Source organism: Polyodon spathula, unplaced genomic scaffold (assembly GCF_017654505.1).
Source record: "Polyodon spathula isolate WHYD16114869_AA unplaced genomic scaffold, ASM1765450v1 scaffolds_1810, whole genome shotgun sequence".
NCBI classification, from domain to species: Eukaryota; Metazoa; Chordata; class Actinopteri; order Acipenseriformes; family Polyodontidae; genus Polyodon; species Polyodon spathula.
In genome coordinates this window covers 30,081-100,829 of record NW_024473285.1, presented here as the reverse complement: position 1 = coordinate 100,829, position 70,749 = coordinate 30,081, and the positions used below count along the sequence as shown (strand labels likewise).

Sequence of the window (70,749 nt, the reverse complement as noted above, 5' to 3'; positions counted from 1 at the left end):
ACTGGTCCACATTGTGCACACTAAACTAGAAGGAAACTCTGCAGTGTTGAGAGTGGAGATCTCTTCCCTGTAGACCTCTATACAGCTCTGCAGTGTTGAGAGTGGAGTTCTCTTCCCTGTAGACCTCTATACAGCTCTGCAGTGTTGAGAGTGGAGTTCTCTTTCCTATAGACCTCTATACAGCTCTGCAGTGTTGAGAGTGGAGATCTCTTTCCTATAGACCTCTATACAGCTCTGCAGTGTTGAGAGTGTTGATCTCTTTCCTATAGACCTCTATACAGCTCTGCAGTGTTGAGAGTGGAGATCTCTTTCCTATAGACCTCTATACAGCTCTGCAGTGTTGAGAGTGGAGATCTCTTTCCTATAGACCTCTATACAGCTCTGCAGTGTTTGAGAGTAGACCTCTATACAGCTCTGCAGTGTTCTCTCTTTCCTATAGACCTCTATACAGCTCTGCAGTGTTAGACCTCTATACAGCTCTGCTGAGTGGAGTTCTCTTTCCTATAGACCTCTATACAGCTCTGCAGTGTTGAGAGTGGAGTTCTCTTTCCTATAGACCTCTATACAGCTCTGCAGTGTTGAGAGTGGAGATCTCTTTCCTATAGACCTCTATACAGCTCTGCAGTGTTGAGAGTGGAGATCTCTTTCCTGTAGACCTCTATACAGCTCTGCAGTGTTGAGAGTGGAGCTCTCTTTCCTATAGACCTCTATACAGCTCTGCAGTGTTGTTCTCTTTCCTATAGACCTCTATACAGCTCTGCAGTGTTGAGAGTGGAGATCTCTTTCCTATAGACCTCTATACAGCTCTGCAGTGTTGAGAGTGGAGATCTCTTTCCTATAGACCTCTATACAGCTCTGCAGTGTTGAGAGTGGAGATCTCTTTCCTATAGACCTCTATACAGCTCTGCAGTGTTGAGAGTGGAGTTCTCTTTCCTATAGACCTCTATACAGCTCTGCAGTGTTGAGAGTGGAGATCTCTTTCCTATAGACCTCTATACAGCTCTGATCTCTTTCCTATAGACCTCTATACAGCTCTGCAGTGTTGAGAGTGGAGATCTGTTTCCTATAGACCTCTATACAGCTCTGCAGTGTTGAGAGTGGAGCTGTCTTTCCTATAGACCTCTATACAGCTCTACAGTGTTGTTCTCTTTCCTATAGACCTCTATATAGCTCTGCAGTGTTGAGAGTGGAGATCTCTTTCCTGTAGACCTCTATACAGCTCTGCAGTGTTGAGTGGAGTTCTCTTTCCTATAGACCTCTATACAGCTCTGCAGTGTTGAGAGTGGAGCTCTCTTTCCTATAGACCTCTATACAGCTCTGCAGTGTTGAGAGTGGAGTTATCTTTCCTATAGACCTCTATACAGCTCTGCAGTGTTGAGAGTGTTGATCTCTTTCCTATAGACCTCTATACAGCTCTGCAGTGTTGAGAGTGTTGTTCTCTTTCCTATAGACCTCTATACAGCTCTGCAGTGTTGAGAGTGTTGTTCTCTTTCCTATAGACCTCTATACAGCTCTGCAGTGTTAAGAGTGGAGCTCTCTTTCCTATAGACCTCTATACAGCTCTGCAGTGTTGAGAGTGGAGATCTCTTTCCTATAGACCTCTATACAGCTCTGCAGTGTTGAGAGTGGAGATCTCTTTCCTATAGACCTCTATACAGCTCTGCAGTGTTGAGAGTGTTGTTCTCTTTTCTATAGACCTCTACAGCTCTGCAGTGTTGAGAGTGGAGATCTCTTTCCTGTAGACCTCTATACAGCTCTGTAGTGTTGTTCTCTTCCTGTAGACCCTGTACAGTGTTGAATGGAATTCCCTCGATTGTATTTTGTAGGAGCAGACGGGCGTTTTTGTGTTTCTCACCCCCCCTCTCTCTCCCCCTCTCCTTCTCCCCTTTTCCACACAAAGCTGTTTTTCATAAACGTCAGCCTGGAATAGCACTCCCTGAGGTCTGTGGTGTAACGCTGGCCTTTTCTGAGTGGGTGCCAAACACATGCTGTGTTTTGGATTTGCACCAGAAGATCCTTCACGCTCGCTGTCCATTTTTTTTCCCCCTCTAAAGATATTTTTTGGGGGTCAGACAGTCGTTTAATGAAAAAGCGCTGTACTGTACAATTTCTTCTTTTTTTTTTTAAATTATTTTTTTTGTTGATTACTGACAACTGCAGAATTCCTGGGAAGTAATCAGTGCATCTTTACTCCCAGATTGATTCCAGTTCCATAGCGTCATGCTTTCCGTTTATCCCAAGAGAGCAGTGAGTCATTTACTTGTGATGATCGATTACATGAAGTCCTTTTGATTTTCATAAAAAAATGAATTATTATGGAAATTCCCTTTTTATTTGTATGCTGAAATTCTTTTACCGAGTATAACAGACGATGTGTTTATCACATTTCAACAAGGATTTCCACAGCGTCTTTCTCCAGCTTCTCACGATGCTTTGCTTTACTGACATGTCTGTGTGTGTCCACAGTTGTAGGCCATCTGTTGTCGTCTTTGTCGGCTTTTAAGAAGTCGCTGATAGAAGTTGTTTCTGATGCTCTTTCCGTGGCATCAGGAGGACTGACTGAATCACACAGGTGTGCGGGAGATGGGAGTCATGTGACTTAGCTTGCCTGTCATGTGACTGCCAGTGGTAGTGATGCCGTGGCGTTCCTGTGCTTTGCCTCAACAACAGAGTCTCTTCACAGCTGGCAGTCTAGCTGTGAGAGAGAGAGAGAGAGAGAGAGAGAGAGAGAGAGAGAGAGAGAGAGAGAGAGAGAGAGAAAACGAGAGAGAGAGAACGAGAGAGAGAAAACGAGAAAAAACGAGAGAATGAGCGAGAGAACGAGAGAGAGAGAAAACGAGAGAGAACGAGAGAATGAGAGAGAGAGAACGAGAGAGAATGAGAGAGAGAATGAGAGAAAGCGAACGAGAGAGAACGAGAGAGAGAACGAGAGAAAGGGAGAGAGAAAGAGAGAGAGAGAACGAGAGAAAGGGAGAATGAGAGAGAGAGAGAACGAGGGAGAGAGAATGAGAGAGAGAGAGAACGAGAAAGAGAACGAGAGAGACAACGAGAGAGAGAGAACGAGAGAGAGAACGAGAGAAAGGGATAAAGGGATGGCCGCCATCTAGCAAGCTGCAGTCAGACTCCCTTCTCTCTCGCTCCCCCTCTCCTCTCCTCCGCAAACCTAAAATGGCGGCGGTCCTGGGCTCCGAAATGATCAGAGCGAGCCAAACCCTGAACCGTGCCAAAGAAGAAACCGCACTGCACTCCCTTAACAGACAAGCAGCCCCTGCACCCCTGCCCAGGGCCCTGCACTGCACCCTCCACCTCACACAGCACCACTGGAATATTAGCACTGGAGCGGCTAGTCGTCTTATTAGTGTTAGTGTTCATGACAGAAGAAAAGCCTGTGGAATGGATATTGTTCAGGAATTCTGCAAGGTGCAGTAAAACAGATTTAAAGGCTTTCAGATATATCCCCCACTAACCATTTCAACTAATTTCTTAACTTTTCAACCTCTGGAGGCCTTAGCTTCAAATTGCATAACAAATACATAATGTCTGTGATTGAGAGAGGGAGTGTTCAGGTCAGGTCTGAGACCTCGTCTCTCTCTCCCTCTCCCTCTCACCCTCTCCCTCTCTCCCTCTGCTTCTCTCAACCTCCCTCCCTCCCTCTGTTTCACCGTCTCCCTCTCTCTCTCTGCTTCTCTCAACCTCCCTCCCTCTCTCTCTCCCTCCCTCCCTCTCTCTCCCTCTCCTCTCTCTCTCTCTCTCTCTCTCTCTCTCTCTCTCTCTCTCTCTCTCTCTCGCTCTCCGTCTCTCCCTCTGCTTCTCTCCCCCTCCCTCCCCCCTCTCTTCTACCTCTCTTTCTCTCTCTCTGTCCCTTTGCTTCTCCCCCTATCTCTCCCCCTCCCTCTCTCTCTCTCTCTCTCTCTCTCTCTCTCTCTCTCTCTCTCTCTCTCTCTCTCTCTCTCTCTCTCTCTGTCAGATTCTCAAAAGCCCCCAAGTCTCATTGTTTACAGGAGGCAGAAGCTCTTCATTCATGACCCTCATCAAACCCTCAAGGACATTTTGAGTCTGCTATAGAGTCAGGATGCAGGAGTGTTTGTAAACCTGCATTTGGGGGTGGGTATTAAAGGCTGCAGCAGCTCTATCAGTGAGAGAGTGTGTTGTCTAGCCTTCTTAATCGCGCTGTGCCACACTGAACCTTGCCCCCGGGGTCTTGGCAAGGCCAGGCGCTATTTACACTGCGGCGTTGGCACCCGCCCACTGTCAGCTCCAACCTCACTGGCTTGTCTTCTTAGCGCACACACACACACACATTAACCCAGCCTCCTGCTTCAAGTGCATAATCCACAGACCCTACCTGTCTACGTGTCAGGTGTGCAGTTTTGAACAAAGTAGGCGTTCAAGTAAACATGTTTTTTTTTTTTTATTTTGGTGCTACACTAGCTTAAAGATATCAGTTTGCAAGCCGTGCTTTCAGTTAGTGTTTGGAAGGTGACATTGGCCCCACCCCTTCACTGGCTCCGGTCATTAACCAATCAGCTGCTTCTCCTGCAGACTGACGCTCTTTCAGCCAATAGCACGGTCTGACCCCAAAGGCAACGCTTGAGCAGAATGACCAAGGAGTGAAACAGCAAGAGACGTCCTGAAAACAAGGCAAGCAAACTGAGAACTTTCTTTATCCTAGCACAGCACGAGATGTGTTTAAAAATAAATAAATAAATAAATAAATAAATAAAATACATGTGTTTCTTTCAACAGTGCACATGAGATTCATGACATTGTTCTGTTAGCTTCGGACTCTTTGTATAACTGACAAGTAATCATTAAAAAAAAATATCTCAGACTTCTAGCTATGCAAATGCTACTAATTTGTGTATTTATTTAATTCGTTAAATCTGGTTTAATAAAAGGTCTCGGATTGACATTTGTGATACCACGGGACCACCATGCTGTTTAACGCTCTAGCGCCTCCAGTGGCTAAACCTTGTAATGACAGCTTCCTCTGTGTTGCTGTCGGCGCGCTGCGATTGGTCGACCTCCAGAGAGGTGAGAGTTCGAACAGCTAGCTGGCTCGCCCCGTCTCCAGACCCCTCCCTCTCTCTGCCAGCCTGCACTCGAGCGGCAGCCCCTGCCAGCTTTTTCTTCTCTGTGTTTCTCTTGTTGGCAGCGTGCTGCGTACCCACAGCTCCCTCCTCCCTGATGCCCTCTGGCGCTGTCCAGTCTCCCTGGCGTCCAATGAGAACGCTCGCTATATTGCGATGCAAATATTATTGCCTGCAGCGCTACATGCACAGTCTATAAGGCGATTTTATTGCAGTGTTTTGTGAGACAGAAAATGAACCGTTTTAAAAAGAGCGCGTCAGTTTAAATCAGAAACTCTGCTAGTAGGAGGCCAGTATTTCATAGAAGTCACAGCAACGTGTGTCTGTGTGAAAGACTGGCAGGGTGTAGCATTTACCAGCTTGCTTATTATCCTGACAAGAAGTACTGAACAAGAACAAATGGGCAAATGGCTAATACTGTGCCAACAGCAAGACCGCCCCCTGTATTGAACCTGCAGTTCGAAAGGTTTGCCCTGATGTTGCAGCGTTTCTCTAAACGGTCAGCGCACCTCGTACGCGTCGTCAGGTGTTTTTACAGCACAGAGCTTCTCTGGTTTTTGTTTATTTCCGTGGTTCTTGGCCTCGGCACGCTTGCGTTTGCCCCCCGCAGGCTGCTAAATCGCCAGGTGGCGCAGCGCTCTCGTGCCCCTGCTGTGCCACCTGGTGCCAAGCCACCTAGCGCTGGTGTTCATTAGTATGTGGCACAGAGCTCGGCAATAAAAACAAAAACCTAGACGAGTTAATATCGTCAGGCTGGCGCCGATGTAAATAAAGTTATAGTTCTACTAAAGCGATATTTCTTTCATTTATTTCTTGTTTTAAAGCCCACTCATGAATTGAATATATATATAATGAGGGTTTCTTCTTAAAGGGACAGAAACTTAGAAATTCTAATGTGAAGTTAGTTACTCTTTAAGGCAATATTGCAAGAGAAAATACTCCAGGTCTTAATAACCCACAGCCCAGGAATTGCAGCCGCTTCACGACGAACGACAATATTCAAATTCTGCAGGAGCTGGCTTGTTTTGCCAGCTGTAGTGCACCCCTCCCAGGCATGCCAGCGAACTGGTAAAGCCAGTTTTTGATGCCTCCCTGTTTGCGAGGCCTCGGAAGACACTACTGTCTGCAAACGGTTTCGGGCAACAAAAAAATCTAAAAGCGCTGAAACCTGTTGCCTTAAACAACCTCTTAATCCCTCTTTATCCCAGGAGAGCGAGCGCCGCGCGATTGGCTTGCCAGCCGAAGGGAGGACGTGTTTTTCACCGGCTGCACTGTAAATCAGATCTCGCTGCCGTGGACGTGCACAGCAAGGCCAGGCACTGGCAGGTTTATTTAGCTCAGGGGGAAACAGCAATGAATGGTGTTATATAACCCGCACTCACAGACCCGTTGTCCTCGTTTGAACTGCGTGGAGAGTTGCCTCATATACATTTCCTATACAGAGCAGCTCAAGCTGCACACAGTTCAGTCTTGGCAGCCCTCCAGAAAGGGCAAAGAGCGAAGTGAAGGCGGGTCTGTCGTCGCCTGCAGATTGTCTGTGATCTACGTGTGAGGGAAGATTCAAAAGTGGCACAGGCGGCAGGGAATTTATTTTTTGACCCCTTTGGCCTGGGTTCGAAGGTCAAAGGGCTATAATTTTGGCCAAGAATGGAAGTCTCTAGAGAAGTTGTTTTGTCTTCAATGGAACTGGCTTGGGTCTGTTCCGATTCTTTATTTCTTCCCCCCCATGCGTATAAAATCCTATGCTGATCATTTTTAAAGTCGTTTTCTCGACTTTGCATCCCTATTTTTGATTTCGGCGTGCGATATGTTGTTAAACACAGCATTCTCATTATAAACAAAGAATGCAAAGTAAAAAAACGAACTGATCTTAAGATAAGTCAAATTGCATAGGGTTCGAGACACAGGGAGGAAAAATGAAGAGAAGACAAGTTCTTAGCTTCCTTAAGGTGCCTTGTTGGGCTAAACAAATACAACACCAACAAAAAAAAAACCTGTTCTTTAAGGTGTGTGGTTTATTTACGTTTGTGCATTTGTCTCACAGCACCACCTGGTGGCTCTGCATGGTAATTACACTGCTGTTGGTGTTTAAAGAGAATGGAAAGCACTGGGATTCAAACTTATTGTCAGCGTTGGCACTGGGCTCTTTATTCTTGCGCCGGTGTGACCCCCTGTTAGTTCAAAATGCTGTTTTACTGTATATCCTTTCAAAAGATTTTGAAATAAAATCACACAAACTAAACAACTATAAATCAATCAATCAGAGTAAAGGTAGAAATGATTGTTTCAATTCCATTTTTCTTTTTTTTAATTTCTGTGCCGGCTGTGTGTTTAAAGGGAGTGTGGGCGTCGTTTTGGAAAGCGCACGCTGCTTCATTCTCTCCGAGTTTTCCAAGGCTTTATGCAGAGCTGTGCTCGATTGGACTGGATTGATTTGAAGGGGGTTATTACTCAACTAAAAAATTAACTGATGGTGTTGAAAGATTTCCTTCATGGAAGAGATGCCACCTCGGGTCGAGAGGAGTCGCCAAACCGCGCAGCTCTGCCAACTCAAACTGTTCGAAAATGATCACGGTCATCATAAGAGCGACACTTAACCCAGGAGCTGTTTGTTTTATTATATACCGCGCAAGGCAAGCGTTGGAAAGAGCGCTGGTGTGTTTTTGGGGCTGCGTGTTCTAGGGCTGCCATCTCGCCCGATCGTTCTTCAGTGGCGCTCCGTGTTTTGGTGTGGATTTTAATGAAGCGAGTTGCTGTGCTGCTATTCAGAGAGGGGCCCCCCTCGGAGCGACAGGGTTAAAGACTGGCGATGCCACGTGCTCATGCCAGCTCTCTTACCCGCTCCCAGTCCCCAGGGCCCCTGAGAGGCTGGCACAGCCCTGGCACACAGGCGGCACACAGACGGCCACACAGATGGGCAGCAGCCTGCTGACAGCTTAACCAGCCACCTGCCCCCCGGAGCAGATCTGGCAGAGAGAACGCGAGAGGGAGGAGGAGGAGGAGGAGGAAGGGAGGGCTTCAGGACCCAGTGGAAGCCTCGCGGACTGCCAGGGGGCAACCCCACCTGACGAGACGAAGAAGGAGAAAATGTGAGACAGCTTCCTTAGGGATAATGATATTATGATTGTTATTATCAGCCCTGCTCGCTCTAGTTCAGACGGGGGTCAGACCCCTGTATTATCAGCCCTGCTCGCTGTAGTTCAGACGGGGGTCAGACCCCTGTATTATCAGCCCTGCTCGCTGTAGTTCAGACGGGGGTCAGACCCCTGTATTATCAGCCCTGCTCGCTGTAGTTCAGACGGGGTTCAGACCCCTGTATTATCAGCCCTGCTCGCTGTAGTTCAGACGGGGTTCAGACCCCTGTATTATCAGCCCTGCTCGCTCTAGTTCAGACGGGGTTCAGACCCCTGTATTATCAGCCCTGCTCGCTCTAGTTCAGACGGGGGTCAGACCCCTGTATTATCAGCCCTGCTTGCTGTAGTTCAGACGGGGGTCAGACCCCTGTATTATCAGCCCTGCTCGGTGTAGTTCAGACGGGAGTCAGACCCCTGTATTATCAGCCCTGCTTGCTCTCTAGCTGTCTGGATGGATCAGCTAGCTGCTCTGTTTACCTCCAGTGACTCGTCTCCCTGCTGGAACGAACGGCGCTCTGGATAACACAGCACCCCCTCCCCACTGGGTCTCGCTTAAGAGGTTTATCGGTATGTTACTAAACATTCTGACCTTATTATAATGCCTAATGGGCTTAAAGGTAAAAACCTCTAATCCCTTAGCTCTACCGCACAGATGTTCGCTGAGCCTTCTTTTAAACAGAAACATTATATTTATTTAGTTTGGATTTTATTAGACTTTTAGTTAACCTTCGCTCTTTGCAGATTTAAAGCAGAGGTGTTTTTATTTCAGGATGTTAAATCATTCTGAGCCGGGCTTTCGCGCTTCATCTTTTCTGTGGATATCGGTTTTAATCGATTTAATTGCAGCTGGTTGCCAGTGATGCGAAATTGTACTGCGGGCCTGTTTTGTTTAGGTTAGCTGAAAAGAAACGTCATTTAGTGAGGGCTCTTTTATTTTAGTTAGCTGCTGACGGTCAAGCTGAAGGGGTCAGTGGCACTGAGAGCGAGGTGTTCCTCTCTCTCCCTGCGGGGAACCAGGGGGAAAGAAAGAGAGTACGGGAGACGGGGGAGCTAATTAAAGTTCAGATCTCAATCCATCAAGGTGTGGGGGATTATCACGATCTAACAAGCGGCCATCTTAACCACTCTACAAAAGAGCCGGGCTCGCCTGCATGGCTGTAGAGCTTTTAACCTCACAGACAAGGGACTGAATCCGTGACACAGTGCAGTCACCCCAAAAAAGAAACCCCCAAATCTCCAAAAAACCTCCCCAAAAAACAAAAAAAAAAAATTGTCTCCAAGCACCACACATAGAAATACCATACTGGGTGTCGTGCCGGCCGCTGCGGGGTTAACCAAAGACGGTGTGAACAGTAAAGACGGAAATAAATACATCCCCCAAATAAACAGATACATAAATAAATCAATCAGTAAACAAGTAAATAAGCAGATGGATGCGGCACGCAATGAGACAAGGCGTTCTCTGTGTGTGAGCTGGCACAGGCTGCCGTGCGGAGAGTGTGCGCAGCTCAGATAAGGGAAGGATTGTGCTGCTTTATTCAGCTGCCTGCTTTTTGATAAGGTGCTGTTTGTGCGATTAAAAAAAAAAAAAAAAAAAAAAAAACGGTTTCATGACTGAAGATCCGTGCCAACGCTACCAGGAAAAAAAAAAAAAGAGTCTCAAAGGGTTGCGGCTGACTTTTATTAAAGGCGCGGCGCTTTCATTTCAGGTTCAGTTGTCCTAGCCTGCCGCAGACGTGTGTAACGCGGGCTAGATCAGCCACGGTGTCTGTTTCCAAGTGCCAGTACCATCTAGTGATCCACCATTTTGTTTTGCTGGCAATACCCTGTTGTGCACTAGATGGAGCTAGTGCTTACTTATGTAAACACACTTTGACTGGCCTGCATTGCAGATCTCTCTCATCTCCCATTCCCTCTCCTCTCCCCTCCCTCCTCTCTCTCTCCCTCCCCCTCCCTCTCCTCTCCCCTCTCCCCCTCTCTCCTCTCTCCTCTCCCCTCTCTCTCCCTCTCTCTCTCTCCTCTCTCCCTCTCCTCTCTCTCCTCTCTCCTCTCTTCTCCCCTCTCTTCTCCCCTTCCCTCTCTCCTCTCCCCCTCTCCTCTCTCCTCTCCCCTCTCTCTCTCTCTCTCTCTCTCTCTCTCTCTCCCCTCTCTCCTCTCTCCTCTCCACTCTCTCTCTCTCTCTCCTCTCCCCCTCTCTCTTCTCCCCCTCTCCTCTCTCCTCTCCCCTCTCTCTTCTCCTCTCCCCTCTCCTCTCCCCTCTCCCTCTCTCCTCTCCCCTCTCCCCTCTCCCCTCTCTCCTCTCCCTCTCTCCTCTCTCCTCTCCCCTCTCCCCTCTCTCCCCCTCTCCCCTCTCTCCTCGCTCCTCTCCCCTCTCTGTCTCTCTCTCTGTGTTAGTGTGTTCCTGAGAGCTGGCTGGGTTCAGAGCTCACTGTTTCTGCCTGTCAGCTTGCAAGAATGCAAGGGTTCCGCCAAGCACTAAGATGGCTGCCAAGCACTAAGATGGCTGCCAGGATTCCACAGAGAGAGAAAGAGATTGAATGTGAGAGAGAAAGCGAGCGGCAGTAGAGAGAGAGAGCGAGAGAGAGAGAGAGAGAGAGAGAGAGAGAGAGAGAGAGAGAGAGAGAGTTTTTGCACATTATTTAAATGGCCAAGAGCCTGGAGTTTGATCTTAAATAAATTGTGCAGGGAGAGCGTGCGTTTCAAACCCAGGACAGGGTGCAGGGAGAGCGTGCGTTTCAAACCCAGGACAGGGTGCAGGGAGAGCGTGCGTTTCAAACCCAGGACAGGGTGCAGGGAGAGCGTGCGTTTCAAACCCAGGACAGGGTGCAGGGAGAGCGTGCGTTTCAAACCCAGGACAGGGTGCAGGGAGAGTGGAGGACAGTGCAGGGAGAGTGTGCGTTTCAAACCCAGGACAGGGTGCAGGGAGAGCGTGCGTTTCAAACCCAGGACAGGGTGCAGGGAGAGTGTGCGTTTCAAACCAGGACAATGCAGTGCGTTTCAAACCCAGGACAGGGTGCAGGGAGAGCGTGCGTTTCAAACCCAGGACAGGGTGCAGGGAGAGTGCGTTTCAAACCCAGGACAGGGAGAGAGCGTGCGTTTCAAACCCAGGACAGGGTGCAGGGAGAGTGCGTTTCAAACCCAGGACAGGGTGCAGGGAGAGCGTGCGTTTCAAACCCAGGACAGGGTGCAGGGAGAGCGTGCGTTTCAAACCCAGGACAGGGTGCAGGGAGAGCGTGCGTTTCAAACCCAGGACAGGGTGCAGGGAGAGCGAGGCGTTTCAAACCCAGGACAGGGTGCAGGGAGAGCGTGCGTTTCAAACCCAGGACAGGGTGCAGGGAGAGCGTGCGTTTCAAACCCAGGACAGGGTGCAGGGAGAGCGTGCGTTTCAAACCCAGGACAGGGTGCAGGGAGAGCGTGCGTTTCAAACCCAGGACAGGGTGCAGGGAGAGCGTGCGTTTCAAACCCAGGACAGGGTGCAGGGAGAGCGTGCGTTTCAAACCCAGGACAGGGTGCAGGGAGAGCGTGCGTTTCAAACCCAGGACAGGGTGCAGGGAGAGCGTGCGTTTCAAACCCAGGACAGGGTGCAGGGAGAGCGTGCGTTTCAAACCCAGGACAGGGTGCAGGGAGAGCGTGCGTTTCAAACCCAGGACAGGGTGCAGGGAGAGCGTGCGTTTCAAACCCAGGACAGGGTGCAGGGAGAGCGTGCGTTTCAAACCCAGGACAGGGTGCAGGGAGAGCGTGCGTTTCAAACCCAGGACAGGGTGCAGGGAGAGCGTGCGTTTCAAACCCAGGACAGGGTGCAGGGAGAGTGTGCGTTTCAAACCCAGGACAGGGAGCAGGGAGAGTGTGCGTTTCAAACCCAGGACAGGGTGCAGGGAGAGGATCCAGGACTGTCCTGCTTTGTAAAAATGGTCCCTTTTCCCAAAACTTGAGCTCACTAGTTAGAATTTGGGAAACTACAGTCCAAAAGAGCGCATGATAGCCACAATTTAGGTTCTCAAAACTTTTTACCATCAAAATTGCATCTGTGGAAAATGTTTTTCGATTCGTGCCTCCACACACCGGAAGCGAGCGCCTTAACCACTGTGCAAAAGAGCCAGGCTCGCCTGCGATCGTGGTAATAGAGCTTTTAACCTCCTCTCACCTCCGTGACAGGGGATACAATCCCTAACAGGTGTGAGTCACACAACCCTGCCTAGCAGACCAGTGCATGCCAGCGCTGGGGTTGGAGCTGTGCAAACACTTTGCCAGTCTCGCACGCCTGTCACTGGAGACTGGGCTGAGGAGGGTTTATATTGAGTGATTCTCCAATCAGTTTAATCACACTGCTTACCCTGCTGTGACTCCCATAGCTAGCGGCCCAGTGCCGTTGACAGACTCGAGTTCTGCTGTTTGTATTGGTCGCGTGGGGTCTTCTTGCTTGGTGATAATTTGCTGAATGCATATATTAGAAACACATCTCTTAATCAGTCTGTTCAGCCTGGATAAAGAAAGCGAAAGAGGATTTCATTTCATCCATTCAGTGCCATTGTGCAGGCTGCTTTGTCTTTTTTTTTTTTTTTGGAGCATTTGTAACTGATTGCAGAAATACAGCGTTAGCCAACAAAACACAACATTCAAAACACAGTGTCCTATTGAATTAGACGCCCCCCAGATTGGGGCTGTGAAGGAGCAGACCTCTGATGGGACGGTTGCAAGACTTTTCTGCTGTCTGGTGTTTCCAGCGAGAGAGACAGTTCCACTCACTTCTGGCACCCTGCTCTCTCCTTATCACTTCCAGAGAGCTGAGGTAATGGGAAGGAAGCAGGCTGCAATTTACACTGTCTTAATCCACCGCTAATGAGGTGGCGCTAAACAGGCTTAGAGGTGAGAGGGAACCGATACACTTTGGAAACGTTAAATCACTGCATTACAAGCCACGCTGTTTGTCTTAGCTTGGTCGTTGTGCTCTAGTGGGTAGAGCTGAGAGACTGGGAGGGAGGGAAGCAGTGTGGCTCTAGCTGAGGAGGGACTGGGAGGGAGGGAAGCAGTGTGGCTCTAGTGGAGCTGAGGAGTGGCTGGGAGGGAGCAGTGTGGAGTGGAGCTGAGGAGGGACTGGGAGGGAGGGAAGCAGTGTGGCTCTAGTGGAGCTGAGGAGGGACTGGGAGGGAGGGAAGCAGTGTGGCTCTAGTGGAGCTGAGGAGGGACTGGGAGGGAGGGAGGCAGTGTGGCTCTAGTGGAGCTGAGGAGGGACTGGAGGGAGGGAGGGAGTGGAGCAGTGTGGCTCTAGTGGAGCTGAGGAGGGACTGGGAGGGAGGGAAGCAGTGTGGCTCTAGTGGAGCTGAGGAGGGACTGGGAGGGAGGGAAGCAGTGTGGCTCTAGTGGAGCTGAGGAGGGACTGGGAGGGAGTGTGGCTCTAGTGGAGCTGGCTGGGAGGGAGGGAAGCAGTGTGGCTCTGGAGGAGGGACTGGGAGGGAGGGAAGCAGTGTGGCTCTAGTGGAGCTGAGGAGGGACTGGGAGGGAGGGAAGCAGCACTGTCTAACCAGGCCCAGTCTGATGAGAGCCGATTCTGAGGTGGTGAATGTGGCAGCAGGAGAAGCAGTGTACTAATCCCAGCGTGTTGTTGTTGTTGTTTCAGAATCAGGACAATCAGAGAGCACAAACCAGCAAGGAGACACAGACATCAAGCCCTCCCCCAATGGTGAGTTTACTCTGTCACGGACGCCTTGCCGGCGTGCCAGCTCTCTGTCTTACTGTGCCAGCTGACTGTGGTGCTGACGGGCCTCCTCGCTTCTTTCAGGGCACTTGAGTTTCCAGGACTGCTTTGTGACGTCCGGGGTGTGGAATGTGACAGAGCTGGTCAGAGTAACTCAGAGTAAGTCTGCACTGTGGAGGGGCGCTGCGTTCCAGCTCACACACCAATCCAACACTGTGCTGAGCGAGCGACGAACCGGGCGCACAGAGCCATTCCAGGAACCCGGCCCGCCGTGCGCGCCATTTACATCTCAAGTGTGCAGTTTCGAAAGAAATACATATTCTAGTTTAACAGATTGAGATATCTAAGGTAGTTGCAGATGCCATGTTTTCAAATGCAGACCACTGTGACCGCTGAGCAGATGAAACGGATGTGTCAGACTGGGGAGAGAGAGATCTCTGTTCTGTACAGACTGTGCTGTGTGGTGTCAAGCTGTGTAGAAGCTGTCTAGAAGGTCAAAACCACACTGGAATACAGAGGAATAGACAGCAGCCTATGAGAGCAAGGCTTCTAAAAGTTTTAAACTTTTAGAAGGGTTTTCTTCACTTAATTTATTTTAGTGTCATTTAGCTACAGTCTGCTCAGATTTTTAAATGATGCATTAACTCTAATTGACTCTTAAGTTTACTCATAACACAGACCTTCAAGCATTTTATGAATTCTGCTGCTCCCATCAGTTCGCTCTTCAGCTTGAAGTTCAGTTGTGTCTCACCAGCAGCTCAGCAGCGTAACACACAGCAGTAAAGTCTAGCACACCACGGCTAGGCTAGACTCCAGGTACACAAGGGCAGTTCAGGTTTTTCAACTCACACACCCCAGTGCATTCTGGTAAGTGTAGTCCTGTTGTGAAAGGTACCTGACACAGGTCCCAGAATGCATTGCGTTGTAAACAATTTTATGTTTTTTTTTTTTTTTTTTAACTCTGTTTTGTTATATTGTTTTTTGTTTTTTTTTTTTTTTTTGCAGCGCCGGTTGCCACGGCGTCGGGTCCTAATTTCTCCCTGGCCGACCTGGACAGTCCGGGCTACTACAACATAAACCAGGTCGCACTGGGGCGCCGCTCAATAACGTCCCCGCCCTCCACCAGGTACGGAACACGGGTTCCTCTCCGTGACTTTCACTTTGTGGTTTTCGTGTCCTGATTCCAGAATAATGTGGGGCTGGCACATGTTTGCTGTTTTTAATAATATAATAAAAACATAGTAAAATACGAACTGTGCACCAGACTGCTGGTTCCTGCTTGTTTAGATACTATTCTGAACTGGGGGGGCGGGGAGGTGGGTTGCCGAAGCCCAGGACGGGGTGCAAGGTGAGCGAGAGCTGCTTATTTTGATTGGCTGATACATGCACTAGAGCTGCACTAAAGACACGCCGGGGTCTGCCTGCTGTTCTCTTCCACACTGCCCTCTGCTCTGCACCCCTCTGCCCTGCCCTGCCTCTGTCTCTGCCTGCATCACTGTGTCACTGCAGCCCCTGTGTCTCTCTTGCTTTGCAGATCAGTCGAAGTGGAGCTTTATTCCAGCCTGCCTCGGAGGTAGCTATCACTGCCTTTAACCCTGCTTTTCCACACTGACAGCTACACTAACCCGGGTTCTGATGTGCATGCTGGACCCTGCGTTGTATTATTTCCACCAGTAAAGGGATTTTCAGCTAATAAAATAACTCCACCAGTGCTATATCAACCAGGCGTTTTCATTGATCCTGTCTGCTACACTAGGCTGCATTAGTCCTTGGTTATTTCACAATGGTTTAAAAAAGTGAATGTTTGTGAAAAGAATTAATGCATGCAGCTGCTAAATATGACCCAGAATTGATACACACAGCAGCGCTAAATATCACCCAGAATTAATACACACAGCAGCGCTAAATATCACCCAGAATTAATACACACAGCAGCGCTAAATATCAGCCAGAATTAATACACACAGCAGCGCTAAATATCAGCCAGAATTAATACACACAGCAGCGCTAAATATCAGCCAGAATTAATACACACAGCAGCGCTAAATATCACCCAGAATTAATACACACAGCAGCGCTAAATATCAGCCAGAATTAATACACACAGCAGCGCTAAATATCAGCCAGAATTAATACACACAGCAGCGCTAAATATCAGCCAGAATTAATACACACAGCAGCGCTAAATATCAGCCAGAATTAATACACACAGCAGCGCTAAATATCACCCAGAATTAATACACACAGCACCCAGAATTAATACACACAGCAGCGCTAAATATCACCCAGAATTAATACACACAGCAGCGCTAAATATCACCCAGAATTAATACACACAGCAGTGCTAAATATCACCCAGAATTAGTGCACGCGACTGATTACAAAAAGTACATAACAATATAAAAATAAATCACCGAACAAATCTTTTTTTAAATCATTTGACATGTGATTTCAATTAGTACAGCATGAAATCATCACTTTAGTTCTTAGGGGCTTCGAGGAGAGATTCCTCCTTCCAAACCCTTCCATGTAGATAATTATCCATGGCTTTGCCTGGGGAAGGTTTCTAGGGAGAGATTGTTTATGTATATATGCCATCGTTCCTAGTGGTCCCTGGTCCACAAGTTTTTTTTATGATATTATTAAACACAAAACAAGACTTACAACCCCACCCCCCCGCTCCACAGAGAAGCGTACCGCAGAGTATTCACGGTCATAATAGAAAAAGTGAGGTTAAGGGATAAAGAAGCCTAGGGATCTGGGTTTGCACAGAAATGCACAAGCACACATATACAGCTCTGGACAAAAGTTAGCGATATCGCAAAAGCCTACCGGAAGCCATAACAGTAGCACAGTAGTATTTCGTGTTAGATTTCAAAATGTCACATTTTTCAATTTCCGTTGTATGTGAAAACTACAAAGCGGCGTGCAATTCAACATGTTAAGGTAACATTATTCAGCAGGTTTCACTGGATTTTATGAAGCAGAATGAGTGCATTCTGCAGGGTGATGCTAACCCTTTGCCCAGAGAGATACAGCGCACATGCAGCTAACCTGTGTGCTGGGCTTCTCTGCAGCTCCACTAAGCGCAAGTCCATCGATGACAGTGAGATGGAAAGCCCGGTGGATGATGTCTTCTATTCGGGCCGCTCCCCCGCTGCCAGCAGTAGCCAGTCCAGCAGCTGGGCGAACGATGTGGACGCAGGTACGGGCCCATTTCTTATCCTGCATCACCCCCACTTTGCTTTCACAAATGTCGTTTGAATGTTTTTCTTTGTTTTTCCTCGTGTTTTTGACGATGTTTGTAGCTGTTCTGTTAAACTGTTGGGTTTGAGCTATTTATCTCTCTCCAGCTGAAGAGCTGTCACCATCGTCTTCGATTTCCTCATTCCAGTGTGACATCACATTTCCTCTTTCCAGTGTGACATCACATTTGACTTCTTCATTTCAGTATGACATCATACAGAGTGAAGGGGCCCTATAAGACAGAAGAATTTACTGAATCAAGTTTGCAGCTCTTGTCAGCTTTCCAATAGGAGGACTATTAGTCTATTCTCATGTTTCAAAGCGCAGTTTAACCAGAGAGAATGACGATAAACGCGCTTCAAAAAGTCAGTTTTTCCAGTGTTGGGAATAGCACCCGATAACTGAGCACACAGAACGATTGCAGATATTATGAAAAGGGAATAGAAATATTAAGAGAGAAATATAAAAATGACTTATTAGAAGCTGATATAATTAGTAGTGCCCTTGTATGTAAGATATAAGGCTGAATAATTGAAGTAGCTCAGAAATTAGATAAAGAAAGCGCTGGGCTGCAGTGTGGAAGGCAGTGGGTTTGAGGAGCTCAGTGGTTAGATAAAGAAAGCGCTGGGCTGCAGTGTGGAAGGCAGTGGGTTTGAGGAGCTCAGTGGTTAGATAAAGAAAGCGCTGGGCTGCAGTGTGGAAGGCAGTGGGTTTGAGGAGCTCAGTGGTTAGATAAAGAAAGCGCTGGGCTGCAGTGTGGAAGGCAGTGGGTTTGAGGAGCTCAGTGGTTAGATAAAGAAAGCGCTGGGCTGCAGTGTGGAAGGCAGTGGGTTTGAGGAGCTCAGTGGTTAGATAAAGAAAGCGCTGGGCTGCAGTGTGGAAGGCAGTGGGTTTGAGGAGCTCAGTGGTTAGATAAAGAAAGCGCTGGGCTGCAGTGTGGAAGGCAGTGGGTTTGAGGAGCTCAGTGGTTAGATAAAGAAAGCGCTGGGCTGCAGTGTGGAAGGCAGTGGGTTTGAGGAGCTCTGGGCTGCAGTTGGAAGGCAGTGGGTTTGAAGCTCAGTGGTTAGATAAAGAAAGCGCTGGGCTGCAGTGTGGAAGGCAGTGGGTTTGAGGAGCTCAGTGGTTAGATAAAGAAAGCGCTGGGCTGCAGTGTGGAAGGCAGTGGGTTTGAGGAGCTCAGTGGTTAGATAAAGAAAGCGCTGGGCTGCAGTGTGGAAGGCAGTGGGTTTGAGGAGCTCAGTGGTTAGATAAAGAAAGCGCTGGGCTGCAGTGTGGAAGGCAGTGGGTTTGAGGAGCTCAGTGGTTAGATAAAGAAAGCGCTGGGCTGCAGTGTGGAAGGCAGTGGGTTTGAGGAGCTCAGTGGTTAGATAAAGAAAGCGCTGGGCTGCAGTGTGGAAGGCAGTGGGTTTGAGGAGCTCAGTGGTTAGATAAAGAAAGTGCTGGGCTGCAGTTGAGTGGGTTTGAGGAGCTCAGTGGTTAGATAAAGAAAGCGTTGGGCTGCAGTGTGGAAGGCAGTGGGTTTAAGTAATGGTTAGAGAGAGCTGGGATCTAGATGCACACAAACACATCGCATTTTCCCTTCAGTCTATGGTTTACTGGTTTGATTGTACCTTGACGTCTCTGTTGTGGCTGATTGCCTGCTGTGCTCCAGCTCTCCTCACTTGTTCCAGCCCTTACATAGAGCCCCTTGTCTGTCTGTACTGCAAGACTGCAGTCTGGGGATATGCAAGCACACCTAACCTCTCAGCTTTCCAGTGCTGAAAATGATGTGTTATACAATGCAATAGATCTGGGGATTCAGTTTAATTTCAAGTATCAAACCGGTTTGAAATGATTAAACGCAGTGGGAATGTCTGTCACCAATGAAGTCACATGAAACTCTCAAGTGTTACATTTTTATGATGTCCTGTAACATACAGGTGACCCAAGCCTCTAATCCGACTTATGCATACTGAGTGAATCAGACGATGTGCTTGCTGTGCGAGATCGGCCAGTGACCTCTGTGTCGCACGCGCACGTCTTTGACAATGCTTTAAGAAAAATGTGATCGCTTGGGAAGCGTATAAACCCTTAACTCTAAGCTCTTTGCATCTCTGCTGGCAGCTGTGCTAGCTGGGGCATCTTCAGGGTGACACACTGGGGTTAGAATGGGCTTTATTCCTTCTAAATCTAGATAGATTAACATTGAATTGAAAGTGGATCAATGACTTCTAAGTGAATGGTTTTATAAGTGTGTATATATATATATAACAAACAAAACAATCACTGTGAGTCTTACCTGACCTGTATTACCGTCTCTTTGTAAAGCGTCTGTTTTGAAAGATGCACACATTATGTTTTAAACGGGTTCTGCATTTGAGCTAAATAATTGGCCAGTGCCTTTTGCGCTTCGAATGCAGTCGACTTTTATATTGCTTTTGTCTGGGCGGATTTATTGAAAAAAGATCGATTTTTCTCAAGAATAATCCTTCACAAAAACTCCTGTGGCTGGCGGGCTTTCAAATTCAGCTGCAGCCCCTTTACCGGACCTCTTGAAAGCAGAACGCAGCGCTGGGTAGCGCTGTGAGCTTCTGCAAAGAACGATCATTAATTCACAAAAAAAATAAATAAATACCATTACAAAAAAAAAAAAAAAAATCACCTTTACCATAATGTGTGCATCTTTCATATAGAAGTGATTTTCAGAAATGATAGCGACACTTTAAACCTCCCCGTTGCCCATGCACTGTTTCACTGTCCCAGCTGTGATATCTCTTAACGATACCCTTCTCCCCTTGGAATTGCAGTGCAGCACCATTTGGCAAATGTGCAGGAGAGGAAGATTAAGCATGAAAATGATGGCGTGCAGTATCCATACCACGGTCAGGACGATTCAAATATCTCTTAATGGCACAGTCTATCCTGGTGTGGGTGAATGCAGGCTTCTTTGTGTCATGTGTGTGTGTGTGTGTGTCTTTGTTTTTGACTGGTGAACCCGGTTCTCGTTGAAGGTGAGTGACAATGGCACTTGTTATCCCCTTCTGAAGCGAGACAGATCTCAGTCCTAAACTGGTCTGCTGTGCAAAGCCGAGGGAGCACGAAGACGCTTTGTCGCTTGGAACTTGGTTTCAGGAGACTAGGTTCCAGACCACAGCGCGGCACACCAGGGGAGACTTGGGGTTTGGCACCCTAGATCTCCTGGAACCAGGTTTGAAGCCACTGAAAAAGTGGCTTAGTGTTCCCTCAGCTTCAGAACTGTAAGAAAGTGGTAATTATCAATGTGTCTTTATACCCTAGACAAGCACACCCTATGCATGATGGGCCGTTTAGTGACTGTCGATTAAACCCTAAAGCTGTTTCTCAGTTTGAAATGGGACACCCTCGACTCCAGGAGTCTCTACCCCTAAACCTCATCCACAACTACAGAAACTTAGAAAGGCTGAAAGAAACCTAATGAAATCAACGATTCAGAGTTTCGACTGTCTTTGTATTTATTAAGACTTACACATTCTGCTCTAGGCAGAACCCAGGGGGCAGGGTCCTAGTTCGGCCCGGGATTCGTTGACTGGGCTGACCCCGCTCCCTTCCACAGTTAACGCTTCATAAGATTAGGTTCAGGAAATATTTAAAGGAGAGATATTCCTGACGCGCCCTGAGGCTGTCCGTTCGGACGAATCGCGAAGCTCACCAAAACAAGCAAGGAGCGTCAGGACTGGGGTCCTCCTGGGGATCACAAGGTGTCCACGCCATGCCTGTGCCGTTGTCCCACAGCTTTCATGTACACAGTCTCTTCCTACCACCTGTATTCTGCAGTTACTGAGAAAAAAAAGGGGGTCTTTGTACACAGGGACTTTCTTTGTATCAATGAGGGTCCTTTCTGTTGAGCGTGAGCGAGCAAGCTCTTTATTAGAGATAGCATTGAAGAGGGCTGGTCCTGCGCGACGCTCATGAGATTGGGGATCCTTGCTGGATAGTGCGAATGAGGCCAGGCTTTCTTTAATCTGTCAGCAGCTTTTCGAAACTTTTTTCCCCCGCCTGTAAGTTTGAATTAGCGATGGCGCAGTGTGTCTTTGAAATGCTGCTGTCAGTGCGCTGGCCTGATTCTAATGGCAGCGCGATGTACTCGACAGATATTTAATTCACAGGCAATTTGAAGTGACATTGTGCCAACTTTAGATGTTACCAAAGCTGTTTGTACTCCCAATTGTATCTGGAGTTATATCATTAAATACCAAGTTAATTAGAGTAAGTTATCACAATGAATCTAGTTAAAAAAATAACAGTATAAAAATTACTCCAAACAATTACAAATGAGGACGGTGGCCCTTAATGTGTTAAAACCACACATGAGAAGCTATTTCTAAGCTTACACGCAGGTCATATTATTTGTCAGAGGTTTGACTGGGGTTAGCTCTGCCGCTTCAAAATAAACCAGCGTTCGTTTTTTAAGGCTTTGTGGATTTGCATTGAGCCTTGCAGTTGTGTTTATCAGCTCTGCGAATCAAGCAGGTTTAATTTGAGTGTTTTACTGCATGTTTGGCAAATCCCGCTTTTCTGTTCTTCCACAATTAGAAAAAAAAAGGATCTAATTAAATGTGATTTGGGACGCAGGTGCCTGCAATCTCTTTGGCAGGGAAGGGTCTGTCAGGAGCGGGGCTGCTTTGCTACATTGACTGATGGGTTGCCAAATCATTTCGGCGCAGGTGGACGTCCTGCGGAGTGTAAAGAGATCATTAAAGGTGTAGCTCCCCAGGTTCTCAGATCCGAACCTCGTCCTGCAATCAGCTTCCATTCGCACCTCCCCCATACTGTTTACTTCAGATTTTCTCTAACGTTTTTTGGAACGTTTGGGACTTCCATGTTGATCCACGCACGTTGGAGACCCCTCCCTCCCTCCTCTCCGTGCTCAGCTTGTCAGTCAGGGGACAGGGTCAGCCGTTCGTCCGTCCCGAGGGCAGCGCAGTCCTGGAGGAGAATCTGCAGAGTGTTGGAGTGGACAAGGAGCCTGCCTCTGATCTCTGTGGCGCTAGGATCGAATCCCGCTCTGGGAAAGCTTTTCATTTGAATGTAAAAGGTTTGCTCCCAGTGCATCGTACTGACAGGCTTTCTTTATGGTCCAGTTCGTGCGTTGGCTGCAGTTTCAGGACAGTAGTAATTTAGATGAGGAAAATGTCCTGAAGCTAAAAAAAAACAACATGCACTGATAAAATATTCAGCTAAAATTCAACGGCAATTCTCGGGCATGAGACGCAAGCATTTAAATTCTTTGTCGCTGGCAAAGGAATTCTTCCCCTTGCTGCACTTTCATTCTCTCCACAGAGCTCCAGTGTGCAGTGTTGTTTTATAGCGCATGTCTTTTCATTTCAAACAGAAAGTTCCCGGTTTGCGTGCCGTGCTCTCAGGAAATCAGCTACGCTCGCACTTCCTGGGACAGCAGTGTCTTCTGGGCCATGTCGCAGGCTGAAAGCTTGTCAGCCAATAGGGGGAGCCAAATGTAGTAGCAGATATTATATATATATATAGATAAAATTAACATATTTAGCTTCATAAAGTCCAATGAAACCTGCTGAATAATGTTACGTTAACATATTGAATTGCACGCCGCTTTGTAGCTTTCCCACATCCAAAAAACTAACAAAAAATGAAAAACGTGACATTAGAAAATCTAAGATGAAATCCTGTGCTACTACTATGGCTTCTGGTAGACTTTTGCGAGATCATTTTGTAGTTTCTTTGATGACATGATGTTTAAATACAAAAAAGATCTGAATTGTGTTCGTATAGTTTTTAAACGGTGTGTCAATCTTAAAATTGTACGCGATGCTAAAGTTTTGGCCAGAGCTGTGTAAAATGGACTGTGTTTCTTTAAAAACTGTACAAGAGCGACCCGTCCACAACGGGCCAGCTTAATGGAATTATTTATTTGCTACATTGTGTGTGGGAGATCCGAGACTTGGAAAACAGACGGGCTGGCATCCCTCCACAGCTTGTTCTAAGTGTCTGATCGTGGCTCGATTTCCTGTTTGATCAGGGGAGGCTGTGTGTTCTAGAGGCTGTGAGGCAAGCTGTTCCCTCCCAGCAGCAGATGGTGAGACTCAGGCTCTCATGCTGTGCTCCACAGAGGCTCCGACTCCCCCCAGATCAGAGCCAGGACCAGGAGATCCTTGAAACTCGCAGCCCAGAACACAATCCCTCTCCGCCCGGGTTAATCAAACCCTGAGGGGGAGCGGGACACTTTCACACCAAAGCCTGGCAATTTAAACAGACTCTCCAGTCGAAGATGTCGGGCAGACGTTCAAGTGATGGAAATGCTGCTGCGTGCGTCTCTGACTCACTTCCCTGCCCTTCAAGCATTTCCTGCAAGCTCGCCCGTTTCATAGCAATCTGAAACCCGCTGGGGAGTGCGAGGCTTGTTAGATCCCTCGATGTTTTAAGCCTTCTAAAAGTTTCCCAGAGTAAAAGCATAGCAGAGTGAAATAAATAATAGAGAATGCAGGGTGAAGCCCAGAAACATTTAAAAAGCCAGCCATGGCAAACTGTGATAAATGTGCAGCATAACCTTAGGGAAAGCAGGGGGGAAACTGCAGAATTGCAGAATTACTCAGTAAATGTTTAGAAGACGAAACACATTTTAAAGTTCATATTTTGACATATTGAGGTTTTCAGCGTTATTTGTAAAGCATGTGTTTTACGGTAGTGTGTGCATGAACCATCTCTACAATGCACACACCCTGCTGAATAAGGACTAATCTGTTTAGCCTTTGCAACGCATTTAAACGTGTAAAACCTGTTAGGCACCCTGAGTGGCCAACAGTGTAAAGCCACACAAATAGGGGAGCGCAGGGATCCCCGAGGGTCTCCCCTGGTAAAGGCAGGGCCGCGTGGTGTGCAGGGGGGAGTCACACAGTCAGGGGAGCGCAGGGGTCCCCGAGGGTCTCCCCTGGTAAAGGCACGGCCGCGTGGTGTGCAGGGGGAGTCACACAGTCAGGGGAGCGCAGGGGTCCCCGAGGGTCTCCCCTGGTAAAGGCACGGCCGCGTGGTGTGCAGGGGGGAGTCACACAGTCAGGGGAGCGCAGGGGTCCCCGAGGGTCTCCCCTGGTAAAGGCACGGCTGTGTGGTGTGCAGGGGGGAGTCACACAGTCAGGGGAGCGCAGGGGTCCCCGAGGGTCTCCCCTGGTAAAGGCACGGCCGCATGGTGTGCAGGGGGAGTCACGCAGTCAGGGGAGCGCAGGGGTCCCCGAGGGTCTCTCCTGGTAAAGGCACGGCCGCGTGGTGTGCAGGGGGGAGTCACACAGTCAGGGGAGCGCAGGGGTCCCCGAGGGTCTCCCCTGGTAAAGGCACGGCCGCGTGGTGTGCAGGGGGAGTCACACAGTCAGGGGAGCGCAGGGGTCCCCGAGGGTCTCCCCTGGTAAAGGCACGGCCGCGTGGTGTGCAGGGGGGAGTCACACAGTCAGGGGAGCGCAGGGGTCCCCGAGGGTCTCCCCTGGTAAAGGCACGGCCGCGTGGTGTGCAGGGGGGAGTCACACAGTCAGGGGAGCGCAGGGGTCCCCGAGGGTCTCCCCTGGTAAAGGCACGGCCGCGTGGTGTGCAGGGGGGAGTCACACAGTCAGGGGAGCACAGGGGTCCCCGAGGGTCTCTCCTGGTAAAGGCACCTTCTCCTTTAGCTGTCTGCCGTTGCTTAGCGGTGTCAAAGAGTGCTGGAACGGGGCTCTTAAAGGGACTGTCTAATTGATGGTGCCCCGATCGCTGTGTGTAGACGTGTCTGTGCTGTTGTGGAATGGTTAGGTGTGGCTGTAGTGTGGCGTCTTCGTTTAAATGGATTAAGTAAACTGAGATGCAGTGGCTGTACCCGTGTTTGAAATCTCGTTGCCCAGATTGCAAAGCAGCTGATTGTAGCTCAGGAGCTCTACCCGTCCCTCACCTCCCTACGCTGCGTAGATCTAAGAACGTGCAGTTTTGAAAGAAACACGTTCGAGCAAACACCTCTCTAAAGTGCGACATCCGCTACTACGCTAGAACAAAGAAAGTTCTCAGCCGCTGTGTCGTGTTTTCAGCTCATCTCTTACACTTGTGCTTCCCAGGTCCCCCGAGCAGTGTCCTCGGGGCCGTGTTATTGGCTGAAAGCATGCCACTCAGTAGGGGGAAGCAGCTTGATTGGTCAGTGACTAAAGAAGGCAGTGAAAGAGGTCAGTTTCACTGTCTGAGAGCAGAAAAACAGATTTCTTCAACCCAAGCGTAGGGGCAGCTGTTTTTGCAATAGAGTTGCGTGTTTGTACTATGTGTTTCTTTCCAAACTGCACATTTGGGGACTTGTATGCCCAGTGGAAGGGCGGGTTTAGCTACAGGCCCTGTTGACACACCGGCGCAGTCCTGCAGGCCCCGCAGTGAGACGCCTCTCTGTCCTGTTAGAGCTGTTAGGTTGCTTAGAAACATGTAATAAAACGTTTGCCATTTGTTGATCATTCTTGCCAGGACTGTCGTCGCCTGGTTCTCTTAAGAAGCCGGGAAAGTTCGATTTCAGCAGTGCCCTGTCCCCACAGACGAGGTCGGCGCGCATGGCTTTCACCCACCATCCGCTGCCTGTCCTAACGGGAGTGAGACCAGGTGAGATACCAGCCCATCCCCACACCCCCCTCACCCCCCTGCCAGCCCCAGAGCCAGCAGTCGAGGGTTTCTGTTTGAACCACTCCCGTGCGTCTCAGACCAGCAGCCGTGCCGTAGAGGCGTCCTGTCATATAGCACGGGGACAGGATCACACAGTGAACACTGCTGCTACTCCATGGCAGTGCTGTGGTCGGTACCAGACAGGCAGAGTGCTGCTCGGTCCGCTGCGCAGCTGTGCCTCAACGTTTTTGCATCAGCCTATAGAATTAAAATCAAACCTGCTGAATAACGTTGCGTTAGCACATTGAATTGCACGCCGCTCCTCAGTTTTCCACGTGCACAACGAAAAGCTGACGAAAATGTGACATTTCAAAACCTAGCATGAAATTCTATACTGCTATTTCTCAATCCTGAAATTGTAGGCGATGCAAAACTTGTGGCCATGAGTAAGAAAGCAGCCTGTGTTGACTAACACTTCAAATAGATGGCGTGTGTGAGGAAGTGGTTGAAACAGAAACCTGGACTGTCAGGGGTGCCCAGAAATCAGTATAAGAAAAAGCTGCTCTGCAAAATACTGGACTATTGGGTCACCCCCTTTTTTCCAGTAATGGTTTGCTCCCCAGTTCTTGAATCTCACCTGTGATTTCTCTGCCCATCAATCAATCCAATCCAATCAATCTGCACATAACCCTATGATTTAAAGTGACAGTTTTGAAGTTACTTGAATGATTTCTATTCTTTTGAAAGGATTATGAAAAAAAAATGGTGATACTTTTTAAAAGTATCAGTTAAAATATATAAATATAAAAATATTCCCATCAAAACGTCTGTTTCTCCTGTAAATGAAGTCTTTGTGGAGTGAGTTTCTCCATTATACAAGGACTGAAAAGACTAGGGTGCAAGAGGTTTATAAACAGAGGGAGAGGGAGGACAGAAGGAGGGGAGGAGGGGAGAGAGAGGGGAGAGGGAGAGGAGGGAGAGGGAGAGAGGAGAGGAGAGGGAGAGGGAGAGGGAGAGAGAGAGGAGAGAGAGAGGAGAGAGAGGGAGAGGGAGAGGGGAGGGAGGAGAGAGAGAGGGAGAGGGAGAGAGGGGGGAGAGGGGAGGAGGGGGAGAGAGGGAGGGAGGAGAGGAGAGGAGAGAGAGGGGAGAGAGGGGGAGAGACGGAGGAGGAGAGAGAGGAGAAGGGAGAGGGAGAAGGGAGAGAGGGAGAGGGAGGGAGAGGAGAGAGGGAGAGGAGGGGAGGAGGGAGAAAGCCCCCCAAGGAGGAGAGAAGAGAGGAGGAGATGAGAGAGGAGAGAGAGGAGGAAAGGGAAAGGGGAGAGAGAGGCGGTGGAGGAGAGGAGGGGAGATGTGAGAAGAGGGAGAGGGAGAGGGAAGGAGAGGCAGAGGGTGGGAGGAGAGAGTGAGAAGGGAGATGGAGACTGGAGAGGGAGAGGGAGAGGCCAGAGAAAGGGAGGAGAGGAGTGGGAGGAGAGAAGGGAGAGAGAGAAGGGAGAGGGAGAATGGAGGGGAGGAGATGGAGAATGGAAAGGGAGAGGGAAGGGAGGGGGACCACATGGTTCCTGAGAGAGAGGGATGGGGGGTAGCGAGAGAGGCTGTAGGGGAGAGGTAACTCCCCGGTAGAGGGAGACACCTCTTGGGATCTATTGGCCCTATGGGAGTAAATTAACCCCTGTGAGAGGTTATTATTGGGGAGGGGAGGGGGGTGTGGACTGGGGAGAGGCTCCCTCGTTCCGGGGAATGTGGGAGAGGGAGAGGGAGAGGAGAGAGGGAAAGGGAGAGGCAGAGGGGGTGGGGGAGAGAGAGAGAGAAGGGGAGAGGGGGGAGCGAGAGAGGGCAAGGGGGAGAGGAGGAGGGAGTGGGAGGAGGGAGAGGGGGAGGGAGAAGGGACCATGGTTCCTGTTTTCCATTAATCTTTCTTAACCTCTTAATGTCTTCAGCTTTACTGCCCTAATAAACACCCTGTCTTTCATCCTAATGCATGTGTTATGTATAATAATAATATTGCTGAGTGTCTTCTTGTTATGCATGTGTTATGTATGATAGTAGGTCATTATATACATCAAGAGATTTCTTAGAGCAGCCCTAACCCCATGCACTGTGCACCACTAACATGCACCCCCAGCTTTCCTTGGATGGTGAACTAAGCAGGAGCAACAAACGGGAATCAACACACATCGATCCTGTCATCTACGGAAATATGTGCCTGTGTCTTTAATTAGCAGAGCTTCCCTCAGCATGAGTTACCACGCTTCTGCGGGACTGTCTGTCTGTCTGTCTGTCTGTCTGTCTGTCTGGGGGAGTCGTTTTCAAACCTGCTTCGAGACAGCGGACCCTTGTAAAGCCGTTCTCTCAGCTTTTTTATTTTGTAGCTTGTTAGCTTGTTTTACGCCTCTGGGATGTTAGCGATGGTTCGGCTTCGTTCCGAGGTCTGTTGTAATCGTTTTCCCGGCTGCGATCTTTGATTTCCTCCTTCGTGAAAGCCGCCACTGTGCTAGCAAGCCTGGTAAAGCATAGGGATGCCACACATGGTAACCTGTGCTAAATTCAGGATCACCTTCAGCAATCCCTATTGCAGCGTTTACACTGGCCTCAGAAATATTAGCAAAACTGACATTTAAATGGCGTTTGAAGCAACCCTTCTGTCTTCTCTGTGTGGATCTTAATCATTTTTTGCTGAAACGTGTTGGCCACTACTCAGGTCACGCTCATGAAGTTACCTTCAACGGCAATGCCAACAGACAGTGGCACTGCGCTGATAATGGCATGAGGCTGCCACTGATAGACTTGTACCACAATTAACATTTGCATTGCAGTACCGTATCAGCGCCAGGCAGAGAGTCTGTATCAGGGCCACTGGACTGTGCAGCACCCAGCTTTGACTCGCTTCTGCTCTCTGTGCTAAATCTGAAGCTGTGACCATGTAGGGTTTTATAAACTCCAGGTCCCTGCTTTTCCTGAAGCTGAATTCCTCCTTTCAGCCTGTCGTCATGGCTCAAGACCTGGGATCAGCCTCGCTGACCTTCTGAAGCGCAACAAAGTCATTTTTGCAGTGAGCAAAACTGGACCCAGTGTTCTGGGCGCAGGGGAAATCTGACTGGAGCTTTGTGTGGGCTTAATGGAACTTGTTTGGCACACTTGACTTTCTGTTTGCCTTTCTGCTGCCCTCTGTCCTAGAGGTAGCCTTTCTAAAGCTTTGTGTTGTCAGGGGAATTGGACAGGCTGTGTTTCTGTGCATTGCTGAGATCGCCCCGTTGCTCCGCAGCGCTGTCGAGGAGAATGAGAGTGAGGGGTTGTTCAAACCCCAGCTCTGTGCCACAGAGAAACCTGGCACTCGGCCAGCCTGTAGTACGATTATCCAGCAGAAATGAAGCGCCGATCTTGGCTGGATCTGGGGGGGGGCAGCTGCTTCGGTGAGAGAGGGTATCTCTCTGGGCACCGGCGAGCAGGGCAGGCGCGATCACGCACACACACACACAGGCACAGCGGGACACAGCGCTGGCACTGCACCCCACTGGAGATTTCTTCATGATTCTCAGAGGTCACGGTGATGTCAGAAAGCGCTGTTATTGCATTATAAAGCAGACGCAATGATCTTGGAAAGGGTGGCATTTACTGCTCTGCGTGGGTTTCAAACGTGCAGTTTTGAAAGAAACACATCTCACAGCGAGCGGCAGGGATGAAGTATTCACTGTGGAAGTACTGTAGGGGATATTTGCAGAAATGAACTTGCCATGTTCTTTTTTTTTTTTTTGTTTCCAGCTGTATTGAATCTTACGTAGACTCGGTTCTTCTACATTGATCTGATCTTCATAAACAACAGACTTGATTTTCTTGAGCAACTTGAGTTTTTAAGATCTTTTAGAGATTGATCCCCAGAGCCAGTTCAAATGTCTATCTCATGTTCGTTCTTTCTTTCTTTTCTTTCTTTCTTTCTTTCTTTCTTTCTTTCTTTGCCTTTTTAAAACCTGCCCTTTTTTCATGCTCATTTATAGTTTCTGATTATTTTTGGCCAAATGATTATATAGATACATAAAAAAACAACATTATTAATACACAGTGAAGAAGACAGTACGACTGTGCCACTGCCAAGTTTCCAGGCGCACACACACACACACACACACACACACACACACACACACACACACACACACACACACACACACACACACACACACACATATATTGTAGAATACAGTGCTGTGCAAATTTATTACAATGCCTGTAGTTTATTGACAGATTGACAAAAATACCGACTTTACAAAAGAAAGTCTGGATGCAACTTCAAAAAAACATTTTATCAAATTACTTTTGGTGTGCAAAGCTCAGTAAATCACTAATCTTGAAGCGTTCTAATAAAAAACCATTGCACATTTCTGTATATGGAGTCAAAGTGATTTGTATTATTAAGTTTACTTTCTTTGATTTGAAATAAATTACAAATTGAGAACGAAAGGAACAGTTTTTGTCACAACTCGTAACTAGGCAGCCCGATCAGAATAAATCGCATAGCACCACTATACCAGAAAATATCATTCACTTAAGGAATCACAGAATCTCTGCTATCAATCAATCAATCAATCAATCAATCACTCTGTCGATCAATAATATGCTGAACAAGTTTCCCCTTTAAATTGCATATATTAAAATAATAATTTGGAAGATGCATCCTTTATAAAACAGAAACATTTTCCCTTTAAAATGTGTATGCTACATGATATCAAACGTGTTTATAATCTTCCTTTAAAAGCAGTGAGGGGTGGGACGTCACCTACAAATTGGGGCGGATCATTCCCGTCCTGTCCTTTTTAGATTTTCTTTGCTTGCATGCCCCACGTTTCACTTTGTCATTGAGAGATCGATTGATTGATTCTCTATGTGACCTGCTGCTCCAGTCACACCTCGGCAAGATAACAGTCTTTGATAAACGTCTTTCCTCTGTCTCAGTGTAACAACAGGGATGGAAGTAAGACCCCTATTGCGTAGCAGTTTGCCCGATTCCAGGTTTTAATAGGAGCTTGGTTAGCCACAGTGCATAGGTGTGTCTTACTAAACTCCTAGTAAAACCAGGACTGGATCACACTGCTGTGCAATGGGAGTCTTATTTCCATCCCTGGGATGATAACCAGCATTATTTTTGCAGGGATGGGAATCAGACTCCCATTGCACAGCAGTTTCACTGTTTCCAGGTTTTGCTAGGAGCTTGATTAGCCCCAGTGTGTCTAGGTAACAAGCTCAGGTGTGTCTTACTGAACTCCTAGTGAAACCAGGACTGGATCAGACCGCTGTGCAGTGGGAGCCTCGTTCCCATCCCTGGTCAGTCTCTCAGTGGTTATAACGGATGGTAGCTCTTTCCTTCCTTGTTGTGTGACATTCTCAGTGCTGCAGGTTGGCCGCGTCTCCGAAGGGGGACGGGATTCGAGTTTGTAACCCCCTGTGTCCCCCCCCTGCAGGTAGCCCTCGTGCCTCAGCCTCCGCGCTGCACTTCCCCTCGTCCTCCATCATCCAGCAGCCCAGCCCCTACTTCACCCACCCCACCATCCGCTACCACCCCCACCCTGGACAGGACCCGCTCAAAGAGTTTGTCCAGTTCGTCTGCTCCGACGGCTCGGGACAGCCCTCCGCACAGGTGAGTGGACAACTAGAGACACACACACACACACACACAGACTGAGACAGAGAGACATGCATAGACTGAGCCAAACACACAGACTGAGAGAGACATGCGGGGACTGAGAGAGCCACGCACAGACTGAGACTGAGAGAGACACGCTGAGACAGAGAGACAAACACACACACAGACTGAGACAGAGAGACATGCATAGACTGAGGCAAACACACAGACTGAGAGAGACATGCGGGGACTGAGAGAGCCACGCACAGACTGAGACTGAGAGAGACATGCAGGAACTGAGAGAGCCATGCACAGACTGAGAGAGACACGCTGAGACAGAGAGACAAACACACACACAGACTAAGAGACATGCAGGGACTGAGAGAGACACAGACTAAGAGAGTCACGCACAGACTGGTAGATACACAGATTGATAGAGACGCACACAAAGATTGATATAGACACACATACTGACAGACACACACAGACTGACAGACACACAGACTGATAGAGACACACAGACTGATAGACACACAGACTGATAGATACACACAGACTGACACACACACAGACTGAGAGACACACAGACTGATAGATACACACAGACTGACAGACACACAGACTGATAGACACACACAGACTGACAGACACACAGACTGACAGACACACAGACTGACAGACACACAGAGACGCACACAAGCTGAGACTTTGCGCAGAAGTTACTTTGCATCACTGCGGCTGCCGTGGTCACTTTTCAACCTCTCGTTCAGTTCCCATGGCAATGGAACGTTTAGCAGACTTTCCGAAGTACGTCAGACACACTAATGTAAACACAGCACTGTGCAGCAAGCCATGCGAACCTCCCTGATCTCCATCATTGTGCGAAGCAATCTGTCCATGCAGCATAACATAAACCCTCCTCGCATCGACTCATTGAGCTTTACATGTACAGATCTGAACTGGTCGTGGATCACCACTGTCATCACAGCTGAACTAAATACCTCCGGGTTTTGAAACAGCTTACACTTCTAAAGCTAGGAGTGTTCAGCTACCTGGAACGTTTCTCAACATGACATGTAGCAAGTCCAGGGTGCTTGTTTTGAATCTTGCAGCACATTTCACTGCACACCGCTGTGCTGTCAATAGCTACAGCCCTAGTGCAGTGAGTTCTGCTACATGATGTTAAGAAGATGTCCTGTGAAACAGCATTGGAGCAGCCTGTGTCATCACATTGAGAACTCCAGCACTCACACTACAGCTGGGTTTAATAACTCTGCGTTTTCCTGCCTTTATTCAGACTGAACTGAACCCCCTATTTCTTAGGGAAAAAATTGCACCCTCAAGTATTGTGGCGGTCGAGTGAATGCAAATGACTGGGCGGGGGCAAGCGACGCTGCAGCAGGTGTGAGCTTAAAAGTGCTTACGAGGAACCCACCCTGATACCTTTGCTGTGTCCCGTGTTCTCTGCATCGCAGAGAGATCGCGCTGTCCGGATCACGCTCCCCCCTGCAGCGACGCTGGTTTTCGGTTCCTACTTGAGTAGTAAATACAAATATCATAATAGCTATTTTGAAAAATACATCGCTGAGGTACGGGCAATGTGGGATACAGCACGCCGCGCTGCGCCCCAGTGTTCCTGCATTCCTTCGCCTGCCCCAGCCAGCCCGGCGCAGTATTGTCAGATTGTTTTCTGTTGAGTGCTCCAGGGCAGCCGGTGTCCTTGCCTCACCCTGCCTGTGTTGTCCGCAGCCAAACGGGAGCGGCCAGGGCAAAATGCCGGGCTCCTTTCTGCTTCCACCCCCTCCTCCCGTGGCCCGACCAGTGCCCCTCCCCATGTCCGACACAAAACCCAGCAGCACACCCCCAGACGGTGGACTGGCCTCGCCCACATCACTGTGTAAGTGACGCTACGGACCCCCCTCCCTAACCCCGCCCCCTTCCCTAATTGGGGGGGGGGGGGCCTACCCCCGCCTTCTCCGGACTCCCCCTAAACCCCGCCCCCTCCCCACTCCCTGAGGGAGGGGGGGAGGGACCCTCTTACCACTCCCTTAAATGGTGAGGGAATTGGGACGGAGGGGGAGGGGTTGGGAGCAGGGGTGGGTGACTTCCTTGGATTACCTAGGGGTGAAGGATTGGGATGGATGAAGACACCCCCTCCCTAACCCCGCCCCTCCATACTCCCGTGGAGGTATGAGGGGATTGGGTTCCCTGCCCCGGGGACCCCTAACTCCGCCCCCCAGGCACTCCCCTAGTGAGGGGATGGGGGCGGGGTAGGAGATTGGTAACCACACCCCCAGTGAGGGATTGGGGTAACCCCAGGTGATTGGGGAACTAACCCTTGGGTCGGGGGAGGTATGAGGGGTTGGGTTGGGGGTGGGTGAGAGATTGGGTTGGGGGTGTGGGGAGGGATTTCCCTAACCCCACCCCTTCCCCATCCCCCTCCCCCTCCCCTCCCAGACTCTAAAGAGGTGGATTCAATCAAAAATTCAAACCATTTGACATTGAGTGCAAGTTTACGGTAGTTTGATCGTTATGGATGCTTTTCATTTCTGGTATCTTTTCTTGAAAAGCCTCTGAAGGAAGCGCCATGTTGGTCCGCCCTTTATTATAGTCCCCCGTCCTCCGTGCTTGCTTTCTTTCCTGGACGGGGGGGGGGGGGGGGGGGGCTTTTTTTCCAGAACACGCACTGTGCCGTCCTCGTTCTTTATTGAAACCGCGGGACCAGTCCGTTTCCTCTGAAATAAATTGGGGACTCTTTATATCGCCGGACCAACACGGAGGCTGCTTTATAGTGTCGCACCTTCCGAGATATTATCATTTTATTATTCTAAAAAAAAAAAACGTTTGAGAAGGGTAAACAGATTAAGGGCGTGAAAACGAAAACAAATACGGCAAATAAACCTGTTTTTTGATTGAATCCATTTTAAGGGGTCATTTTTATGGCAGGTTTTGTAGCGTAGCGTGGACTCCAAAGGCCGTCCCCTCCCTTCCCCAGTACAATCCACAGTTGTGTTTTTGAATTGGACATCCATTATCAGTAGACCAGTAGATCCTGGGGTGTGCTTGCCAGACAGATTGACTGTTTTGAAAGAGGTAGGCTCTGGCTGTCATTATAACCAATCAGCACTGTCTCCCAAAACCAAATTTGTAAGAGGCACTGGACGTGGCAGTATTTTTTATTTTTTTTCCTTTAAAGGGGACCGCAAAGTTAGTGGAACTCCGTTCCATTACCCTTCGGTCTCCCCTCCCCGTCCCCCCTTTTTCAACCTCTCTACCTCTCTTCGATGTTGAGGGTCTCAAACTTGCCCCTGCTTATTCCCATGCCATTGGAGTCCACTGGACAAGTCTGCCTTAAAATGGACCCCTATCTCCATTGTCCCCAAGATAAAACAGATGTAAATATAGATTTGTGTTTTGTGCTTAAAGTAGCTAACCTGTCCATTTCATAGCCTTACCTGTTGCCCCATTTTCATTTGTTATCCAGCTGTCCGTTGTGTTATAGTGTATTTTTATCTACAAACTTGTGAGACTATGCTAGTTTAAAGAAATCTGTTTGTGAGCCGTGCTTTCAGATTGCGTTGCACTTGGTCGTCTTTCCTGTCCTTAACCAGCCAGCCGCTTCCCCTGTTGACTGACCTGAGACGAAGCAAACTGAGAACTTTCTTTAGCACAGCGTAGCACCAGATATGTTTGCAGTAGCAGGGTGCTTCTTTCAGAGCTGCACATCTGAGGCAGCTAAGCGCTCGTGACAAATTGATGGGATTATTTTGTTAGCCACAGCTCTGGCCGAAAGTTTAGCATCATCACCCTACAGAATCAACTAATGCTGCTTCATGAAGTCGAGTGAAACCTGCTGGATAAAGTGACGTCAGCATATCGAATTGCACGCCGCTTTGGAGTTTTCCATCTACTTAACTGATCCAAAAAAAAATCTAACATGAAATACTGTACACTGTTATGGCTGCCTTCTAGTAGATGTTTGCAATATCATTTTGTAGTTTCTTTGATTACATCATGTTAAATAAAAATATATATTAAATATATATATTATATATATATATATATTTGAAATGTCGCGTGTTTTCAGTTTTCCGTTAAGCAGACAGAAAACTCCCAACGCAGCGGTGTGTAATTCAATGTGTTCGAGTCACAGTATTGAGCAGGTTTCACTGGACTTCATGAAGCGGAATGAGTTCATTCCACAGGGTGATGCAGAAGGTTTGTCCAGAGCTGTTTTCGCTTCGATAGGGGTCAGGGGCAGGGTGCTGGATCGGGCAGGTTCGTCGAGGGGCTGGTTTTGATTCTGTGTGTCTCTGCAGCATACGCAGCGCCAGGCTCCACAGCTGCCAACAGGTTTGTCAGCATCGGATCATCACGGGACAACAACTTTCTAAACATCCCGCAGCAAACCCAGGTACAGTATTTCTTCATTTTCCATACAGTGTACTTGTAATATTTTATATAAAAAGTATAATTTGTTATCTATATTGACTTGGGTGATTCCTGTCCTAGTGCTTCACTTCCTGTGTTACAGTTAATAGGACCCCCTTCCTGTGAGCGTTGCACATGGTCTCAATATCCCCACCTTTAAAAGACAGCCGCAAGTGTGCAGTTCCTTTTGGGAACGCCTGGCTGCTCCAGATTCCTCTTGCGTCTTTCACTGTCAGCTCACTGCCGCGCGCAGACTCTCTCCTTTCTGAAGATCTGCTGTCCGTCTGTCTGTCTGCGCCAGAGTGCCAGTAAAAACTGGCAGTTGTGTGACACAGGCGCTGTCTGATTGGAGACCACACTTAGGAGCTGCATTTCCTTGCTGCTCAATGGGGAGGAAAAACTGAAGTCAGGAGCTCCCTGGCGGTTAAAACTGGACTCTATATATATCTGGGAGGAGCAAAAGAGAGGGAGGGAGAGAGAGAGAGAGAACGTTTAAGCCTTACTCTTCTCAAGAGAGTCACGTCCTGACTGTCTGGTTGCTCACGGCAACGAGACATGATGTAACAATCAGCTGAACTTATCCAGGGAGGTGGGGGGGCAATGTGCTTGAGTTAGCGGGATTAGAGAGAGAAGGAGCGAGGGGGAGAGAGAGAGGGGGGGGGGGGAGTTGTAGTGTGGTTATAAAGTTAGTTTGACCACTTGGCTCTTTTTTGTATTTGTGAGAGAGGAATTACACACTTACAGTGCCAAGGCACGTTTTCCTAAAAACATTATTTCAAGAGTTTGCAGCTCACAGGAGACAACTTAGTGACAGTTCAACCCTTGTTCTTTGTATCTTATTGCTTGTTTGGGAAAGTTCTATCTGAGACAGGTCTTTGAAAGCCAATAAAGCCGTGTCTTAATTACTGCACCTTCAACCCTAACCCCCTCCTTGCCAGACACTTCCATTCACGCCACGGGTCTCGGGTGTGCAGTTTCGAAAGAAACACACACTATAGCAAGGACGCATTTTAAAATTACCCGCCACTACACCAGGTCAAAGAATGTTCTGAGTCTGCATCTTGGATCACCTCGGCAGTGTCTTCTGGCTCGTCGTTTCATTGGCTGCTAACCATGTCAGTCAAGCAGCTTGGTTGGAGAATGACAGGAAAGAAGGCGTGGAAGGGGTGGCGGCATTTTCACTCTGCAGGCGACCAAGGGAGTGCAGCTCTAGCTGAAAGCCAGGGGTTGCTTTAGCCTTGCGTAGCAGCAGAGTGCAGTGGTTGCAAAATGCAGACAGTTAAGCAAGTGCCAGTGAACATCACGCTGGTCCTGTGTCTTCTCAAGTGCAGACAGGTCTCACTGCAACATTATATGATCATAGCATAGCTTCCTTATTGCTCTTCACCGTCACCAGCGTTTCTGTGGGCCACACAACTCTACTGTCAGTTTCAGAGCCCGTTCTCAAGCACTGAGAGTTTTTTTTTTTTTTTTTTTCAATAGCATGACGTGAGGGAGCAGCACACTCTAGTGGTGATAGTGCGCAGTTGCAGGCACTGCCAACCTTGGCCCCAGTGCATTTTATGAAACAGACAGCCCTATTCACAGACTGCTTTGGGAGTGATTTTTTATTTTTGTTTTTGAAGGACGGTTTTGATTTTTAAAAAAAAAATCAAGCTTGCAATTGTCAAAATCTTTTTTTTTTTTTTTTTTTTTTGGCTGATTTAGGGAGGGTTAGAAGACTCACCAAAGCGCTGGTTAACCTAGGAAGATTCTAAGCACTTTAAAATGAACTAAAAGTAGGACGATGACTAAGAATTTCGGTTTCTAGAATTGTCTCTGATCCCAGATTGAATGTATGGTGTTGTTTTTAATGATGTGAAATGACTGCTGTCTGTCTCGGGTCATCTTGCCTGGATGCTTTTGCTTTTGTGTGTCAAAGTGAAGTTGAATATTTCCTCTTAAAGGATGACTTTGTCCCGTGCAAGGAGAATTGGGGGACTATATTCCCTGCGCAACAGAGGAGGGGGCTACCGCCTGATGGACTGAGGCTCGTTCCCGTAGGAGGAAAGGACCTAGGGGTGGGGCTGAGGCTGTGGTTTCAAATGAGAGACAGCTGTGTTAGCAGTGACACTTCATATAACCAGCTTCGAGACGGCCTCTGATCCACAAGCCGGGCCTTTACAAAGGGTCCAACATCCGAGAAACATTATCCAATCAGAGCACAGTGCCTCAGCTGAAAGCACACTCTCTCCACGCCACTCGCTCCTTTGCTCCTATGGGAAGGAGCCTCTGTGGCCTTGTATCGATGACTGGAAGTTAAGAGAATCCACGGAAGAGAAGTCGCATTGAAGCTGGAGGATGGTGAAAGGGGAACTCAGTGAGTGGACAGAGTCCTCTAGTGATAGCTGACTAACTCACAAGCTCCCCGAGGGGAGGAGTGAAAATAACCCCACTATGAGGCTTCGTGGAGCATTCTGTTTGTGCAACGCAAGGAAACAAAGTGTGCCTAAACATACCCTGAGCAGCTGCATTTGCATAATGACTTTTCTTTCTGATGTTATTCATTGCTGGTCTTTTTCTTGTTCTCATTTCAGTCTTGGTTTCTCTGACAAGACCTCATCCAAAAACCGAAATTGCTTCTAATTTGACCCTGAATCACGAGACTGGCCCTCCTCCCTGTTTCACCGCGGAAATTCAAAGCAGCAGCCCAGAGAGAGGAGCGAAGGAGACCGAGGCAGCGGAGCCTGCGAGAGGGAGAGGCGAGGGAAGAGGATGGGGCGTCATCTCAAACGAAACGGCGACAAACGAAAGCCACAATTGCAAACTAAAAAATAAATACGTACCTGGGAAATGGGAAATGGGAAATCAACAAACAAAAATAATAAATAATTAACGCGGAGAAATCCAAACGGTCTTGAGACGGTCGTTTCATAGGAACACAAAGCTGTCCTTCTAATCGTTTTAACAGAACTGCAAAACAGTACTGCTGATGGGGCAGGGGGTGGGGCAGGAGATCAGGGTTCGAGTGATTTGCTGCACGCTGAACACAATTGATTTTAGAAGTCCCAAAGCGACTAGAAATGAGGCTTTCATCGTCCAGACTTCCCCAATCAGATCTCTAAATTTATCATTTTCCCCTCATCAATTCTCAAAATCCATTCCCCGAATATGATCAATTCACCACCCATGCAGAATGTGGGGCATTTGTTCTTCATTTTACCCCAAATAATGCTGCCGTCAACAATGACCCCACATTGAACCCTGTACTAACCTTCTCTAAAGGTTGGTGATGCTGTAGTTTTGACGCCATATAGTGTATTTGGACTTCAATCTTTAGTGAAGTCTTGCCTGAATTGATGAGCGTTTAAAGTCAGACAGTTTCTCATATTCTCTGTCTTCAGTCTTGTGTTTTTATTTGGAATGCCGTTCGGCACATGCTACAAGAAACACCTGTCTCTGTGTGCCGTGTGACGCTTAGAGATCAACGATCAGTACAGGCATCTGAAATCCCTCCTGCAGCCAACAGATGGTGCCCGCTGACCGTTAGACTACCCTTTAATGCCACTGTTTAAATGACGGGGGTTTTACTCAGAAACTGACAGGGTCTCCCTCATTGGCCCCAGTTCTGGTTGCATTGGGCCAGGCTGCAGTCCGCGTGGCTCAGTCACTCAACCCAACACCCTAGCCTGCCCACCAGCAGTACACAAACAAACTGGACAACAGCCGTCAAACGGCAGCAAGGGCTGGAGGAAGAACTGACCAGATACAGCCAGCCAGCTTAGAGAAAGCTCCTGTATCGTTTCCTGTTTTCAGCCGACGTCACTGCTGAGCAGTTCCCCGAGCTCTATAGAGCTCTAAAACATGTCTTCTCTCCACTGCTGGTAAGCCAGAGTGCAACCGTTAACAAGTCCCCCCCCTGCAACATTCTGCCCTTTGTAGATTTTCATACCACTGGGGGGGGGGAGACTTTAAATGAATGCACTCTGATGTACAAGCAATGAGGAAGGCATGTTTTAGAGCTCAGAAAAATAATACTGGAGTGTTGCGGGGGGGGGGGTTACACTCTGTGCATGTTTGAGAGCTCTAATGAGGAGACAGGGTTGCTTTCAACTTTTAAAAAGTCACCAGCGTGTGATGACTGGAAAGCGATCACGAAGCAATTCAAACAGAAAAGAGGACACCATTAGTTAAAAGACTGGCCTTTCATTACCGCCTCAAGTTGCTTTTTAAGCCTAGAAGCAGCTTCTGTAGACAGGCGTGGATGGGTCTGTGTCAACGTTTCTTCCTCCGGCAAAGAAATATCAATTTCAAATAACGTCAACAAAAGCTAAGCAGAGCTAAGCAGGCCCTGTCTAGACACACATAGGAAGCCACCTCATGATAACAGCGAGAATAACATTTGCAGGTTACTTCTTTTTCTTGGCGCTTTCAACGCTTTTTCATTAGTAGTTAGTCGTTTGCTTTCTTTTTGCTAAACGGATTTTCAGCTTTCACAGACAGAAACGCACACACACACGCTCCCGCGCAGACAGAAACGCACACACACACACGCTCCCGCGCAGACAGAAACGCACACCCACGCATACCGCGCAGACAGAAACGCACACCCACGCAGACCGCGCAGACAGAAACGCACACCCACGCAGGCCGAAGCTCACACGCACGCACAGTGCAAGAAGCAGGACCGCAACGTAGTCAGGACCGAGGTTATGGGTTTGGATGCGGCTTTGGGGTGACCCCTGGTGGTCTTAAGGAGACAATGCGTTTAATATAGTACAAACAGGCGACCACCGTAAGACCACCGTTAATATCCCAAAATATTTTTTTTTGTGTGTGTGTGTTTTTAACACACCGTGATTTGGATTCGTTTGTGATGTTAAGTTTTTAGTTCCTCTCAAAAGTAATTCATTTAAAAACTTGTTAACTTTGGTACCAAACCCATTCAGCTCAGAAACGTTAAGGAACGACCACAAAGGAAATGTTTCGAGGAAAGGACAGCATGGTCCCCATCAGTGAATTGCAAGTCAATTAAAAACACTAACTATGCAAGCGTCGCTGTTTTATAAGCGAAATTACTTTAACAATAGGGGCTCGCTAGTATTACAGTCAGGGTGAAGCTCTGTGAAGATTCAACGATATAAACCTGAAACACAGATATGATAGAAAGTTCCGTCCAAAAAAAAAAAAAAACCCTGCAAAAGACATTTAAAAAGTTTACATCAGCCAGTCGACAACAGAGCAGCGTTAACTGGAGCCCTGTATTTTTAGACAGAGTGGTGACATCACCTCTGCAGGTTGGCACTGACAACACCACAGCATCGGGGCGCATCCTCTGCAAACCCCAGAGGACCTTGCTCCCGTTTTACATCAGTGGCCCCTCTTAAAGGGAAGCGCTTGCTACACGCACACGCACACGCACCCGCACTTCTCTTAAACGCATGACAGCACAGACCCAGTTTACCAGGTTTGCAGTCATTCAGAAAGTCAAGTCTGAATCTTTCTCTTGTCCACCTGCACGCCGCTTTTACTACGCCGTACCGGAGAGCAGGCAGGGGCTCGGAGAACGTGTAGCTGCAAAGCCTTCAGCGAGAAAAACAGACGCTTCACTTGCTAACGAATACCACTAAAAAACACGACGCTGTGATTGAATCCTGCGTGTATTCTGAACCCGAACAGTGTTACAGCAAACAGGCGCCGAGCCCAGGCAGAAAGCCTGTCTGAACCGAACCGCCATTCAAACTGCACGCGTTTGCGCTTTGGGTGGGATGTGGCCGTTTCCTGCTGTTCCTTCACATTGTTCTTTCTTTCCTCTCCCTCTCTCACACAGAACTGCGTTACAGGAGAACACGCATCTAAACAGTAGCAGCACGGGAAATAGCACCCCCTTCAGGCAGAAACAATACCACACTCTAGAACGATTGTTGGACAGGTGGCCATATGATGAAAGCCACTACAATTAAGGAATTATATATATATTGTCATTTTATATATGAAAAATCTCGTAAAACAACTAGACTGTCCATTTGCCTCCTCTCTACTAGTCCCTGGGAAGCCTTTTGTTTCCAGGGAACAAGCCCATGTAAACAGGAAGTGCCTATTTGTCCACTATGCAGTTGATTAAAAGTGGAGAGGAGAGATTTCTTTCCTACATATATAAGCTATAGAAAGCGCTGTGAATGTGTTTTAAAAACAACGGAAGGTCTAGCTTGGGATTTGATGAATTTCTGAATAATCTCGCTATCTGGTTGTTTTGGGAATGTTTCAATGAGATTAATAACACTATATATATATATATATATTATATATATATATATATATATATATATATATATATATATATATATATATATATATATATAGTAATGGTATGTGTAGAATATCCCATAATACCAGTACATCCTCTTATATGGTGGAGCTTCAACAAAGCGTTCTCCAAAATCAGATTAATAACAAAACCATTTCGAGAAAAAAAAAATTAAATTAAATGGCAGCCTACTTTTGTTGTTGTTGTCGTCAAGTGGGACGTATTGTTAAATGAGTTTATGTCGATTGAGCCAAGTGCAATGCATTGGGTAGTTTAATTATCTGTGTATGTTAGGGATTGTTAAGAAAGACGTGAATCTATTTTTGTTTTTAAAAGTCCATTTGCCCCAGGACTCTAAATTAGAGGGGGATAAAAAGAAGAGATCCCTGTCTTTGTAAGTTTGGGGAGTCTGTCTTTCATTTTGTAATGTTTTTTTTTTTTTTTTTTAAATGTAATCATTTGTTTTTACACAGGAGGGCTGAAGGAACAATTTTACGAAAAGAAAAAAAAAATAATGATACTAAATACATAATTGGTGCTTTTTACGATAAAGTACATTCAACTCTATTATACAGAAATAATAAACAAAATAATTCTTATCATAAAGCAATTTTAGGGGAAAAAAATGCATCTTCTTTTTCTTCTTCTTCTTCCTCTTCTTCCTCTTCTCTTTTTTGTATTAACTGGGGGCGTTTCATTTTATTCCAAGCTGTAGCAAAATGCCACTTCCCCAACTTCATCACGCATCGAGGAGGCAGAATCTATTACTCCCAGTAACGCTGATGATGAGACACATGCAAAACTGAGCGTGACAGACAGACAGACAGACAGACTGACAGACAGACCCCCCCCCCCCAATCTAATACACTCAAAAACCTAATAATGTTTCATTGTGGAAAGAAAAACCTGCATTAGAATGATGTGCAAACTTCGTTCTGCTGACACCTGTTTAAGAAACCTGAGCATCACTTTGGGGTTTGAAAGGCTTCCAGGAGAGGCAGTGGTATCCCTGTTGTTCACCTGTAGTAGAGTTTAGTCTTTTTATGTTGTAATACACCATCATATTGCCTGTCCTCAAACTCATTTTAAACTCAGAGTGACCTCGCCTTTAGCAGAATTGATTGGTTTCAGCTTGGTTGGTACAGCGCAATAGCAAGGCATCAAAATCAAATTTAAAATTAAAACACATTTTTAATAAGCTATGGCAATGAATAAAGACAAGATCTTCCAGTTAGGAGGATGCAACTGACAGCGTCAAATCTCAAACCATAATAATTCGATCGCAGGGTTTTTTCCACACTCATATGAGGACTGATTTGGCCACTGTTGATTCTGCTGCGTGAAACCGAAGAGCAGTCTGTCGCGATAGCAGGAACCGCTGAGTGTCTGAGTTGGCGTGTTGAAGTTGGTCAGTGGCTTTTGCATGCAGTTACGATCATGCATACACAACGCACCCCTTTGAAGAAAAAAAAAAACTAGCCTTGGAACGGTATATACTGTATAGCACTAAAACTAATTGTTGTGATTATACTTCATCTCTTTGTTAAAAAAAAAAAAAAAGTCTCATCTTGGTCTCTCTCTTTCTTTTTCCTCTCCTGCTCACACTGGAGTTGTGTAGTCGACCCTTCTCGGTTCCTCTTTTGCGCTTCTCAATGTCTGAGCGGAATGCAAGCTGTCACATATTGTTATATGGTCTGTACGCTTCATATTGTATATCATACTGATTTCTTCAGCTTTTCCATTGAACAGCTAATGTAAGTGAACAAGTTACACCCACGAACCCAGGGCCGGAGGGGGTGTGTACAGAGACCTGTGCTTGCAGAAACGGGCACCAGCCTGAGGAGGGACAAAATTGGGTTCTTTTTTGTATTATTTTAAGGCGGAGAGCACCTTAAGAGCACCTTCTTTGTAATTTTTTTTTTTTAGTAGTTGGGTTTTTACAGCTGCACTTTATTTTTTCATTAAAACGCCTTAAAGTCTTCACTTTGACAGGTTCATTTCGGACACAATAAGAAGCAGATTACCCCCTCTGTTCCCTAAAGCCCTCTCGAATCCTAAGCTAGAAGTACGGCACGACGGTTTAAAATCTGTTTCTTTCATTGGTAGTCTTCGGGAAGCACGCACGTACGTTCCCGTGTAAGCGCCTTCACATTTTCAATGAAGTCCTTTATATCAGGAACTGACTGGAATTCTAGATGCAAGTTTAGAAATACTAAACAGAACCTTAATCAATTCAATGGGAAGCGTTTCACTAGAAGTCTTTCTGGGTGTCCTGCAGGGAGAACTTTTAGTCCAAACGTGTTTAGTATTTCTAGATGTTGCATTGTTGAGAGATTCATAGTGATGGGTGTGAAGAGGCTGTGGCCAGCTTTGGAACTGTATTGCTGGCTGTGAATCCCCTATACTTCTGTAGAGAATGCTTAGATCATGGCACAGTGCCTCCCTGTCTCTTAAAAACAAACATTCCCCCTAAATATTAGACTCCTGTGAAGCTAGGAAACAGGATTCCGATGAGAAACCGTTCCGCGGAATTCCAGTTTGGGCATTCCATATTGCACTTGCTCTGTGACTAACCCTAGCCAAGCCTGTCACTCGGAAGACGCTTATTTTGTTTGGATTTGTGAATGGGTAGAGTGGCCCTCGTATCCGGGCCCGGATTTTGCAGTCAGATCCCTCCCTCCCTCCTCGCTGGGGGTGCCCTGTCTTTCTGGAAGCACGGCCCCTGGGTTCATGGTGAAATGCATGTGTTAAATACAGTTTCTTTTCCATAATAATAAAAGCAGTTTTATAGAGCAGTGAATAAAAGGATGTTCTTGACTGTAAAGCTGTGCTGTGTGCGACTGACTCATTGCTTTCCTCTCATGGGAGTTCTGTAGGAGAACATTCCAGTCAGAAAACTCCGTAGATTAATTATTAAAGCTTAGAAGAGACAGCGCTACTAACATTATACATATTTCTCTATATAGTATAGCTACTTACCTCAGAAACTGGATTCAGTTACTGTCTTCTGAGAACAGGTCATGGGATTAGCCCACAGCAAATCTTTGTTTCACACTGATTATAAATGAACCAGCTCTTTGAAAACAACGGATGGGATCAGCTGGATTTGAACCCAGCATACTAGGGAATTAGCCCACTGCTCCACCTCACTTCTGTAGAACAAGGTGGCTTTATCGATGGCTATGTAGGACAATGGTATGTAATTCTTCAGAGCAGGGCGTTAGACCACTGTGCCACCTTGCACCCCTTTTGAAACGGTCTGTCGAAAAGGACAACGTCGTTGAAACCGAAGCAGCCGAGCTATCCAGAGAGTGGCTTAACGACCCCCTCAGATGCCCAGCAGTATTTGAAATCGCTCTTTTACAGCGAAGGTGGCGATTGAGAGTTCGTTTAGTAAAAGGGTGTTTTAAATATCATCCAGCTCAGCTCAGTGTCAGAGTGCTGTCAGAAACGAATTGCGCACCGCATTAGAACCAAAACACTGGTGCTTTATTACATTTCTTTTTTAACTCTTAAGCAGAGAATGGCAATCGCGCTGTGCCATTATGCTGTGGATCTGCTATGGCAGTCTAGCTAATCTACATCCTATAGAACACTGGTTCTTAATTCAACCACTAATTTGCTTAATTAGGCCTTTTTTTAATTGGCTCCTAAAACATTGCAGAGTTCAAGTCACTTATAAAATGTTACGGCTAACTTGAAATCTGCAGCTGTTTAAGAGCTGAAAACAACAAGTCTAATTAGGGAAATTCGGGGTCTAGTGGAGTAACAGCTTGGTTGGAATGAAAGCCAGCAGACACAGAAGGGTCCCAGGACCGGGGTTCGGAGCTCTGCTGTGTAAAATTAACTTCTTATGTCAAACCCCTACTTATTTATATTCTGCTGGTCCTGTAATATCCTTTGAAGGTGTGGAGTTCACCCTGTTCACCATTGTGCACAAACACATGACAAAGCACGACCGGACTGAGGCTTCAAGCACACGCATGTAAATACACTGAACATGTTATCCCATATGCACGACAGGCAACACAAATCTATATACTGTGACATATTTTGTGTTTCACAATACAGTGCAGTAAAATACCCTGCAGTGCCTGCAATAGGATGTATTGTTTAACTCTGCCTTTCCTGGTTTAATCCACTTTGGGCTTTCCACTGCAGGACACACAGCATCTACAACTGCGTTTTGTCTCCACCATGTGGACATTTCAGATATTACATCGGCAGTTTAAAACTACTTGCTACCTGCAACACAGGTGACAGCTCAGCGCCATCTGCTGGACATTGTCTGCATTTCACCTTAGTATCACTCGCTCACACACACTCAAACAAAAACTTACAATGTCAATATGTATTATGATTTTTAATTTATTTAAAAAAAAAAAACACACATACTTTGGACAGACAGTTTACTGATATCGCAGCTTCAAGCACGTTATACTTTGCGTGTAACATTAAACAACACGACAAGAACAAAACCGAGACCGGTATTTACAGACACACACACACACAAAAAAGGCGTGCAATACGAAGAGCGCACACAAGAGGGCGCCAAACAGCAAGTCATAGCACAGTCCAAGGACCTCTTAAAGGGAGGCAGTCAAGTCAGCCCTATTGCAAAGCTTACATATGTTAAACCGGTGGTCGTGGATTCAATACATATTTTCTGGCAATCTTAACCATTGCCAAGACAAGAATTTTAACATCTACACAAGCACGACACCACCTGGCGTTTACCGGAATCAGTTCAGCCATGTTATGCTCAAAAATACAGTTTGGTTTTACTTTCTAATGCTGAAGAAAAATATTGAAATAAATAACCGTGCATTTAAATACAGTGCAATGCATTTGCCTGTCGTTGCGTGCAATATAAATATCAAGACAAACCGCACTGATCTGTGTAAGGAAATAATTCACAAAACAGTATCCACACACACACACACACACACACACACACACACACACACAGTCCGTGGCAAATGCCACTCGTCTATAGAGAACATTTCAAACACATTCAGGCACACTCGACCTTCGTCCAGCGCTGGGAGGGGTTGATACAAATCACATACGAATGCAAAGCAATTCATTTTGAATTACTGGTGGGAAAAATGCTAAATTATATATTATATTCGTCAGATAAGTTCTCCATGTATGACGCGAAAAGGGTTTCTAATCGGCCCCTTTACTTTACAGTAAAGTTTGTTGTTGTGCTGTGTTAGCGTTTCAAGAGAAGTGACCGCAACAATGTCTCTTCCGTCCCTCTGTTTTGGCTCTCGCACTGGCACTCTTCGACCACGGCGACCCGCCTCTCCCGCACTCTCTCGACCCCCTCGCACAGCATCGGTACCAGCACTGTCCGGGTCTTCACCGGGGCGCACCGGGAGCAGGACGCGGAGAGAGCCCACTGCTCCGGCCGCGCTCCAGCGGACCCCGCATCTCCGACTGCGGGCACGAACAGAGAGCTGCACAGCCCGAGACACAGTTTGTTTTGCAGAGTGACCGTCAAGCAGCCCGGAGCAGAAACACGCTGAAATGGAGAAAACAAACAAACAAAATGCGTCACAAAATGAACTTTATTGACCTTATTATTACATGGCTTTAGCAGATAACGAATTAGACATTGAGAATTCATAGGAGGCTGCGTGGTCCAGTGGTTAAAGAAAGGGGCTTGTAACCAGGAGGTTCAAATCCCAGCTCAGCCCCTGACTCCCTGTGCGGGACCCTGAGCGAGTCACTGAACCTCCTTGTGCTGCGTCTTTGGGGTGAGACGCTGTTGGAAGTGACTCTGCAGCTGATGCACGGTTCACACACCCTAGTCTCCTATCTTGTAAAGCGCTTTGTGATGGTGCTCCACTATGAAAGGTGCTATATAAAAATGAAGGATTATTATTATTATTATTATTATTATTATTATTATTATTATTATTATTATTATTATTACTGCCTGCAAAATCCAGGCTTACCTGTCTGAAGGAGACAGCCCTGCATGCAGTCTGAGAGGCTTCCTTCAGAGTCACTGGGAGCCCTTCCTTGGCCAAGCTGTCCCTCTGGATGGCTTTCTTCCACATTTCCATACCCTGCTTCCTGCTCATCTCCACCCCAACGCCGGTCTGCAGGTGAGGCCGGGGCTTGAGCAGAGAGCCAGGGCTGCTGCGGGCCGGTACCGTCTCCCTCCCCAGTCCCAGGAAAGGGGTCAGGATTCTCCTGGGGGCGCCAAGCCCGAAAAGAGAGATGGGGGGTCGCTGGTTGAAAAATCTGGGGTGCAGCTGGACCACTTTCACATCCCCCCGAATAGGTCCATCTGGGTCAACGCCAGAGCTGTCAGAGTCTTCATCTAGAAATTTATCAAAGCCCTTCTGAGGACTGGAGAAAGACACGGCACAAACAGCAGCCAAGAGAATGTGGACGGAAACATTCATTTCAGGTGTCTTTCCTTCTCTCCTCTGCTTCTTCTCTCCTCTTTCCTTCTCTCCTTCTTTTCTTTCCCTCTCTTCTTCTCTCCACTCCTCTCCTTTCCTTCTTTTCTCTCCTTCTTTCCTTCTTCTCAAAGCACAGAAAATCCCATTCAGTCTCTCTAAAAAGTCTCTTTCAAAAAATCTGGATCGCCAAAAATAAATAAATAAATAAATAAATAATAAAGATCTTGGTTCAAGGCTAGATAAAGAAAGCCTTGCAGTCTTCGTCTGGCTGGGCTGGGCTCTGCCGGTGCTTTTTATAAAGCCCTGGGCTCCTGAACTTGACCATATAAGTCTGGGTGACAGATCTGCCTCCTGGCCACTGCTGCTACACTTGACAAGGGGCACCTGGTTAGCAGGTTGGTAGGAAACAGCTGCAGCAGCGCTTCGATTGTAAAGATAAAGGGTTTATGAGCTGCAAGGGTCCCAGCCACCAGACCCCAATGTGGATTGCACTGCGCTCCACACCTCTCACTCTCTCCCATGCTTTTCAGAGCAGGATTGTGAACTGGAGCTCTGAGGAGCCCGTCAGTAAATACAAACCTGTTTGATGCACTAATAAAGTTAGCTTTGAACTCTGACAGTTCTGGAAAGAACCCTGTTCCCATGGTTACTCTCTTCATTTAGCCTGGTTTGCCATGCTTGTTAATATGCTTCACCATGCCTCGTTCTCCTTTGCAATGCTTACCCAGGCTTTTCCTGTGCTTTCTTACACTTTGCTGCATTTTAACTGCAAACTGCAGACCAAGGCAGCCTGGCTATACACTAGAAACATCTTTAAAGATTGACAATAGAACCGTTCTTTGTTAAAGTAATGCGCAAACTATCCCTTAGAGAAGTTTCCCATATTAAAATCAAAAGCACAGTGAAATCGTGGTACAGCACAGGCATTAATTGTGAAAGCCTACGAGGCGTGCTAAAGCATTTCAATGACCCCAACAAAACAGGGTAAGCTGTGGTACATGCTTTACTGTGACAATGGGGGAAACGCATGGACATATTGCAGCAAAAACACTGCAAGGAATACCTTGGAGTAGAATCAGTGCTTGCCAGCCCCTCCCAGTCTCCAAAACATCAATCTCTCTTTCCTACTTTCACCTGAAGAAGAGACCTTTGAGGTCTTGAAAGCTTGTGAATAATTATTATTCAGTCAGTGCAATAAAAGAGATCACTTCTCCTTCTTTTTGTCTGTCTAGTTTCAAGGGAAACACACTGAGTGCACAGCCTGCCTGTCGCATTTGTCAGTTTGATTTGCAGCCTCGACTCACTCCAGAGCTGTCTATTATTGCCTCGGTGTTAATTAACCGTGACAGCAGAACTCCAGAAGCCTTCACGTGTAAGGGTCATTAGCAGAATTGGGTCACTGTCACATCAAAGGGTCCGCCAGCCATTTGGGGACCGAGTGACCAGCTAATTGGTTCTCGTGGACAGAACGAGAGGAAATCCATCACAGAAATGCATATTAAAACTCGAATTAATGATTTACTTAAAAAAAAAAAGAATTGACTGTAGATACATATCTGACTGTAGATACTTGTTTTTTTATTTTCATATAGTTAACGAAAAGCTGACAAAAATTGAAAAATATAACATTTTGAAAATCTAACGTGAATTATTGTACTGCTGTTACAGCTTCCGGTAGACTTTTGTAGTTTCTTTGATTACATGATGTTAAACAAAAGAGCTTAATTATGTTCATTTATGTATTATTATTATTATTATTATTATTATTATTATTATTATTATTATTATTATTTATTATTATTATTATTATTATTTAAGAAGTATATCTATATAATAAGGCGCACCAGAATTGGGATATATTTGAACTCTCTACAATGAGAGTTAAAATTATAAAATCCTCAAAACTTGATATTAAACGCTGCCACCAGTCCTGTCACCCTGACAACACGCGTGTCGTATTGGTGTCTTTAAAGGGCATCTGAAAACGGCCTCGTCATTTCAATGCAATTAGCTGGAAAGCAGTGCTGCTGGGGGAGGCTTGCTGCGGGGTTCGGTCACGCCGCTGTGAAAGTGGAAAGCGTGGATCGTGAAGCTGCTTCTGCAGGAGGAGACCGGGAGCCACGCCATCTCCTGCACACTGGAGCAGCTGCTGATGGGACAGTGTGCAGTACCGCCGGGCAAACACCAAGGGGCGCTGCTGGACACAGTGGCCGGGGCGTGATTTTAATGCACGCTCGTTTTGGACTAAAGCAGTGATCAGTTGCGCTTTGGTTCTGGTGTGAAAGGGATCGATGCGGTTTGCGTGTCCCTTCTGGACTATACAGCACTCCGCCTTTAATGCGCGTTGACTTGCACCGATCTGCTCCCTGTTGCACTGTGTTTAATCCTGCGCTTAATTCAATCTGCAGTGTCTTGTAATTCGCTTGCATTCGTATCTAACCCTGCTGTAACTATTAACACTGTTATCTGCTCTTGATCTGCCCCGATATCAGATCGCACTGTGTTTTGTATTTGCTCTTATTAGGACTGAAGTCATTGCATTGTGTGTCTTGCTCTTAATTGTACTGTAATTCTAAATAATATTTTTTTGTATACAACTGTAAGTTTCCCTGGGTAAGGGCGTCAATAATAATAATAATAATAATAATAATAATAATAATAATAATAATAATAATAATAATAATAATAATAATAAAATGTCACTATCTCACACCCCACTATCTATTTACAGACGCTTTCAACATGAGCGCCTATACTGTGTCACCCCTCTGTATAATAAATAAAGAAATACCCTTCGCTTGAGTGGGGCAGTATTTGATTGGGAAGTTTTGCATTCCTACTGTATTCAAAACGAGGGGGGTGGGGGGGATGGGGTTGGCTGAAGCTGTAAATGCTGGCGGTGCGTTTGAAAGGGTTACAGAGCGAGTGCGGTACGAAGCGGCGGTGGGCGGTGTACCGGGTGCTGGACCGGACTGGTTACACCGAGGATTGCCGTGCCACTGCTGTTCCTGCAAAGCGGATAACAGGCGTGCAGCAGCACGGCGTCTCCTGGGAGGTGGGTGGAATGGATTTGTTACCGGGAATAAACAATGCATGGGTTGATTGAAGCTCGCTTTACCGGACGCTGCTCCGCTACACCCTGTGAGCAAAGACAAGCAGGATTCCACAAGGAAAACAGAACAGGGTTTGGTTTATACAGGTTAAGAAACAGAGCATTTAAAGTTTGCCCCAGCAGTTGAACGCTGTACGTAAGTCTTTGAAGAAAACTGCTGGTTGTCTTTGTCCAAACACAAGTAAATGGTTTTTAAAAAAGGTGGAATTTCTAGAAAAGAAGATTTGGAAAATACATTATTTAAATACTTGCTCGATGTGATATACCAAACTACTGTATTTCTAAATTAAGCAGTTATATTCATGTTTTAAAATAAGACGAATTAATGAACACATAAAAATATAGCTTTTTTTATATATTAGTTGTGTTTTTATATCTTAAGTTTAACACTTTTCTATTTGTTTTTCTTTATTTGCTTGTATTTAATTACATTAATTGTTCAACATAACATTACAAATTGAGAACGCACTGAAACGAGTAAGGAAAACGCGTTTGAAATGACTGGGGGCGGGGGGGGTCTCTCTAGTCAATGGAAATTCGTATTTAATCATTGACTAGCGGACGTCAACACGGTTATGATAAAGTTCATGTGTACCTACGAGTTTCCAGAAGGCTGGGCTAGAACCGCGTTCAAAGAGAAGTGATTTCGCCTGGTCAGGCTGGCTTTATTTTTTTTATTTTTTTTAAATTTTAGTTTAGATTACAAGAAAACGTGTAAGGGGTCGTTTATAACTTGTGCTAAAATAAAATACACATAGTCGAGTTTATGCTAAAATATATTGTTGTCCGTTTGTGCCTGGTTTCTGCTCCAGTTTGTTTACGTTGTCCAGTGGTAGTTTCCCGCTGTAGGCGCACACAGGCACACGCACGCACGCAGACAAACACACACGCACACACACACACACACACACACATACTGAAACCTGCTTGCCACTTCCTGGAAAGCGAGTTGCTACAAGCTGCTAAGGGTACGAATGTCACCTTCAAGGGGTGTTTAAGCCCAGGAAGAGAAACTCAGATTGGGAAAGAGGGGGAGGGGGGCTCCCTCTTTTTACCCACCTCACCCTCAACTGTTAAACTCCAAGCACATTTAACTAAAATAGATCTGAAATAAAACACGCCATTTTAGTTGGTGTGTTTGGAACTGTTTAGAATGACATCATAAAAAGCCAAATGAAAAAATATGAAGTTACCCTTAACAAGATTGAATTTCTCCTTATCCCAGAACCTGGACTGTGCAGTGTATGCTGAATGCTGAAAGTGGAACACTCCTCCTTCACTTCACTGTGCATCTGTTTTAAGCAGCTGCTTGTGCCCTTTCCCCTTCACTGTCCTCACTGAGGCAAACCCACGTGAATAACACTTCAGCGTTGAAACAAATAGGGTGTCAATCTCGGGGACTGCGTTTCCAGTTCTTGCATTGCTTCAGTTTTTCATCACGCTCCGGAAACTAGAATCTGACGCTCAGTGTGGTTCACGCTGGAACACTAATCTGATTATTAGACAGGTAACAAAATCAACAGCAGTCAATGCACTTCACTAAGAGGATCAACACAAAGACCTGTCTTCATAGGGAAGCAGTGTGGCTCTAGTGGAGCTGAGGAGGGACTGGGAGGGAGGGAAGCAGTGTGGCTCTAGTGGAGCTGAGGAGGGACTGGGAGGGAGGGAAGCAGTGTGGCTCTAGTGGAGCTGAGGAGGGACTGGGAGGGAGGGAGGCAGTGTGGCTCTAGTGGAGCTGAGGAGGGACTGGGAGGGAGGGAAGCAGTGTGGCTCTAGTGGAGCTGAGGAGGGACTGGGAGGGAGGGAAGCAGTGTGGCTCTAGTGGAGCTGAGGAGAGACTGGGAGGGAGGGAAGCAGTGTGGCTCTAGTGGAGCTGAGGAGGGACTGGGAGGGAGGGAAGCAGTGTGGCTCTAGTGGAGCTGAGGAGGGACTGGGAGGGAGGGAAGCAGTGTGGCTCTAGTGGAGCTGAGGAGAGACTGGGAGGGAGGGAAGCAGTGTGGCTCTAGTGGAGCTGAGGAGGGACTGGGAGGGAGGGAAGCAGTGTGGCTCTAGTGGAGCTGAGGAGGGACTGGGAGGGAGGGAAGCAGTGTGGCTCTAGTGGAGCTGAGGAGGGACTGGGAGGGAGGGAGGCAGTGTGGCTCTAGTGGAGCTGAGGAGGGACTGGGAGGGAGGGAAGCAGTGTGGCTCTAGTGGAGCTGAGGAGAGACTGGGAGGGAGGGAGGCAGTGTGGCTCTAGTGGAGCTGAGGAGGGACTGGGAGGGAGGGAAGCAGTGTGGCTCTAGTGGAGCTGAGGAGGGACTGGGAGGGAGGGAAGCAGTGTGGCTCTAGTGGAGCTGAGGAGGGACTGGGAGGGAGGGAGGCAGTGTGGCTCTAGTGGAGCTGAGGAGGGACTGGGAGGGAGGGAGGCAGTGTGGCTCTAGTGGAGCTGAGGAGGGACTGGGAGGGAGGGAGAGTGTGGCTCTAGTGGAGCTGAGGAGGGACTGGGAGGGAGGGAGGCAGTGTGGCTCTAGTGGAGCTGAGGAGGGACTGGGAGGGAGGGAGGCAGTGTGGCTCTAGTGGAGCTGAGGAGAGACTGGGAGGGAGGGGAGGCAGTGTGGCTCTAGTGGAGCTGAGGAGAGACTGGGAGGGAGTTGCAGAGAGGCTCTAGAGGATTAAGGTCATTTCTGTGGAGCAGATTTTGGATGTTAAGTGATGGCTCTAGTGGACTGAGGCTATTCCAGTCCTGTACTGGGAGGGAGGTCACCAGTGTGGCTCTAACAGAGGCTGAACAAGCACCTGGGAGGGAGGGAGGCAGTGTGCTCTGTGTTTCTATTCTGTAGGGACTGGGATGCAATTACAGTGTATGGGTGGAATGGAGCGAGTAGAACTGGGAGGGACAGCAGTGTGGCTCTAATGGAGCTGAGGAGGGACTGGGAGTGATAGTCGCTGTGTGTCTCCTGGTGATCAGCCTGTGTTTGAGATGCCTGTACGTGACAGTTACTCAGTTCTAGGTGTGCTGAGTTGCAGAGAGACCGTAGATTAGAGGATTAAGGTCATTTCTGTGTCAGCAGATAATTTTGCATGTTAAATGATCTGATTCAGTACTAGGCTATTCCAGTCCTGTACTGGATAGGAAAGTCACCATAATGACCTTAACAGAGGAAAAACAAGCACCTCCCTGGGAATAAGTAACCAAATGAACTGAGTTTCTATTCTGTATCCCGTCAATGCAATTACAGTGTATCGGTGGAATGGGCGAGTAGAACGTACCACAGAAAAATAGATAAAACTGCTTCAAGAAAAACAGCGCAGTTCCACAAAGAGCTGCTACTTGTAGATTTATCAGAGAATCCATTACTGGACAATGATACTGCAGCATTGTACTGGTACCAGACCATGTGCTACCATCAATACAGGCTGAAGGAACTGAATCTATTCAGCCTGGAGCACAGAACTAAGGGGGCTTAGTCATGTTGCTGAAGGAGACTCTTCTTCACACAGAGAGTGGTGAGGGGATGGAATGGGTTACCTAGTCATGCACTGAAGGAAACCTTCTTCACAGAGAGAGTGGTGAGGGGATGGAATGGGTTACCTAGTCATGTTGCTGAAGGAGACTCTTCTTCACACAGAGAGTGGGGAGGGGATGGAATGGGTTACCTAGTCATGTTGCTGAAGGAGACTCTTCTTCACACAGAGAGTGGTGAGGGGATGGAATGGGTTACCTAGTCATGTTGCTGAAGGAGACTCTTCTTCACACAGAGAGTGGTGAGGGGATGGAATGGGTTACCTAGTCATGTTGCTGAAGGAGACTCTTCTTCACACAGAGAGTGGGGAGGGGATGGAATGGGTTACCTAGTCATGTTGCTGAAGGAGACTCTTCTTCACACAGAGAGTGGTGAGGGGATGGAATGGGTTACCTCGTCAGGTATGACCAGTTTGTAGCCCAGCACAAAACAGAACTGAAGCATGGAAGATATAAAAATCACACTGTTTAAGCAGTTAAAAACACATACATGTACATTTTGTGGCTATTAAGAATTCTGATTTAGCATACTTGTAAATTAAACTGCCTGCTTTGTGTCACAGAAACCCATTTGCGACGTTTCAATTTCAGATTCCCTGAGACGAGGGCTGTCGAACCCCTGCCGCCCACCTGGTTTCTGTGACAACGATCCGAGCAGCTTCTGGATGTGTGTCTGAGTGAAACCAACACCATGGCAACCGAGCGCACCCAGAGTTGTGTCCTCGATGGCTCTCGGAAAGCAGAAGAGGACAGCAGTTCAGAGAAAGGGCGTAATGAAATGGACAAACCTTTTTCAACTTGCACAGATGAAGGAGGCTGGCCCGGCTGCCCTGACCAAGACGGGTCACCTGACAATACCCTTTCCCCACAAGCTCTGGATGTGAAACTTCCAGAAGGATCGTTAGAGGATCGCGTGAGCAGCACTCCGCAACGCTGTCTCCCTGCTAGCACAGTCTGCCAGAACGCAACCTGCTCACAGGAGGGCGCTAGTGAGCCTCAAAGCCATAGCCCCGATGACAGCAAGGGTGCACCAGGTATTCCGGTTCCAGGGGAAACACCAGCCCCTGGAAACAGGGTTCCCCTTAGCGACCGTCCCAAAATGGGGTTGGAAATGAGTGAGGGGTCAACCACCGTGTTGGAAGGGAAGAAATTCGAAGACAAAGGAAGATCTGTTGAGGGGTTTTTGAAAGCAGATGAAGCAGAAGGAAACCAGGGTGAGAATGCCCCAGATCCCATTCCCGGGCAGGCTGGTGATAGCCTTGACAGTGTCACAGCGGAATTGGCACTAACCAGAATTTCATCCCAGAAAGATCTGAAAGAAACTCAGCTTGGTCCTCTTCCTGAAGCCACACCTCCAACCAAACTGGGTGCTCTGCGAGATTCCAGACACAGTGCAGTACCTCAGGAGGACCACAAGAGAGAGCTCCTTCCCCGCTCAGTTTTGCAGCAGGAGCACAAGGAACAGGTGTCCGCAGAGCCGCCACCCCTAGCAACAGTTGTCCCGGAGCTGGCCAATGAGAGTTCCCTTGGGGAGCTCGGAGTGCTGGAGAGTGGAGAGGGGGAGGGGCTGCGGGAAGGTGGATTAACAGGTGGAGCTAAGCAGGGAGCAGCCTGTGAGGGAGACGCTGAGGCAGGGAAGGATAAGAGCCTGGGATCACAGCTCACAGTAGGCAGTCTGCTTCTTCCAGACACACAAGAGGAGGCTGGCGAGGCTCCCAATCAACCCAGCAGAAGCAGAATGGAAATCGAAAGTGGAGACGGCGCCTCTGATAACATGAGCGACAGTGGGGTGTCTGCCGATTTCTCCCCCGGCAGCACGCTGGAACTTGACAGCACCTCGGACCCTCCTCCTGCCAATGAGACACCCATCGAGAGGGGGATCCGTCTGGCCCAGGAGCGGGAGGAAAGTCTGAGAAGGGCCAGGGGGATCACCAGACCGTGTGTCTCCGAGGAGTATGTGGAGATCCCAATCAGGAAGCCCATTTTGTCCCAGCCCTTGCCATTGGTCTCCAGCAAGGGAAAGGACAGGCAGTTCGCCGGGCTGCAGATGAAGAAGCAAATCCAGATGGAAAGCAAGAGAGAGGAAGACCTGGTGCAGCTGGGGAAGGTCCTGGGAGACTATGACCGAGGGGCGTGGCAGGAACTGCAGGAGAAGAAGCTTCTCTTTGAGCAGTTCCAAGAGCCAGACTATCCTGTGTCTAAGAGGCTTTCTGCATCAACTGACTTTCTGAACGCCAGCCTGGGGCAAAGCGTGCGAGAAAGGAGGAAAAGCTTAGAGTTGCTGGCCCAGAATCCCTTGGGTGAAGGTTCACACACATTCTCCTGGAGCTCCTCAAACTCCTCAAGATCTTCCAATGGCTCCTCGGCCCCCAGGGGCCCGTCTCTGGCAGAAGGACCCAACGTCATCATCTTGGAGAACACGTTCCAGCTTCATGCTGCCGCTCCATCTTATTCTCCCCAGCAGGTCCCCCCACCCAGCCGGTCGATCGATTCCCTTCCAGTGGAGAAGATCATCATCCTGGAATCTGAAAACATGTTTTCCAGGGCGAGTGCCCCCGAGGAAGTGCCAGCTCTAAACGGAGTCGCCTCACCCACGGAGAACCCCTTTTTTAAGCTTCGTTCATCCAGGGAGCCCCAGACGCTGGTGGAACAGGACATCCTGGCAGCCAGGCAGAGGGAGCAGGAGCTGCGGAAGCAGAGGTACAGCCTGTACGGGAACGAGGGGAACCAGGAGAGCGGCAAGCCCAGGGCTGCAAGTACCAATGGCAGGCACATTTCAAGAAGCTCCCCCACCCCATCAGGTCAGTGAAACAGCATTGGAAATGCTAACAATGGCAAGCCTTTTGACTAGCACTGATCTTTCTCAGTGTCTTCTAATCGAAACTTAGCCATGGAAGAGTATAGAATATAAATACAGAACTGCTTTGATAAGTATTCTGGTAGCAATGTATTTTCAGTTGCCCCGCTAACATGCTGCAGTGTACTGCCGTGCTCAGTACTGTATTACACCATTCAATAATTCATTTGCCTCAAGCTGGCAGAAACTGTACGATTATATTTCGCTGTATAAACGCCCTTCAGCCGATCCCCCTGGCTTCAGTTCTCTCAAATAAGCATGCTTGCTATATTTTACGTTCGCTTCCAGTAGCTTCTTTCGTGGTGCAGTTGTTGGTGGCTAGTTATCAGAAGCCAGTTGGCAGTTTATATATTGTGAGGAAGTTCAGGAAGAGACTAAGAAATGTTCCCATCAAGGCTAATCTCTGCCAAACACACCATTGCCCTGCTAGAGAGGTCTCAGTCAGCAGGACAGAGTCTAATCCTTTTGTTAATGTTCCTTGTGTTTCCACCTGGCGGGCTGTTCCAGAGAATACTGACCTTGATACTAGAGCTGCTGCTACTGAAGCTCGAGACACATTATATGCACATTCATTGTAATCCAGCTATGCAGGATCCATACAAAGTCTTCGTGATGCAGATTTCAATGTACTTCAGTAACCTTTACACTTGGGTCATATTTTAAATCTGCAAAGCCATATTTCATTAGCTCTGTTACAGTAATGTTTTTATGGCTTGCTGCCACACGATTGTGTATTAATAATCGAATAGTGCGAGTGCGTATATAGTGACACTGGGTCTAACCTGTGTGTTTCTGACCATGGTAAAGGACATAAGGCAGCTTCACAAGCCCCAGAGTCCAGCACACTGTCTGTCTTCACATGGAGGAAGCTGCCTGCGCACGTGCGTGACTTTCATTTGCATTACAAATCTAACCAGTGCTCACCAATGCTGTATCTGGGGTGGGACTCAAATGGGAGCTGCAGGAAACCAGTTTTATTTTAGAGTGACCTTTACAGATAAGACTGCTGTCTTTTCATCTGGGCTTCGAGACAGAAACATTTCAATATACACCAGGCTAAAAAAAGTGTCAGTATTTTAACTGTATTCAGCTGAACTGAAGCAAAACACCATGTGGGTTCAAGGGGAGGGGAGTGTGGTGGGAGTCTCAATCCATTCAAAAATAAATGACATTTCACAACATTGATAAATAATTAAAAAAAACCTCTTTGCAGTTTTAAAACAGAATGCGCAAACAGCACAGTGCTACAAAACTGTGCGCACGCAATCAGAGAACCAGACAGGAGCAAATCCAGGATCTGTTCGTATCTTCTTTTAAAGTGTTGACCGGCCCATCATTTGCAATGTTATTATTTTTGATAGGTTGTCTGTTTGTCAGATAAGTCGTTGTTCTGCCCCCGTCAATCACTAAGGCAATTTCATGAATTCTGCTGCTTGAGGCTCTGTTCAAACTGGGCATCACACATCAATCTGAATGTGTTTGTTTAATCCCATCCCTTATCCCAGCGTGGTACGGTAACGGTCAGAAATCACGTTGGAACCTCTCTGGACTCCTCGCTCCCAGTGTGAGCTCTGGTACATGTTATAAAACTGTCCTGTTCTCATATATACTCCATTAAAGGAGTTCCTTTTTGAATTGATATAACTTCATTTTCGACAGCGCAGGACTGAAAGGGTTAAAACATTTCGCACGTGAAGGAAGCAGAGAGGAAGCCAGTACTGACAGTCAGGCCTGTGTGATGCAGCTGATTGATGTAGATTCACGATGAGGTCATATCTGTAGCTTTTAATACTGATCGCTTCCCTTTGCTTATCTGTTTTATTTGGCTGCTGTTATGGCAAACCCTTACAGCTGACACTGCTGTCAAAATGCATATCTTAATTTTTTTTACATATAAAAACAAGGAACAAGCGAGGAACAATGAAGAAAGTTCACTGCTTATTTCAGTGTTTAATTGCAGTATTAAAAGCCTGGCATCTCCGTTCAGCTGGATTTACGTAAGCAGTTTAGAATGGAGTTTAATTTAACACTCTGGGTGTTTAGTTTCACCTCTCTTGTGTAGCTGACACTTGTTCGAATCTCTGTGAAAGTCAAGGTACCCACATAACAGCCCTGGTATTTGAGATTCACCCCACAAGCTCAACATTGACAGCTTATAACGAACAGATCCCTACGAGAGCGCTGAAGTGAGATTATTGAACTGTTCGCTGTAGATCCAGCGTTAGCTTTATCCACGATTGTAAAAGACAGATGAAGCACTTCTTTAAAAAGCTGAGATTATTTCATTTCTACAGGATTGCATCTATCATTTCTCAGCAATGCCCTGTGCAATTCGTTCTTAATGCCTCTGTGGATAGTCAATGCTCTTCAAGTTATCAGCGAGTTCATTCCAGTTTGCAGACTGCAGTAACACAAAGGACTCCTCTACCCAGCCCAGCTCATCTCCTGGGGATTAATAAATTAAATAACAACACATGGGGCTGTAAGCCCTGTTTGAGCCAATAGCATATAGTATGATCACAGTGCAGTGCCAGCAGAGAATCGAGGAGCATCAGAGTGCTTGACCACACCTCACTGACTATCTGAACCACACAGCAATCTGAAAGAACAGACAACCATAGAGGCAGAGCGCTACAGCGTGCCTTCCAGATATAAATGACTTGTCAAGCCTGTTTGTTAGAGGGAGCCTTGCCTGTGTACTGTAAACTCACCATTAGCATTGTGAATGACCCATACTAGCCCAAGGCATGTTATTGCCTATGGATTTTCAACTGCTTTTAACATTGCATTGAAGCTAAATTAATTTAGTCAAGTGTTAATAACTTACTAGCTAAACAGCTTCGAAAACGGAAACAGGAATCATAAAAACTCCCACCGCTCGTCACTCTTGGCGGTTGCTAGGTTACAGTTAACCACAACAGCTCCCTACAAAACAAACCAAAGGACTGTAGAGGTGACAGCTGGGTCTCAAAGCTTCTCCTCCTGGAGTCCTGCTGCGCTCCAGATTTTAAATCACGTACAAGAAACTAGCCAGTCACCGCGAAGGATTTGTCTGAGGCAGTGCCGGGCCAAGGGTGCGTCGGCCCGGTTTGAAGCGTCCCCCCCCCCCCCCCCCCAAAAAAAAAAGTCAGCTTAACCCTTTACTGCCCAGGGTATGTTCCCATTCCTAGCGAATGCCTGTTTTCTCAATCCCAAATATATTGGACAGTGGGCAGCAAAGGGTTAATGATTTGAGCGCTGTGTTGAGACTGTAGCTTCAAACTGCTGAAAAGGTCCCCCAGGATGTCAGCCGGAAACTTAGCCAAAGTGACGCTAAACAACATGAACTGAGCTAGGAGCTTGGGAGTGTTGCTTTGTCAAAGGATTAGATCTCGGGTACAGAGATTTCCCACAGGGGGCTGACGCAAAGGGGCTTGGCTTTTCCCAGCCCAAGCCATCACCCGGCTCTACCTGCTAATGTCAAGCACTTTACACCTGCATTCAGCTGAACAACGCCAGCGCAATGCTCTTTTGTCTCCCTGAAAGCCGATCCCCAGGAGCTGAACGCCAAGAGCTTATTTTTTTTCTGGCTGATTGCATTTTCTTAAAGATCTCTCTCTCTAGGAAGCAAGGAAGAAGTGAATCGATTCGAGCGGCTTTAGCGCTAGGAGTAAGGATCGAATGAGAAGCCCCTGAAAGATGAACGTGATTCACCTTTTCAGTGGAACTAGCATTTGCAGTAACGAACCCGTCTATTGCCACTTTCTTATTCCCCCTGCGTTTCGAATCCAGTGTAGGTTCACTTGTGCAGTGTTGATGTCATTTTTTCATACTTTCAAAATCTTTTTTTGTTTGTTTGTTTTCTTTTTTTTAATCGCTTACCCTTTACAAGAGAAACAGCTTCCACAGCAAACGTTTCATTGCTGGCGGTAACTTGTCAGCAAAACTCTCGTCTCGTAGACCCCCGTCCTTCCCGTTTACCGCCAGCTTGAAAAGTGAATGCATGAAGGGGTACAGCGGTGGGCATCTGTGCCTTGTGTTGTATATTGACACCCATGCTGGTTTCAAAACAGGGGGTGGTACCTCTAAGGAGTTATACAGTGCATAGTCACATATATGTAACAGTCTATCCATCAGCGCGACAAAAAATAATGAAATGGTTAGACATTTCTAGACTGTTAAAGCTTTTTTTTTCCTGTTTCTGTGAATTGGGCCCCCCTGTCTAAGATAACGCTCACTGCAGCTTGATAACTGCCTGGCGATCCACACGCCATGGTCTGTGTGCAGTGGAGGCTGTGTGCGTGTGCAAAGCCATTCATAATTGGGATTGAACACGACAGAGCCAGCGTCAGATTCAGAGAGAGGGATACAAGCTTTTTTTACACAGTTTTAGAAATGTAAGGATGAGCCAATCAGATGAGGAATCCAAAACACTCGGAACCTTTTTTCTACTTGTATACTTACTGTGTCGGGAAGCCCTGACGTGTGCTATACTAACACTGTTAAAATGATTTGATAAACGTTTAGGCTAGAGGCCTTTCAAGACTTGCGTTGATTTCTAAAATATGATTATTTAGTGTCTTTTTTAAAAACAAACTGACCTCTGTGTTGGTGCGCACGAATTGAGAGAGGCGCTGTTTCTTTGCAGAAGGTGTCCTGAACTGTCTCTCCTCCAGTTTCAATACAGAATGCTGCAGGGGAACTCGCATGACAGGCAGGCTCAGTCACAGGACTCCTGTCTGATTCAGGGGGTCCTCTAGATGCAATGGAAAGAGCAATAGGAACTTCTTCAGTTACCAGCTGCTGCTTTTAAAAATACAGCAGGCTTCACCACTTTCAATAAGTGAGATAGGGATCTGTTTAAGGGGATTCCCTCTCTGGGTTTATTTAAAGGTTCCTGGACCGGGACCCCCCCCCTTGCAGAGGGGGGAGCGCTCAGCCACCTGTAGGCCAGGCTTTTGTTTTGGCTCTCTGCGTTTTGCATTATTGTAAATATATGTAAATACAACCTTTTCAACCACAAGCTCCAGCCTCTGTCCTGTCTGTCAGCGCCTGCCTCACCGCTGTTACAGAATGCTTTCTGACTGTCTCAGCTGACAGTGATGGAGTGGGGCGGAGATTTCCAAAGCCACCAATAGGACAGCGTCTTTTTTGTTAAATATATCGAACTGTAATTCAATATGTTAACATATCCTCATTCAGCAGGTTTCGTTCGGCTGTGTGTTAATTCTGTAGGGCGATGACGCAAAACTTCTGCTCGGAGCTGCAGTTACACTTGAACGCTTAGCCATATGAATGAATGGCTGGCGTGGTTTGGCCAGGATTTGCGCTTTGTAATAAATCTCTGTAGTCTACCTGAAACCACCTTAAGAGCTAGAAAGCACATTCAAAAAGGACAAGAAAAGGGCACGATGCCAAATCAGTTCATGTAATGCCCAGCGGATGCCTCCATACGTAATCACACGGCTGGACATGCGATTTATATGCCTGGACGTCGATTCAGGGCTAGAGCACGGCTCGGTTGGGAATGTCCAGCTTTGTGAAGCTCTCTTATTTTAATCTTTGGACACTGTGTAACCACCTCTCCTGTCTTTTTAATTACAGAACGCCTGGCTCAAGGGAAACTGGACGTGACCTGGCCCCCTCCGCAAGCCACCCCCAAACCCAGTGACCCGTCCGAGGTAATGATGATGCAAGAGGGAGTGTAGGGCAGCGGAGGCCAGCCTCCTTCCACCACAGCGCTCAATTAAAGCGACTGGAGCGGACACAATATTGCTGTGCAGTTTGCGTTGCACTTCACTAGCTCTGTAGGTGTGGCTCGTGCATTTTGGAAGGGCCTCTGTTTCAAACGTGTGCATTATTTTCAAGTTTCTGAGCCTCAAGGTCTGTCCACAGCGGACGCCGTGCGACTTGTCCTGCGATAAAATGATACCTTCGCTGTAACACCGCCTCGCACGGCGTGGTGTGACGATAGTCCTGTTAAACAGCCAATAAGAATGCAGAACACGTCATCGCTCCCTCGTCGCCTTGTCTTTGTAATTGTTGCGTGCCCTTTGTTAAACAGCTCAGGGTATTTTAATACTGCAGGAATTAACAATATATATATATATATTTAAAAAAAATACACTTTTCTGTTCCTTGGATCGAATGACGAAAACCCCAGTCTACACTTACTGAAAGGGTCACAGAGTAATGAATCGCAGCTGTTGCTCAATGCTGAGCACTCAGTACACACACTGCAGTTAGCTTATCAGCCCAGGCAACACTGCAGGCATCTTGCGTGAGCCAAACTAGCACGGAATCTATTGAGTTTAACACCAGCTTTCTTTTTTTTTTTTTATAACCTCTCTGTGCTTTACAATGCTTCCCTATGCTTTACCAGACCTCTCTGTGCTTTACAATGCTTCCCTATGCTTTACCAGACCTCTCTGTGCTTTACAATGCTTCCCTATGCTTTACCAGACCTCTCTGTGCTTTACAATGCTTCCCTATGCTTTACCACTTTGCCTCGCTGTTTCAGTGTTTTTTACAGGGTGAAACCAGGGCTAAATACACAAAAAGGGTTATGTTTGAATGCTAAATAAATTCAAACTTGTCCTTCTTTGGTTAAAAGAAAACAAAACCCTGCAATGTCTGCAGCCGGTCGGCTTTGAACTTTGTTCCTCATTCGGGTCAATGCAAATAACCTCCCTCGCAAATGCAATTAACCTCTGTTAAAACTATTTATTGACGCCTTGACCTATTTTCACATACCAATAGGATCACAATGAACACACAATCCACCCTGCTGGTGATCCACTGCAGTGTCAGATCAGTAGAAAGAGGAGCCAGACACAGGTTCTTATCGTAGCAATCATTTCAAAACGCTGCGCTAGTCTTGTACAGCAGCAAACTCAGAAGAGGCAACTTCAAAGGGTTAAATATGATTTGCTGTTTTACCTGCAGCTGTGTTCGTTTTATTGCATCTGATTTATAGCGGGGGGGGTTATGAATATCTGCGTTAGATAATAAATAATCTGAACCAGCAAGCTATGCAAAACTCAGATAACAACTTTGAAATCTCCAATCGGGTAATTAATCTCGATTACAATGGCTTCTGTGTGTTCGTTCTCTGGTTAAATTTTATCTTTGGAATTTGGCATGTCTATCTTTATACAGAAATAAAAGCGACCACACCACAGTGAAATTACCAGCTGGCATGTACAATCGGCCACCTGCAGTATCTAGACTCGTCCAGAATGAACTCGGTTTGCTTCACAGAGTCGAGTGAAGCCTGCTGGATAATGTCACGTTAACATATTGAATTGCACACCGCTTTGTATAGTTTTCCAGGTACCTAACGGAAACGCCGGACACAATAACTGCTGTGTTTTGACCGCGTGTGTGTGTTTTCTTTATTTAGACTCTGGGAAGCCCTCGTACTCCTGGGCAGAAGATCGCCCTGCTGCAGCGCTGGGAGGCTGGACTGGTGAACGGACACCGAGACGATGAGTGACGCGGTGGACACAGTGACGCCTTCCCTCCAGTGCTGGAACTGCCCAGAGACACTGTGAGCTGCCTTCACAGCCAGGACTGAATAACTTAAAAACTGTCAAACTGAAGAGCGCACTGTGGACAGCTGAGCTTTCAAACGCTTTCCTTTAAGAGCGCCCCGATAGTACTGCACACAAAGGGTGATGAGAGAGCTGGCCAGCGGAGAGGCGTCTGTATTGATGATAGGAGTAGTGGCTAGTGTAGAATTGCCCTGCCCAGTGCAGTGGTATTGGTCGAGGTCAAGCTGCTGATGCGGACCGCAGTGTGTGTGTGTGTGTTTTATAACTGAAGAGTATTCATTGTGTGTGCGGCTCCTTTTCAAATTGAAGGCTTTCTGTTTTAAATGCTAAATCACCCAGTATTTCATGTTAGATTTCGAAATGGCACATTCTTTTCAAATTGTCAGGTTTTTTTTTTTGTTAAGTATCTGGGAAAACTACAAAGTGGTGTGTAATTTAATCTCTAAACTAACATTATTGAGCAGGTTTCATTGGACTTTATGAAGTCAAATTAGTTAATTCTATAGGGTGAGGCGAAACTTTTGTCCAGAGCTATTAAAAGAAAAATGTGCACCATTTTTAATTATTATTATTATTATTATTATTATTATTATTATTATTATTATTATTATTGGAGATTGAAGTTTCCTGGTAATTTTTTACCACTTCCTGTTCTGCAGGTCACGCTCACCCTGACTCAGAGTGGAGTTTACCTACAGCACAGGAAGTGATAAGGAAGAAGGCAGTACAGTATAACCACGTAGACGGCCCATGTGCTAATACACAAGCTGCAAGGGTCGTGTGTTTATTTGCAGGACTGTTTAAAAAAAAGAAAATCTAATCTAGTATTGTATCATTTTTTCTTTCTTTCTGCTGCACATTGTCTTGCTGCTGGATAGCTTTGTAACGCGAATGTACATGTAAAGATGCTCTCACTCAATGTGTGTTGAGGAGTTTTGCTGGGCGCAGACCATGCATGTACTGTGTGGTAGTTTTAAACTGGAAATCTACATTGCTCTGCTCCAGTGCAGCTCGTTTGTAAATGCTGGAAAGAGCTTTGGTTCAGATGTCGGTTTTGATGCCCTTGCTCTCCATGTATGATGTCAATGATTTGGTTCTGCGCGTGTTTTAGCTGACAGCGCTCGTGTGATCATTATCTAGTAACACCAATACTCCTTTGCACTTTAGCTGTTGCACGTGAAAAAATGATTTTTAGATCGACTTTATTTTTATGAAATAAGCGCCCCATTGCAAAGAGCCTGATTTATTATTATTATTATTATTATTATTATTATTATTATTATTTTTTGATATGTACCAGTTTTTTTTGTTTTTTTTAAATGAGTAATAAATTCTCTTGATTCATTAAGTGAGCCGTCGTTCTCTTTGCACGTTGTGTACTCCTGACTCAGACTCAACGAGGCACTGTACGCGTTTCGCGAGGCTTGTCATGACAGTGGTATCTGGTAACAGGCAATCGAGGGGAGTTCTCAGCTTGTCCCATGCTTTCTTGTTTGCGAGAATCACGTATTTACAGTTTGCAAAGTAGGAAACACACACTTACTAAAAAGTCACGCATTTTTCATATGACATTAATATGTCAACATACCCAACTAGATGGATACTATATAAATAGACCCTGATATTGATGAGATCCAGCCCTCTATAGACCCTGATATTGATGAGATCCAGCCCTCTGAATGTCTTTATAATATACAGCACTAGACCCTGATATTGATGAGATCCAGCCCTCTGAAATGTCTTTATAATATACAGCACTAGACCCTGATATTGATGAGATCCAGCCCTCTGAAATGTCTTTATAATATACAGCACTAGACCCTGATATTGATGAGATCCAGCCCTCTGAAATGTCTTTATAATATACAGCACTAAACCCTGATATTGATGAGATCCAGTCCTCTGAAATATCTTTATAATATACAGCACTAGACCCTGATATTGATGAGATCCAGCCCTCTGAAATGTCTTTATAATATACAGCACTAGACCCTGATATTGATGAGATCCAGCCCTCTGAAATGTCTTTATAATATACAGCACTAGACCCTGATATTGATGAGATCCAGCCCTCTGAAATGTCTTTATAATATACAGCACTAGACCCTGATATTGATGAGATCCAGCCCTCTGAAATGTCTTTATAATATACAGCACTAGACCCTGATATTGATGAGATCCAGCCCTCTGAAATGTCTTTATAATATACAGCACTAGACCCTGATATTGATGAGATCCAGCCCTCTGAAATGTCTTTATAATATACAGCACTAGACCCTGATATTGATGAGATCCAGCCCTCTGAAATGTCTTTATAATATACAGCACTAGACCCTGATATTGATGAGATCCAGCCCTCTGAAATGTCTTTATAATATACAGCACTAGACCCTGATATTGATGAGATCCAGCCCTCTGAAATGTCTTTATAATATACAGCACTAGACCCTGATATTGATGAGATCCAGCCCTCTGAAATGTCTTTATAATATACAGCGCTAGACCCTGATATTGATGAGGTCCAGTCCTCTGAAATGTCTTTATAATACACAGCACTAGACCCTGATATTGATGAGATCCAGCCCTCTGAAATGTCTTTATAATATACAGCACTAGACCCTGATATTGATGAGATCCAGCCCTCTGAAATGTCTTTATAATATACAGCACTAGACCCTGATATTGATGAGATCCAGCCCTCTGAAATGTCTTTATAATATACAGCACTAGACCCTGATATTGATGAGATCCAGCCCTCTGAAATGTCTTTGTATCAGATCACATTAAAGTCAGCTATACTGTTTAAACAGTGTTATTTAACTATAGGTTATAATATACATCTGGTACAGGGTGCTGATTTTCAAGCACAGAAGCTCAGAACATCACAATAATCACGAGGCCGGGAAAATGACCTTTTAAAAGCAGCAACACTGCACCGGTGGGATTGCCTAGGTGAGAGGAATAACTTCTACAGTAAATATTTCATTTTCACATCCGGCACTCTTGGAAATTCCACTTTTTATAGATCAGGAGCTGCCAAAGCTGGCGCTTCCACTCCAGGTCTTTGTTCCAACCCTGTTCTAATTAATTGAACCTATGAAACTCCCATCCAGACCCTGAAGCAGTTCATTATCTCGTGTTACCTGTTAAACCTGGAGTGGAATTACCCTCCAGGACCGGGACTGGACAGCTCTGTTATAGACTATGGTTCTTTGTCTATCTGTAGCAGCATTGGGTTCTATTAACATAAATCCAAAAACTGTTTTAAGAAAGGTTTCATCAAAGCCCATTTTGATTAATTACATCAAGTTTACAGCTTATGAAGCCTGTTCTCAACTGTTCCGAGAGAGAGGCAGAGAGAGAGCGAGAGGGGGTTAAATCTGTCCTAGTTTTCAAAGCAGCACTCTTTCTGAGACGATGTTTATCAGCACACAAGTCCTTCAAAGTCTTTAATCTGGCCCATGACGAGTCAACGGTCACACAGCTGGCGGACAGAGGAGCCTTTTATTAATGCCCAGTTTGAAGGCTGGCTTATTTGCCCCCAGGGTCCCTATGTTAAGGTATTGTAGCATGGTTTTACATGCCTGTGTATCTCGGATCATTTCAAAGGGGTTGGAATAGCCTCACTTCAGTTGTCCTAAACGCACATCCACGTTTCGGCGCAGGATCACGGCATTCTTTCCTTATCTGGGTCACGTTTTCAACACATGCACTCCACTCTTTAATTAACTCTTATTTCTAGCACGTTTTTCAAACTTGTATCCAAGGTGATCTCTTTCAGGGTCTCTTCAGCGCTCTCAGGGTGCTCTGCGCCTCGTTTTGCAACACTAACAGGATTGTTTTTCCCCCCTCTTTTCACAAGGACGGGAGTTTGTTCAAGTCTGGAATACAGGGTTTGTAAGCGAGGCCTGCTGTGTGTTTCTGTTGCTGGCAGTGTGAGACTTTGACCTCGTCTCGTTGGGTAAGGTACCGGGGCGAGGAGGATGCTGTGTTTCTTTATTGTGCCTCTGTCAAACTGTGTTTACCAGCGCTGAGCAAACATCGTCCATCAATCACTAGCAGGGAGCTGGCCAGAATAACACAAACACCTGCCATAGCATTGTCAATCAGGTGTAAATAGAACCCAAAGGGTTCCACTTAGACCTGCCTTGTATCACTCCTGGTAATGCCCCCAGAATATAATGTTTTTACTGTGGGACACTTTTATAAGGGTTAGTTTACCCTGGTTTGTTTTTTAATATGCTTTACCAGACCTCTCTGTTCTTTACAATGCTTCCCTATGCTTTACCATACCTCTCTGTGCTTTACAATGCTTCCCTATGCTTTACCACACCTCTCTGTGCTTTACAATGCTTCCCTATGCTTTACCAGACCTCTCTGTGCTTTACAATGCTTCCCTATGCTTTACCAGACCTCTCTGTGCTTTACAATGCTTCCCTATGCTTTACCAGACCTCTCTGTGCTTTACAATGCTTCCCTATGCTTTACCAGACCTCTCTGTGCTTTACAATGCTTCCCTATGCTTTACCAGACCTCTCTGTGCTTTACAATGCTTCCCTATGCTTTACCAGACCTCTCTGTGCTTTACAATGCTTCCCTATGCTTTACCAGACCTCTCTGTGCTTTACAATGCTTCCCTGTGCTTTACCAGACCTCTCTGTGCTTTACAATGCTTCCCTGTGCTTTACCAGACCTCTCTGTGCTTTACAATGCTTCCCTATGCTTTACCAGACCTCTCTGTGCTTTACAATGCTTCCCTTTGCTTTACCAGACCTCTCTGTGCTTTACAATGCTTCCCTATGCTTTACCACACCTCTCTGTGCTTTACAATGCTTTCTTATGCTTTACCAGACCTCTTTGTGCTTTACAATGCTTCCCTATGCTTTATTAGACCTCTCTGTGCTTTACAATGCTTCCCTGTGCTTTACTAGACCTCTCTGTGCTTTACAATGCTTCCCTATGCTTTACCAGACCTCTCTGTGCTTTACAATGCTTCCCTGTGCTTTACCAGTCCTCTCTGTGCTTTACAATGCTTCCCTGTGCTGTACCATGCCTCTCTGTGATTTACCACGCTTTCATTCTGCTTTATTAGACTTTGCTATGTTTTTACTGTGGGAAACTTTAACAAGACAAGGTATGCTGAAATACCTGCTAGTGTATCTTGTCCATTGTCTAACTGTTAGATTACATTCCAGACTTGAAAAACAGGTTTCTTGACTTCCCCCCCTACTGTTAATACTGTTAAATA

At 46.8% G+C, this 70,749-nt stretch overlaps 3 protein-coding genes across 3 annotated transcripts; 2 read left to right on the top strand and 1 right to left on the bottom strand.

Moving 5' to 3' along the window:
• Positions 1 to 13,813: 13,813 nt before the first annotated feature.
• Positions 13,814 to 44,903, top strand: nfixb (nuclear factor I/Xb; the record flags this gene model as incomplete). The annotated part of the gene is made up of 11 exons (XM_041243487.1): positions 13,814 to 13,904; positions 14,004 to 14,078; positions 14,925 to 15,045; positions 15,454 to 15,492; positions 16,997 to 17,124; positions 19,952 to 20,026; positions 25,617 to 25,748; positions 31,202 to 31,377; positions 33,112 to 33,259; positions 35,682 to 35,776; positions 38,370 to 44,903. Coding segments are annotated over 11 exons (1,095 nt in total), but the record flags the coding sequence as incomplete, so codon positions are not given.
• Positions 44,904 to 45,109: 206 nt separating this feature from the next.
• On the bottom strand, positions 45,110 to 48,559 carry dand5 (DAN domain family, member 5). Its single transcript, XM_041243485.1, has 2 exons — positions 48,016 to 48,559; positions 45,110 to 47,747 (listed from the first exon to the last, which is right to left on the bottom strand). The coding sequence occupies exons 1-2, from the start codon at positions 48,496 to 48,498 to the stop codon at positions 47,295 to 47,297; spliced, it is 936 nt and encodes a 311-aa protein (XP_041099419.1). The 5' UTR covers positions 48,499 to 48,559; the 3' UTR covers positions 45,110 to 47,294.
• Positions 48,560 to 55,788: 7,229 nt separating this feature from the next.
• On the top strand, positions 55,789 to 65,888 carry si:ch211-207j7.2. Its single transcript, XM_041243488.1, has 3 exons — positions 55,789 to 57,913; positions 63,553 to 63,629; positions 65,351 to 65,888. The coding sequence occupies exons 1-3, from the start codon at positions 55,804 to 55,806 to the stop codon at positions 65,441 to 65,443; spliced, it is 2,280 nt and encodes a 759-aa protein (XP_041099422.1). The 5' UTR covers positions 55,789 to 55,803; the 3' UTR covers positions 65,444 to 65,888.
• Positions 65,889 to 70,749: the final 4,861 nt, after the last annotated feature.

What these genes read in the sequence shown, in the direction of transcription:
- si:ch211-207j7.2 (XM_041243488.1), top strand. Translation starts at nt 55,804, where the DNA reads ATGGCAACCGAGCGCACCCAGAGTTGTGTCCTCGATGGCTCTCGGAAA. An exon ending in AAGCTCCCCCACCCCATCAG is followed by an intron (nt 57,914 to 63,552) that starts GTCAGTGAAACA and finishes TTTTAATTACAG; the next exon opens with AACGCCTGGCTCAAGGGAAA. An exon ending in AACCCAGTGACCCGTCCGAG is followed by an intron (nt 63,630 to 65,350) that starts GTAATGATGATG and finishes TTCTTTATTTAG; the next exon opens with ACTCTGGGAAGCCCTCGTAC.
- dand5 (XM_041243485.1), bottom strand. Translation starts at nt 48,498, where the DNA reads ATGAATGTTTCCGTCCACATTCTCTTGGCTGCTGTTTGTGCCGTGTCT. An exon ending in TGGATTTTGCAGGCAGTAAT is followed by an intron (nt 47,748 to 48,015) that starts AATAATAATAAT and finishes TCCTGGTTACAA; the next exon opens with GCCCCTTTCTTTAACCACTG.